The sequence below is a fragment of the Mus caroli genome, unplaced genomic scaffold (genome assembly GCF_978045245.1).
Source record: "Mus caroli unplaced genomic scaffold, Mus_caroli_1 scaffold_5, whole genome shotgun sequence".
Lineage (NCBI taxonomy): Eukaryota > Metazoa > Chordata > Mammalia > Rodentia > Muridae > Mus > Mus caroli.
Window position 1 is genome coordinate 133,398,702 of NW_028227260.1, and position 71,903 is coordinate 133,470,604.

The window sequence follows — 71,903 nt, forward strand, 5'->3', positions numbered from 1 at the left end:
TGTCCTGCTGCTCCCTTGATGATGCAATAGGAGATCCCCGTCTTGTACTACAAGGGAGACAGGAAGACCGCCAGCTTGATGGTGGTCATTCGTGAGCTGACATGTCCTTGCCAGTGAGCTTGAGTAGCGGGGTAGCCATGTGATGGTCTGTTTAATCAAAAGAGGTACTGGTTGTTTTGTTTCAGCCTTTGTCATTGTAGCTGTTTGTAGCAAGGACATCTGATAAAGAAGATAAGAGATCTCTTTTGAGCTGAATGTCCTGTCCAATACCAGAAGTTCTTAGTTTTTTTTTTTTTTTTTTTTTTTTAACCTCCTACTGGGCCCACCCTTTCAGCACATTGCTTGGCTGAGGGGAGAGAGGCAGGGCACATACTAACTTTTGTTAATCCAGCCATCTTCTGATATGCGTTCCCAGTGCAGCTCTCTATTTGCTTATTCTTGCTGTTGTTTCCAGTGCTTCTGGAGTTCTAGTCAGGAAACCATGACCTCTTTTTTTTTTTTTTTAAACATTTTAAAGTAATAATCTCTTGTTGTAAACAAACAGAGATGTCTGTTTCCTGTGGTTTTCCTCAAGTAGAAACAGTCCACTAAGATGTGACGTAACTCATGCCTATAATCCCAGCACTCAGGAAGCCGAGACAGGAGATTGTCATGAATCTGAGGCAACCTAGGTTAGAATGAAATCCTGTCTCAAAAACACAGGGAAAAAAAAAACAAAAACCTCTTACCAACGAAACAATGATAACAGCAATAAAAACCCGAACCTATAAAAGTGTATGGGTGGAGGTCATTTTACATGGATTTCAGCGCTATGTGATGGGACAAACATGGAAAGTTTATCCTTCCTATTTGCTACATGTCAGGGGCTTTCCTTGAGTAAACTACTCTCCTATTGGCTGGTTGAGCAGCTACCCTGGCACTCCGCACGTGGCAGTTCTGCCCCCTGTGGGAGTCTTAGACTAGACAGGCTGTACAGAGGACGGAAGTAGAATTGGTGTCTGTGAGAGTTGCTGATTAGGGCTCTCCCGGGAGACAGAGAACTAGATAGAAGGAAGCCTTATTCCTGGTACCACCTGGTGCCCAAGGTTGCTCGGACCACGAACTATGCACCGGCTAATTTCCAGACTTCGTGCCTTCTTTCAAAGGAAAGCAGACCCAAAGGAGGCCAGAGAAGAGCGGCGGAAGCTCTTGGAAGGTACTGAACTAATTCTTTGTCTAAAAAGACCCCTTAGAGGTGTGTTTTATCTCTAGTCCAGAATCCGAAGAACTTAGAAACCCCTTTCCCTCCCCCGGCCCGTACCTGGCCAGAGCAGCACCATTTTGTCTCCAGAGTGAGGGTATTGCCAGTCCCTTGCCCTGCACCCTCGTATGCCACCTGCTGGATAGTCTTGCATGGACTCACTCCAGAACTCCCCTGCCCAAAGGAATGAGAAAGCCTTTAAAATAATGGGGGCTACAGAGATGACTCAGCAGTTTAGAACAGTTCCCAATGCCTTATTGCTGCTCACAACTGCCCAATAACGCTAGTTCTTGGGTCTCAGAAGTAGTCCTTTGCCATCTGAGGGCACATGGTTCACATACATACACTCAGGAGCAACAAGCATGCACACATGTGCATGCTTGCAAGAGCGCACGCGCATGTGTGTATGTGTGTACACACGCGAGTGCTGATGTGTATGTGCATACACACCCACAATTTTTCTTTTGAAATTTTCTTTAAAATAAAAAGGACAAAGTATGGCAAAAGGCAAAGAAAGCAGTTGGGAGTGAGGCGCGAGCAGCTTTTGCAGTATACCTGAGGAGCTACTGGCAACTGATAGCTGCTAGGAAAGGGAGAACCAGTTTTTTTAAGGATGTGACCGCCAGATATAGCTGTCTCTTGTGAGACTATGCCGGGGCCTAGCAAACACAGAAGTGGATGCTCACAGTCAGCTATTGGATGGATCACAGGGCCCCCAATGGAGGAGCTAGAGAAAGTACCCAAGGAGCTATAGAGATCTGCAGCCCTGTAGGTGCAGCAACATTATGAACTAACCAGTACCCCGGAGCTCTTGTCTCTAGCTGCATATCTATCAAAAGATGGCCTAGTCGGCCATCACTGGAAAGAGAGGCCCATTGGACTTGCAAACTTTATATGCCCCAGTACAGGGGAACCCCAGGGCGAAAAAGTGGGAGTGGGTGGGTAGGGAAGTAGGGGGGAGGGTATGGGGGACTTTTGGGATAGCATTGGAAATGTAAATGAGGAAAATACCTAATAAAAATATTAAAAAAAAAAAAAAGGATGTGACGGCTGCTAGTTTGACCACTCTCCAGGTCAGGCTCTTGACCCAAAAGTATTTGGGCAGCACAAATTGGACTTGATGGGCTAAAAAGAAAAACTGGGAGAGACCAGTAAGTTGGGTGACTAAAGAGGTGGGGTGGATCTGGGAGGATCTGGAACAGGTGGGGTAGGTTTAATCAGATGATATTATATGAAATTCTTAAAGAACAAATAATAAGATAGTTTTTAAACAAAGAAGGCAGAGGTAGGAAATCAGAGAAAGGGTTGAGGGTAGAGGTGAAAGAGAGGAGGTATCTGTGCCCCAGTTTTTCCACTTATCTACGTACTTTAGGACCTTTTTTATTTTACTTGAGACCAGGTCTCCCTGTTAAGCCAGGTTTCTGCCCACCTACTTGCTATAGTTTACCATAGGTCACAGGAAGATTTCCTTCTGTATTTACGGTAGTCATTTCTCTTAATTACTTTATCTTAAAAATTATCTGTTTGTTTTGTTGCGTGTGACTACAGCTGCGCAACAGCACACCTCATGAGTCAGTTCTCACCTGTCATTTTGTAGGATCATGGGATTAAATTCAAGTTGTCAGGCTTGGGGACAAGTACTTCTACTCAATGAGCCATTTGGCTAGCCCACTGATTTTATTTCTTAACTGAACCAGCTTTCTGTCACTGTGATAAAATGCCCGTCTTGTGCTTTGTATTTTCTGAGAGTTGAGTCAGTGGTTACTTGACTGTGTTGCTGGGAATCTGGCAAGACAGAACATCCTGGTGGGGAAGATGTAGTGGATCAGAGCTGCTCAATTCACGACAGTCGGGAGGAAAGGAGAAAAAAAAATCAATTTTATAACAAATGCCTTTAGTCCCAAATTTATGAAGCTATATACAAATTCATAAATAGATTACTCAGCTAATGAGGTTAGAGCCTTTCTAATCCAAAGATTTCACTTTTGAACACTCCTACATTGGGGACTAAGCTTTTAATACGTTAGCTTATAGATGATGTTTAAGACAACCTATATCAGAAGCCAAACAAATTAATTATATATCTATGACGAGTAAGGAAATAGGAATCAAAGTTTACTCACTCACTTTGTATCCCTAAACAAATGCTCTGGAGTCTGCCACTTATTGCCTGTCCAATGGGTTATTAGGAGACTTGCATTTAGTTAGTGAGAGTCCAGTAAATGATATGAAGTGTGGCTGGGATAAATGGTATCTCTGTTCTAACAAAAGAAGCTCCAGCATTGCCATGTCTGTGCTACAGCCAAGTCGAGTAGGCAGACAGCAAAGAGGGTACACACGCTAGCTGGTGGCTCAGCAGAACTCATACCCATAAACACCCAGATTGAACAAACAAAAGATGAGAGACAGAGACAGAGATAGAGACAGACAGAGAGACAGACAGAGACAGAAAGTCAGAGACAGAGAGACAGAGAAAGAGAGAGAGTTAAACCTTGTCACTCTTTCTCCAGAGTCCTGCATGCTTAATCATTGCTTACCAGCCAATTCCTATCTCAGCTCCAAGTTCCTTTATTCCAGACTTAGATGATTCTTTACCACAGCTTCTCTGGTAGGACTTATTTGTAGTATGTGTTGCACTTGAAAATAATTTATATAAATAAATTTGTCTTTACTCATCTTTTAGATGCTACCTCGCTACAAAACAAGCAGGGAGTTGTGGCAGGGTCCTGTAGTAACTATGACTGCATGACTGAGCACACCCGCTCCAGTGCTGAAGTTAAGACTGGCAACAACCCTCTGAAAGCCGAACCAAACCTGCCTGCAGCTGTGGAAGAACAAAGCCCTCATGGATTGAACGCAGTCACAGTAAGACTTGTATATCCTGGATGCTCTCTCTGTTTCTGAGTTCCTTCACTGTGGCTTCCAGTTTTCAGCCCCTCTTAAGTGGACATGATGCAGTGGATGTAAGCTGAAGTCTAATTTAGGGGATTGCATGGGACATCTGTTCTATTTTGTAGCAGTATCTAGTTAGAAAAGTTCAAATTGAATGATTTATTCTTCAGTATTGAACAATAATTATTAGTGTTTATATTATCCTACAACTTCCTCTTACAATGCAAATAATAGGTCTATATTATTTGTTAATTACTAGATGAACAGACATATACCTTAATTATTTTTTTTAAAATAACTTTATTGAAGTACAGTTTACTTACTATGGAGTTCCCCAGTTTAAAACCTTTTTATATTTACAGAATCTGAATCTAGAACCAAAATTCAGATACTTATCATTTTGATCGATACATGCAAATGAGGTTATTATTATTACTAATTGACACCACTAGCAGCAGAACATGAGACTCCTTATTTCTCAGGGCTGGCAAGAGTGGAAGTATTGTCAATCTTTGAGAGTTTTAGCTATCTAAGATGTGAAAAGCCAGACAGACAGTGGTGGCACATGCCTTTAATACTGGCACTTGAGATGTAGAGGTGGGTAGATCTCTGTGAGTTCAAGGCAAGCCTACTTTACAAAGCTAGTTACAGGACAGCTAAGGCTACACAAAGAAACCCTGTCTCAAAACCCCAAACCATGAGCTTGAACACACACACACACACACACACACATGTACAGAGAGAGAGAGAGAGAGAGAGAGAGACAGAGAGAGAGAGACAGAGAGACAGAGAGAGGGAAGGAAGTAGAGGAGGAAGACGAGGAGGACGAGGAGGAGGAAAACCAGTTAGACGTCCACATGTAGTATGCCTGTTGGTTAGTGTGAAGACAGAGCATTGACGTCAGAGGGCACAATGGATCCTCCACATAGCTACTCAGTGGTACTGGATTTATGGATAAAACTGAGTGAACAAATAATCATGAAACTGGTTTTGACAGGTGCAGATGGAGGTTAAATAGATGGAGAATCCAAGGTCTTCCAAATTGGAAATGTGAAAATGAATTGATAATGCATGAAATTCTCACTCATTTCTTGCCCCCATAACCAAATTTAATTAATGAACCCCGTAAGTCATGATCACCACAGCTTTAGTTACTCCTTTGCAACGGGGTTATGAGTGTTGCTACATCTGGAGGATGAAAAGGTCATTCATTGTTTAGAAGCTTCCTAAAGTGCCATCAACTTTGAGGAGAGTAAGGAGGTTCAGGGAAATGACTCAGCCTGTGAAGGGCTTGCTGCACAAACACAGTGGCCTGGGCCAGCGCCCACTTGCAGCGTGACCTTTAATCGCAGTGCTGGAGAAGCAGAGACAGGAGAGTTCCGAGGCTTGCTGGCCAGCCAGTCTAGCCAGTTATGGCATTCTGCTTTGATGAGAGAGCCTATCTTCAAAGGTAAGGTGGAGACCCATCGCAGAAGATTCCAATGCGGGGCCTCTGAATTCTGCAAGTATAGGCATGAACATCTCCCAGTCACAGCTTCCTCCAATACAGACATTTTACAAGAGTAGTATGAACCAATCAATGCTTTCTCCTTCTAGATAGTCACATTGAAAACCACAGATCGAGTCACTCTTACTTGCTTTTGTTCCTAGGGGTGTAGGAAAAAAAAAGTTTACTCACTCCAGATACAACACCAGACACAGACCAAAGAAATGACTCTAGCCAACTCTAACTTGGATATGTAGTGAGCTTATTGGAGTCTTACAGGCAGATTAGTCATAGGACCACAGGTGACTCAAAGGCAGCTCTGTCATCAAAATATGTCTCCGGCATTGATGACGACTTGTGAAATGGACCTTGCCATTCAGAGCAAATAGCTGTGTAAGAGCCATTTACATAGTACTTCAGAAGCAGAAGCAGGAGGATCTCTGTGAGTTCGAGTTCAGCCTGGACTACAGAGATTGTTCAAGGATAGCCCGAGCTACACAGAGAAACCCTGCCCCAGAAAAACAAACAAACAAACAAACAAACAAACAAACAAACAAGTCATTTACAATAATACTAGACGCAAAGGGGCGGGGGTGAGGGAGACTGGGCAGAGTGGAAGGATGCTGCGGCAGGGATGTATTTTATAAGAGAAAAATAAATCAATGAATTAAAAATAGGTAAATAAACCAATCAATAACAAGAAAACTGGTAAAGCTCTCTAAACACTCCAAACACTGAATCTCCCCAAAGACCAAGTCAGTTCAGAGACAACTTCATGCAAGCAGCCTCAATTTACTCCTTGCCTCAGGGAAATCTTCAGAGGCAGAACAAGTCCAGCTGGGTGCATTCTGGCCAATCTGAAGTGAAGACAGTTGCTCCAGGATGGGGACAGCAGCTTCAGCTCTGAGTGAAGCCTGAGGCTAGGGGCTAGAGAGGGCAGGGATGAGTGAGAAAAAGTAGGCCAATGTTGAGTCTGTGCAAAGGTGTCTTCTTCTTTCAGAGGACCTGGTAAGAAGAGCAAGCCAGCCAAGTCTGCAAGCTAACAAAGGCTGCTCTGCCACTCCAGGTTGCACAGGCTTCCTTGAAATTCTGGACTGCTGGCCCTGTGTGGCTGACTTTACCGCCTCAGCACAGCCTCCTTGGTGACATCCCAACAGGATTGTTTCTTTTAACAATTCCCTTCAGCATACCATCTCTCCTATCAGGGCACTCAGGGGCTCTGAAGGCTTCAGGAGCCACAGCAGATGTTAAAGTAGGCCCTAAGCTGGGGTGGGGCACAATGGAGCCCAGGGCCACTGGGCTCATACCATAGGCCAGCAGCTGTGGGAATCCTCAATGGAAACCTTGGAGCACAAAATTCTGCTCCTGATAGTTAGCCCTACATGTATATATTAGGAAACTATGTAGTGTAGTAGATTATAAGTTGTATGCCCAACTGTGGAATAGTGCCACTAAATTACAGCATATCCTTCTCGTAGGACACCATGATATCTTTTAAAAAGTTAAAATGAACTGGTTTATTTGTTTCCATTTTGTTATATATTTATTATACATGTGTGGTATTACTTTTTCCTTTAAAAGATTGTAGAACAAGTCCAGGGAAGAAAATTACAGACTACTACCATATAAAACCAAATGTGAGTACTTTATTAGCTGACAATGGAGAATAGGTTATTGCTACATTGAACTCTTGGCACTGAAGCTCAGAGGCACAAAGTTTATAAAGGCAAAAACCTGCAATGATATTGTGAGGCATAGGTCCGGAGAAAACAACTAGGTTAGTTTTGCTTATACATTCAATAGGTACTTAAATTATGCATCTAGGCCATGGTCAGGGTCCTAGAAAGCCTCTAATGTGTGGCCAAGGCAGATGTGACTGTTCATGGAATGAGGGATGAAAATTGTCTGAGCAGACTCAAAATGGAGTCAGGGTAAGATCAGGTCAAGATGTTGTTATCTTGGTTACTTCTTGAGAACATGGCCAGCAGCTATTGGCTAGGGAATGGATTTCTGAATGATATGTGATGTTCTTGCTTTTCTGTCTTTTATACATTTATATGCTGAATATGTGTTATTTTTGTAATGAGAAAAACAGAACATAAGATAAAGATGACTGTAATTCTAAGAAATAAAAATGTAGATGCTTTTTTTTTTTTTTTTTTTTTTTTTTTGAGACAGGGTTTCCCTGGATAGTCCTGGCTGTCCTGGAACTCACTCTGTAGACCAGGCTGGCCTCGAATTCAGAAATCCGCCTGCCTCTGCCTCCCAAGTGCTGGGATTAAAGGCGTGTGCCACCACCGCCCGGCTGTAGATGCTTTTTTATGTCAATCCTATGCAGTTTTTATTTTATTTTCCCCACTTTTTAAAAAAAAATTAGATATTTTCTTTATATATATTTCAAATGCTATCCCGAAAGTTCCCTATACACTCCCTCTGCCCTGCTCCTTACCCACCCACTCCCGCTTCTTGGCCCTGGAATTCCCCTGTATTGGGGCATATAAAGTTTGCAATATCAAGTGGCCTCTCTTACCAGTGATGGCCGACTAGGCCATCTTCTGCTACATATGCAGCTAGAGACACGAGCTCTGGGGGTACTGATTAGTTCATATTGTTGTTCCACCTATAGGGTTGCAGACCCCTTCAGCTTCTTGGGTACTTTCTCTAGCTTCTCCACTGGGGGCCCTGTGTTCCATCCAATAGCTGACTGTGAGCATCCATTTCTGTATTTGCCAGGCACTGGCATAGCCTCACAAGAGATAGCTCTATCAGGGTCCTGTCAACAAAATCTTGCTGACATATGCAATAGTGTCTGGGTTTGGTGGTTGTATATGTTGAGTCTTCTTAAATTAGCTTGGGGACTGGAAACATGGCTCAGCAATTAAAAACACCTGTTTTTGCAGAGGACCAAGGTTCAATCCCCAGCCCCACATGGTTTCTCACAACCATCTGTAACTCCAGATCTGGGGGATCTGATAACCTCTTCAGGTCTCTGCTTTTGATCTCTGAAGGCACCCGGCAGGCTCATGTCAAGTCAAGCAACTGGTATGTGGTGCGTTTAGCTCTGCCCGCTTTCAAATGATCATTTCAGTTGGGCTTGTTACCTGTTCAGCCACCATCCCCCTTCCACCTAAATAACCAACTGCTCTCTATCAACTGTGCATTTGACCTGGGGAAGAGGCTAGAGTAGGCCAGGGAAGACTGCTGTGGGTTAGGGAGATGGCTTTGTCTATGCAGCTACAGGAAACACTCTTCCCTGCTAGGTAAGGCTTTCCAGATGTGTCTGTGTGAGGAAGGAGTGCCCACACCCCCATAAGTAACCCCTCACCTATGCTCTGTAAGGAAGCCTAATAAACTCACTGACTCCTAAGAGCAAACTCCAGTGGATTCCTGTCTCTGTCATTGGGATCTTAGGGAGGGGGTAGTAGATGTTGTTCACCTATCTCCAAGGGAAGAAATTTTAGCAACAATGGCACACATGCATATCTGCAAGCAAAACACTCATATACAAACTCTAAAATGAGTTTTAAAGTTCACATGCAAAGTAATGGGTTTCATTATGCTGTTTTCATGCTTATATACCATTCCTCTTTGCCCTTCTTCTCCCCTGTCCCCACTGCCCTCCCAGTGTTCACTGTGTGTCCCTTATTTTCCTCCCCTCCCCCTTTCTGTTTTATGTCACATGCATTCTATGACCCTGTCTTTCCCCTGCTCTTCCTCCTGTCTCATGATCCCTTTTCTAGTTCAGTGACTCTCACACATATACACATGTAGATACACAAACACACATAGAGACAAATTCCCAGCTCAGCTTACCAGATAATCTTTGCTTTCACAGCCCAGGTCAAAAATCACTTCCTGAAAACCTTTTCTGTACTTTTAATATTCTTAATCTTAATTCTCTTTTCCTTTGGAAGTCCAGGGACCAGTTTTTAAATTTTTTATCACATGCTATGACTTACTTTGAATTATCGTTTACTCCTTTTTTATTTTTTAATTACTGATAAGTAGAAGCCATATATCTTTTTTGGGGGGGGGATGTTTGTTTTGCGAGACAGGGTTTCTCTGTGTAGCCCTGACTGTCCTGGAACTCACTCTGTAGACCAGGCTGGCCTCGAACTCAGAAATCCGCCTGTCTCTGCCTCCCGAGTGCTGGGATTAAAGGTGTGTGCCAACACCGCCCAGCCATATATCTTTTTTTTTTTGCATAAATACTAGCAGCACATTAAGTCTGGCAGACAGGCAAATAATGGTTTTAGAAGAAAAATTTTAAATTCATGATTGTACAACACAAAGCCTGAGCCCTAATGTAAACTATGGATTTTATAAAGAGTGTTGGTGCTGGCTTATCAGTTATAATCAATGTGAGTATGTGGAAACACACTGTCCTTTCTTCTCAATTCTCAAAATTTACTCTAAAGCTACAGTAAAAATGATATGAAGCTCAAGCACTATTTCACTAGTGCATGCCAATTTATGTGTCAGTTATCTATGATCATTATTTAAACTATTGCTTGAACAATTATTTTAGGATGGGTTTCAGATTTTTAAAAATTTTTTTTTAGCTTTGGCTTGTTCGAAGTAACATTTTAAAGTTAGTTAATTAGTTTGTTTGCTTATTATACAGGTGGAAAATGACCATGATGAAGAACCCTCAGAATCTCACATGAGAATTTTGCTTGCCTCTATCACCTCTCTAGTGGGTGATGCTGACTACAATGATCACGGACTGTACTTCTCTCTAGACATTGCTTGTAAAGGTACAACTCCAATTTTTAAATGTAAAATGAGGTTTCACCCATTTGAAATATTATCAGTTGAGTGTAGGCATCATCTTCAGGGTCACATTTGGAACATGCTGATCTGATGAGAGGGTTTGTGCATTACAATCACTAGGGCAATATACTTGGATGTTTGCATGGAGCAGACTCAGGCCTGTGCTTGTTTGGCAAGGGTTCCATCACAGAGCTGCATTCCCAGTCCTATACTTGGCACTTTTCAGCTTCACTTCAATATGTGAAGTGTACCATTGGAGTTTGAAAATAATGTGTAGCAAGGGACACAAAGGGCTCATGCTATCATTTGTTACATCTTTGTTTGGGTACACTAATATTTGTGTAACTTTTTATTTATATAGATATTGAATTTGTATTCTAACACCATTACACAAATGAAAAGAGACTATTTCATAATGCTTCAAATGCTTTAAAATAAGGCTTGGAAATAGCCTGAAAAGCCATGTATATGTGCACTCAGTGTTGAGTTCTATTTGCATTTATCTGATATAACATTTTATTGTTTTTATATCTAAAGCAGGGACATGATCATTTAAAGAGTCTATTGGATTTTAATTTGGTTTAAGAGAGAGTTCTAAATGTTGAAGGCAGAGGAGAAAATATAGAAGGCTTCACTAAACCTTGCTTATTAAGAGCTCATAGTATCATTGGGACTCAGAGACAGACCTGTGAATCCATTAGACTTAGCTGAAGAGAATAAACATTGGGCAAAAGCAGTGCGAGGGAGAATCAGAGAAGGCTAACTGGGCTGTGTGTACTGCGCATGCAGAACTTTATACGCTGCCACCTTGTGCCTTTAACGATCAAGATGGAGACCAAGACAAAATGAAAAATAAAAGTTTTATGCATAATGAAATGTAAATCTCATAAAATATAAACCTAATGAAATTTAAACTTGTTATCTTTATTATAACACCTGCCTGCCCCACACCTCGAGACAGGGACTTGCTATAGTCCAGTGTTTTGTCTCAAACTGTTAAAATCACACCCTCTTCTTGTCTCGGCTTTCCAGTACCAAGATGAACTCATAGTCAGGTGCCATTTAACTTGGATAAAAATGACCTTGTCCCAGCTACACAAAAGTGCTTTCTAGTTTAATTTTCTTGGGTGTAAAAACTTCAACTTGATATTGGTTGTTATCTCAGGAACTCTCCAACAATAACTGCTTGGTGTCTAGGATGGTAGAACATTTTCCCTCAGAAATTCTCAGTTTTCAGAGGAAAGGGTCCTTGTGATTGGAAAGTTCCAAAGACAATTTATTAGCCTGTCCTATACCAACAGGAAGTTGTCAACAACAGGAAGGCTGCTAGAAAATATTCTTAGAGTGGAAAGGACTCGGACATGTTTACAGTGCAAAGGATATGACTAAAGGTGCTGAGGAGAGCAGGAAGAAATGATGGAGTCAGGTCCCTGAGCTATAAATAGAGGATAGGACCCAAGGCATAGGTGGAGCAGCTTACTTCTGTGAAATAGGGTTAGTCATAGTAGCAGACTGTTCTTGGGGAAGAAAAGACTGTGGCTATAAAAGGTGGTACTGATCCCTAGCACTAGGGACCCATCTTAAAGGCCTCAGCCAGTCGTGTCTATAATTGTCAGAATAAATGCTATTGAATGAATACTGGGAAACCCATTACTATTTTTATTATCACTGTGTTGCTCGAAATCAAATCTGGTTCTTGCCCATGCTAACTAAGCTACAACCTCAATAATTTCTTCAAGGAGAAACTAAAAGAATGGAAAGAAGAAAAAAGTCATCATGTTTTGCCCTAAACTGAATATGAGTAATGAATATGTTATTTCCTTCCTATTTATTGTGCAGGTTATTTTACTGCCTCGTGCTGTTCCAGACACTGTTTTTTTTTCCACTTTTATCTTTTTAAAATGTTATGTGTATGCGAGAGAGGTTTGCCTGCATGTATGTGTACAGTACTGCTCACATGCCTACAGAGGCTCTAGAGCTGGAAGTTACAGGCATCTCTAGCCTCCATGTGGGTGTAGAAACTCTGAACACAGACACACTGCAAGAACAGCAAGTACCTTTAGCTGAAGAACCACCTCTACAACCCTCATCGTTTACAAAACAGTGCCTCTATTTATGTGGATGTATGCTTTTGTGCAAGTGTATGCCACATGTATGTGGGTACCCACAGAGACCAGAGGAATCCACAGATAAACCAAAGGTGGCTGGGGACACTGGGAGGTGAACCTGAGTTCATTGCAACAGCAATAAAATCTCTCCAACCCTAGGGTTCTAAATGTTCAAAATGTACTTTATGTGTAACAGAAACTGTGTCAGGGCTAACATTCCAGGAAATGGTGAAATGTCACATTGCCTCTTCTAACTTGAGTTCCTTCCATGACTGTTACAGATTTCAAACCTTATAATGGTGACCTGGTAGAAATTGAATTTTCTGATGAGCAAGACACCCAGAGCAGAAGGGCCATCTTGGTGAAGCCTTTGAAACATTGCCATTTAAATGAGGTAGTTTCTGCGAGCTGCACTTGTTTTTGTTTCTGCTTCTCTTTCCTTTGGTGATCATTGTATTTTGCTGCTCAGGAGTATATTACAAGTGTTAGGAAACCAAAAATAAATGCTTTGCCATATAGGTAGATGGAGGAAGATGCAGAGGCCCATCGCTAAACATCAGGTAGAGCCCGTAGACTGTGGTGGAAGAGTGGGGGATAGAAGTGAGCAAATTGGAGGGGTCAAAGACACCACAAGAAGAAACTAACCTGGGCCCACGTGGGCTCACAGAGACTGAACCACCAACCAAAGAGCATACAGGGCTGGACCTAGGCCCCCTCCACTTTTATAGCAGATGTACAGCTTTGTATTCATGTGGGTCTCCTTACAAGTGGAGCAGGGACTGTTGTCTCTGTTCCCTACCATTTGATCCCCTTCCCCCTACCTGGACTGTTTGGTTAGGCCTCAGTGGGAAAGGATGTGCCTGGCCCTGCTAGTACTGGATGTCCCTGGTCCTACTGGTACCAGATATCCCAGGGTTGAGTGGCAGTCAAGTGGGGCTCCCTTTCTCTGAGAAGGAGAAAGGGCACTAGGGAGGGATTTAGGAGGGGTGATACAAAGAGGAGAGGAGCTGGGGGGCTCTGGGATGAGGGTGTAAAGTGAATAAAAAATACTGTAATTCTCAAAGGAATTGATGAGACTAATGTAGTACATAATGATAAAAATTGCTTGTCTGGGAAACATTAGAGTGTTCTAAGAGCAACAAAAACAACACTCAGGTTTCTTGGAATTGTTAAGAAAAATGGGTGGAGTGTCACTTGACTCCTCACTAGCATGTGAGTATGATACGGGTAGGAAAAACTGAAAATGAGTTGGCTGGCATTTGTTTTGCACCATCAGAAAAATGAAGGATATGCTTCTAAGGCAACAGAGGAAGCAGAGGAGAAGGTTAACAACACATTCCTTTCTCACTCTTTTCTTTTCAAGCAATCAGCCTTAACTAACAAGTTCACACCCACTGTGGGTAATTATATAGAAAAAAAATTCTCTCAGTGGAGACCTGGTGCCCATCCCCAGAGACTGCTTTGATCTTTTGAGGTTTAACCTAGGTGGGGAGGTAGGGGTGCGAGTGGGAGATGGTGTTTACACAACACCTAGAGTTGCTAAGCTGCAAAGCAGGATGGGAATCTGTGGTGGAATCCAGGAGTCTGCTGCTTAGGGCCAGAGAGAAGGGCAAAGTCTATGACCATGATTATCTATACTTATTGCTGCCATCTTTTTTAAAATTACAGGTCCGTGTTACCAGAACAGATGGAAGCACTGGGGTGTTGGAAGACACCATCTTTTTCACCTTGGATTCTCTTAAACTTCCTTCTGGATATGTGCCGCAACCAGATGATGTTGTCAATGTGGTTGCAGTGCAGAGCATGCAATCCAACTATTTCTGGAGAGCAGTTGCAATGACCCCAGTACAAGTATTGTAGGAACCAAACCCCTGTGTGCCTTCTTCAGTGTTACTTGTATGGGTAATGAAGGGCCTGGTTTAATGCAATAGTTTGTAGAATAGGAATAGCAGCAGTAAGCCAAAACACATGTAAAATGCATTTTTTTCTTCTTGGAAATGCCCTGGTAATTTTGTTGCAAGTATGGACTAACTTTAGGAAGGTACCTGATCTACTGGAAAACATCCCCAAATTTTTGTTTTTGTTTTTGTTTGTTTTTTGTTTTGTCCACAGCAAAGAAACAACACTGCATATTAGGTTAAATTCTGTTTTTTTTCCAAGGTCAGAAATCCTGCTAGTGGCTTTGTTTATCCCTTGAGAAACATGCAGAGGGAGGCCAACAAGTGAATGTGTGTAATTTAAAGTCACAGATGCCTTCAATTTTGAGTTCCCTTTTGCTGTGTACAGGGTTTACTTTTCCCATGAAATTTTTCATTTTCCATTATCTACTCAGTTTGCTAAATTTAATATTTTTTTCTAGTAGAACCCATCCTCCCATGTTAGAATGCCAAAGCCATATACACAGGGTGGTTGTTCATACCTTCAATAAAGCTGTTGTCTGAGCATCAATACTGTTTACCTGTAGTTAATTTGCCGGTCAGTCTCTAGGAGTAAAATTGTTCTGTTTACTTGCTCGTGGTTTTTTTTTTTTTTTTTTTTTTTTTTTTGAAACAAAAGCATTGTTGTATGGGGTGTGCATCATTTTCCATGATCCCCTTTGAGAGGTAGGTACTGCCTAGCTACAGGCAAGAATCAAAGCAAATCCAAATACTATGAAGGAAGGGAAGTTTCTTTTTTAAAAAAAATTTTATTAGATATTTTCTTTATTTATATTTCAAATGTTATCCACTTTCCTGGTTTCCCCTCTGAAAACCCCCTATTCCCTCCCTGCTCTGTTCACCAACCCACCCACTCCCACTTCCTAGCCCTGGCATTCCCCTATTCTGGGGCATAGAGCCTTCACAGGACCAAGAGCCTTTCCTCCCATTGATGGCCGACTAGGCCATCTTCTGCTACATATGCAGCTAGAGCCTCAAGCTCTGGGGGTACTGGTTAGTTCATATTGTTGTTCCTCCTATAGGGCTGCAGACCCCTTCAGCTCCTTGGGTCCTTTATCTAGCTTCTCCATTGGGGACTCTGTGTTCCATCCAGTGGATGGCTGTGAGCACCCACTTCTGTATTTGCCAGGCACTGGCAGAGCCTCTCAGTAGACATCTATATCAGGCTCCTGTCAGCAAGCTCTTGTAGGCATCTGTAATAGTGCCTGGTTTGGTGGTTGTTTATGGGATGGATCCCTAGGTGGGGCAGTCCCTGGATGGTCATTCCTTTAGTCTCTGCTCCACACTTTGTAACTCCTTCCATGGGTATTTTGTTCCTGGAAGGGAAGTTTCTTAAGCTGGAGACTGTTCCCAGGATCCCACTGGTCTACCCCATGAGATTCCTTGATTTTTTTCTTAGCAGCATGTACCCAGGTGACTGCCATGTTGTGAAGCCTATGGAAAGTAACAGTGGGCTCTAACACTGTCCCTAAGAGTCACTAGTTTACCATATGCTCCTGGCCCTGAGTAAGCTTGATTATGAATTTGCTTTGTATTTCTAGTAAGCACTCCCCATGGTCCTATGGGTTTTACTCCACTTTGTCATTAAGATCATAGGAGTGAACTGGTTCAATTTTAAATAAATTCTTAAAAACTATGTTTTATGGATCAGGCTGTGATCTAGACATTGGAGTGGAATGAAAAGCACACACGTCCAGGTTTTACCGGACCTTGGCTCATGTCACTGTTTCTTAGGTTCCTAACCCCATGAATATTTGGCAGTAAGCTATTCCTACCCAGATACTTTCACTTATATCCTTAACCAGTGTACTGTACTACATAATATGTACCCCTTTATTTAGTTGCTCCCTAAATTGCTATTTTGGAAGGTTTGGAGATTTAAGAGACTGAATGTTTGGCTGCCCAGATAACAATTGGCTGTTTACGTGGTGGCGTTAACATTAACGTAGCTCCATTCTTGCAGTAAGGTATACTAGTCAACAAGACAGTCACAGACAATGCCTACAATATACTCTTACACAATACAGGAATGTCTCCAGCATGCGACACAACTGTCCGGGGGTTCCTTTGGGAAAGGCCTTATTACCTACCTGGGGGCAATGTCACATGAAGGGTGTGGTAGGGACATAGCAAACAGCTTTTTAAAAAGTTGCCATTTAGGTCAGTTCAGTAGAGGAAAAGAGGAAGGTGGGCTTGCTGAAGAAGGTGTATTTTCAAAGACATAGGCTGCCCATATGCCATATGTCTGGGGATTAGTTAGGGGGTAAGAAGCATGTACTTTATATATATTAACAGGCACAGTGAAGAAAGATAATATACCTTAAAAGGAAAAGCATACTTCTGTGAATTAGGAACACTGAGAACACTCTGAACTACTTATTTCATCTCTGTAACTATCAGTAACTTGAAACATAAAGAATTCCTTAGAAACTTGATCAGTATTTAAAATTTCTATTTCATGTTGGAAATACAGCCCTGTAGAAAATGAGGCAGGAAAACAGGGCCAGCCACACATGACCATGAGTCATAAGGAGATTACAATAACCTAAAAAAAATAAAAAAACATCCCTTTGACTGCCCTAAGGATTGTACAAAACCCTTCCAGCAAAGCATATTAATCACACGAACAGCCAACCAAGGTCCCACCCTTTAGAGAACCTTTACTCTCCCTTTTGCAAATAAAAAGCACCTGGACACATCAAATGGGGTTCTTGAGCCACACACCTACTTATTCAGGCCCTTCCTGTTCTGTACAACAGAGTTTATGCTTTTATTTTTTACTTCTAATAAGTCTAGCCTCTAGCTACTACTACTACTACTACTACCACCATGTGCTTGCTCACTTCTTAGCGATGAAAGGAACCTGGCCTTTATGTCATGGGTGACCTGAGAGATTCCCTCCAATACAAGACATTAGAAGGATCCCAGAACCACATACACACAAAGGAATGAAACCGTTCTCTTAATCTAATTATGCACTAATGGTGAAAGACTAATTTCTTTCTATATAAGCTATACAAGTTTAGAAAAGGACAACTTATACATGTTTTTTTTTTAAGTTGGAGAACATTCACTATATGATGAGAGTGGGTTATATAAGACAAAAACAGAAGAATTTAAGGAGTTGTTTTAAATGCTTCATTGAGAGCAATGCTAACTACTAATTCCAAAAATATGTTAAAACTTTCACATTTATTAAACCACATTTTTGTTAAGTTTCTCTGTAAAATGATTTTTGTTTGTTTTGTTTTTTGTCTTTTAGAGAAAGGGTTTCTCAGTGTAGCCCTGGGTGTCCTAGAAGTTGCTCTGGAGTCCGGGCTGGCCTTAAAACTCAGAGCCATTTCCCTCTGCCTCCCCACTGCTGGGATTAAAGGTACAAACCAAGGCCTCTTGGCTCAAAACACACGTCTTAAAAGTCAAGTTATTAAACTGTTCATATTTGATCATGAATGTAAAAATGAAACTTGGAAATAGTTGATAACATTAATATTCAAGCATTTGGAATGCTATTCTAGGAAATTTATTGTTTATTTTACATTCAGACCACAGGTTCCCCTCCCTCCTCTCCTCAGTTCCTGTCTCTCCCCCTCCTCTTCCCCCAATCCACTCTGTTTCTCTTCAGAAAAGGCCAGGCCTCCATGGATCTCCATCTGCCATTGTATATATCAAGTTGCACTAAGACTAGGCACCTCATCTCCTATTAATACCAGACAATGCAATAAATAGGAAGAAAGGATCCAAAGGCAGGAAACAGAGACAGCCCCTGCTCCCACTGTTAGGAGTCCCACTAGAAGATCAAGCTATACAGTTGTAACATAGGTGCAGAGGGTCAGGGTCAGGCCCATGCAGGCTCTCTAGTTGTAGGTTCAGTCTCTATGAACCCCTATGAGCCCCTATGAGCCCAGGTTAGTTGATTCTGTGGGTTTTCTTGTGGTGACCTCCACTCCTCTAGCTCCTAAAATCTTTCTTCCCCCTCTTCCACAGAATTCCCCAAGCATCTGTTTCCATCATTTGGAAATTTATCTTTAAAGACAGATATAGCCTGGCATGGTGCGCACACCTTTAATCCCAGCACTCGGGAGGCAGAGACAACATCCTTTAATAATAAAAACTAGCTGAACTCATGATAACATTTTTAAAGTTTTGAGACAGGGTTTCACTCTGTAGCCCTGGCTGTCTTGGAAATTGTTTTAGGTAGATCAAGCTGGCCTCAAATTCAATAGATCTGCATGACTCTGAGTCCCGATGCCGGGAGTAAAGGCATGTACTTCCATGCCCTGCCTTCATGTTAAGTATTACAATTTCATAATCATGATAATCATTACTAAATCCTACTAAGGACACATGCTACTTAACAGCAGACCAATCCCAATGACATTCTCATGGCCCGTGGAAATGAAATTTGTAATGTCTTAAAACTAATGTGTAGGCAAGGCATGCTGGTACATGCCTTTAATCCTAGCATTTGGGAAACAGAGGCAGTTTGAATATATGAGTTTGAGTCCAGCCCGGTCTACATAGCAAGTTGCAGGCCAAACAAGGCTGCATAGCAAGACCTTGTCTCAAAAAACAAAAACAAAGCAAACCCTAGTATATATAGTCAGCTTGATGTCTTAACTGTTTAATGCCAAGACATTAACTCAAGCTCTTTGATACATTTTCTTAGAATGGGCTAAGCAATTTAGTAACTACATAAAATGGACTGAAGGGGTTCTCTTTAAAGAACCATGTAAACTAGGCATAGTGGTGCCTACCTGTCGTGTCCGGTGCTTTGGAGGCTGAGGTTCAAGGACTACCTGAGATTATATCTAAGTTTCTTTTTTGGTTCAATGTTAGACACCATCATGGCAAACATGGTAAGACCTTGTCAGAAAAATAAATGAAATAAAACCAATGTAACGTTCTATACCTGAACTTTGTGCCTTTGGGAGTGATAAATATACTAAAGTCAATATCCAAACTTTAATCATTTTTACTGATAACAACTCAACAGTGTCATACAAAAATTCACTGTATTATAAAAAAAGAGGCAAATCCTTGACATACAGGAATAGTTGGTACTAACATAACTGGATTTTATTCTAAATAAATGACAAGGGAGACAAACTAATGACTAATGATCTCATCATTTATCCTAGTACTTGTCTTCAAGCATGGCTCCTCGCTGGCATTTGAACTGTATCACTTCAGTTTAAGTTCCTTCTTCAAAAATTCTTCCCATCAAAAGTGCATAGACTGGTCGGCCTTTGCCATCTCCTCATCCTGTAATTCAGAAAAGAGGGAGAGGGGGAGGGGGAGGGAGAGGAGAGAGAGCAAGGATATTTTATTTTAGTGGTACTTATCCACTAGGAAGTGCTTTCATTAATTCATTTTTTTCAAGTTTGAAATACAACTTACAGATTCTCTCAAAATTTTTTTCTGCAGATCATTAATTTCATCCTTAAGTTCATTTTGTGTTCTAGTAAGCAGAACATCATTCCTGTTCTCCAGGTCTTCCAATTTCTAAAATACAAAAGACTAGTTTATTCTTATGACATTATCTTTTCACCTCAAGTTGTAAATTTTTCAAATAAAATTTCAAAAGTGAATTTTAAATATTGAAGTAATACACATTATTTCAAGTAAAAAAAAAAAAAACTATCCAATACAAAAAGACCCAAATTCCTACTGTTGAGATGTAAAGTAACTCAGACATGAGCCAAATATAATTATAGAATATCCAATGGCACTCTCTGCTCAAGAAATGGTTTGAGGGAATATTAAGACAGGGAGAGGAGAGGGGAGGCTTGGGCACAGGATCCCAAAGTTCCCAAGCACAACTGGAAGGACTGAGAGCCTGAGAGCTAGCCTGTGGAATACATACACTTTTTCTCAAAGAAAGGAAAATGAAAAATAGAGAAACAAAGCAGGATCCTCTTAGCAAGCATCATAATTGTGAATAGTTCTAGTAATTTTCTGAAACATCAGGCTACAATCTACTTAAGATCAAAAGTCAGTGTGACCTAATGTGACATGAATTTACTAAAGGGAAAAATGAAATCCTTTTTCAAGTAATTAATAGCAAAATTTCTATTTCTGTTTTGTAATACAGTATTTCACTATATTAACCAAGCTACCTTCCAACTTTCCATCCATCCATCTCACCAAGTTTCTTTGGCACTAATAATGTATGCATGTGCTACCCATTTAAAATGATACTTTAAATCTTTTCTAATAATTTTCCAGTGAGAAAAATCATCAACCAAGTGACAAATATCATGTTAAGTACTATGGAAAAATTAAAGATGATAATACATAATTGTTCCCGTTTTCCAGAGAAAATAAAAATTTAAATGGAAATAACACAAAAACTGTATTGGGAATGATAATGCAGCTTCCTATAAATATAAAGTACAAAGTGGGAAATGCTTCCAGTTTGTGTAACAAAGGAACCAATTTGAATTAATGAAAAGGAGTTAAAAAATATTTAAGTGAAGGGCAGAGTAGTATATCCAGACAGCAGATACAGAGAAAATGATTATGTAGAAAGGTGTGTGTGCTAATGCACAATTATGATAAATGTAACCTCAAAAGAGACTCATGTCATGGGGCATCTTCAGAACAGAAAATGAGAAGTTAGTAGATGTATAGGAAAATGGACATGTTTTAAAAATATAATATGACAAGGCTTTGAAGCACTGACTGAAGAATAAACAGTTTTCATAGTACAAGCAAATGATCATATGAACATTAAATAGCATGAGCTATTTATGAAATACGAGTTTAATAAATAATGAGGTACTATTGAGATAAAAAATGGTAGAATTCTAGTATTTACTGAATGTGAAAACATGGGCTATGGAAAAATTTAAAATTATACTAAAGTTCCTAACTAATAGTAGTATCTGGTGATATTATCTAGAACATACTTCTATTGGTACCAGTCAACAAATTGTTTTCAGGGAACAGTAGAGAAAACTGGAAAGAACTGTATTTGAAAACACACAAAATAACTGGTGTAGAAGTTAAAGTTCTTTAAAATACTTATTTTAAAATTTTTGTTTATACCTCAATTTACCAGCATGTCCTTAATTCTCAGGCAACAACTTTTAACCTTTATTAAATTCTGAGCTAACATTATAAATTAACATATAAAGTTATTTTAGCCACTGCAATTAATCATTCTATGATCTAACACACCAGAAGGTATTCCCTACTAAATTTCAAAAAAGGCTTTAACTGAATTTGGCTCCTTCCTGAGGCTGGAGAGATGACTAGGCAGTTAAAAGTACTAGCTGCTCTCTCAGAGGACCTGGATTTCATTCCTAGTACCCACAAGGCAGCTTGCAACTTTAACTCCAGTTCCAGGGCATCTTTTGCCTTAAATAATTAAGATTTATTTCAAGCCTTTCCTATTTAATATATACTGGGATACAAAGAGAAAGACCATAGAAATGATATGCAGTCTTTCTCTTTTTAGTTAAGTAAAAAAACAATGACTAAACTTGAAATATGGCTATACTACATGTCAAATATGTATCTATAGGAAATTCACAACTTACCATCTTCTGTCTTTAATAACTGTCATGCAACCATTCGAATGCTACATATATCTAATTATCACGTCAATTAGAAACAATTCATTCACAATGGAAATTATTATTGTCTGGAAAAATGTGCAATTTATTTTAAGGAACATAACGTTATCATGCAAACATACCTGTAAGAATTGTTCATGTATTTCTTTAATTGTTCTAATTCTCTGGTTCTGAACAAATCTAGCTCGTTGAAAAATCTTCTCCTGTTGCTTAAAATCATTCTACAAATACAAAAGAAAAAAAAACCTGTATTAAGAATTTGGAAAGAGCTGCTTGTTGTTGTGGGTTGCATATGTGTAAGGCAAACGTAGTCCCTCCGGTGCAGCTTAAACCCTAAAACTTTTTTTTATTAGATATTTTCTTTATTTACATTTCAAATGCTATCCCGAAAGTTCCCTAAGTTCCCTATAACACCCCCACTGCCCTGCGCCCCTACCCACCCACTCCCACTTCTTGGCCCTGGCAATCCCCTGTACTGGGGCACATAAAGTTTCCAAGACCAAGGAGCCTCTCTTCCCAATGATGGCCGACTAAGCCATCTTCTGCTATATATGCAGCTAGAGACATGAGCTCAGAGGGTACTGGTTAGTTCATATTGTTGTTCCAACTATAGGGTTGCAGACCCCTTTAGCTCCTTGGGTGCATTCTCTAGCTCCTTCATTGGGGGCCCTGTATCCCATCTTATAGATGACTGTGAGCATCCACTTCTCTATTTGCCAGGCACTGGCATAGCCTCACTCGAGATAGCTATATCAGGGTCCTTTCAGCAAAATCTTGCAGGCATATGCAATAGTGTCTGGGTTTGGTGGCTGATTATGGGATGGATCCCCGGGTGGGGTAGTCTCTTGATGGTCTATCTTTTCGTCTTAGCTCCAAACTTTGTAACTCCTTCCATGAAACCCTAAAACTTTAAATTTAGAAAAACAACACTATTCATTTTTTTTTCGAGACAGGGTTTCTCTGTATAGCCCTGGCTGTCTTGGAACTCACTTTGTAGACCAGGCTGGCCTCGAACTCAGAAATTTGCCTGCCTCTGCCTCCCAAGTGCTGGGATTAAAGGTCCGCGCCACCATGCCCGGCTAGAAAACAATACTATTCTAAACTCAGAAAAAGACATTTTAAGATGACTGCCCTCTGTTTTTCTTTAGCAAACATTATGTCTAAATGAGGCTACTCTTTCACTCCTCACATGCTATATTTTCCCCTTCCTCAGCACTCTAAAATAATCCCCCACACAAGGTAGGAAATTGTCTTCAGGACATCACTCATTCTTGGACATTTCTGTTTCTAAAGAAGCCTGGATGTGTCTCATTCAACTCAAATAGCTTTACCATTCTTACTTAAGCTTTACTTATAATAGATTAATTGCAATGACAATACCAACCACAAGTTTCTCGTGTTGTTCTTGGAATTTCTTAAAATCCTCATTCCATTGCTCAAACAGATTTGCAAATGCCTGAGCAGACTCTTCATTAAGCTGTGCCCTGTAAAACATCATAATGTTTTACCTCATACTATTGTGAAAGCAACATACAATAATAGTGTAACCTCTTATACTATCATGAAATCATTAGAGACAAAATTGAATTGACACACTCTCAAAGTATAAAGAGGAAATAACAGTTAAATATTTTGATGGAAAAGTCAGAAGTAAATTATATTTTTATTGATTCCAGAAGTACCTTTTCCTAAGGTAAATGTCCCTCTCATGAAGCAGTTTTTGAAAACTAGGGAACTTTTATGATATATATCAATTTTCAGAAAATAATATCTCTAAATAGTTTATTTTTCATTTTTTTCTACTGAATGTAGATTCTCACAAAAATATCAAATGATTTACAAGTACAATCATTTCACTAATTTCCTCACTCCCCATTTTGGCACAACCACAATTTAGAATAAAGCAAGATCTAAGTGTTTAATATGTTCAAATTGACCATGCTCTACACTGTCAGCCATAGCGAACTAGCTAACAATTATTAGATTCTATTCATCTAAAATTTATTCAACTAATTTCAAGAGTGAATACCGAGGAGTAATAAACCTCAATTGTTACTTAAATGAGAAAAACGTATTCTTCATTGGCTTCTATGAAGCAACTCTATAAAGGCAGTAAGTAGGTCACACAGTTACCTTCCTAGAGTAAACTCAAGTCAAACTTTTCCACTAAACTCCCAAATAAACAGATGATAGCATTTTTTCTTGAGTGACTTATATCAGTATATATTAAAATTGATATAAACATGGTTCTTAAAGAAAAACTTACATTGCATCTTCATGGGAGTTCCAAACTTCTTTCATTTTCTGCTCAACTCCTTCAAAAGACTGTCTGGCAGTTGTCTCCATTCTTTGTCTCTTAGCACTAAGAGCACGGTTAATGTCAACTATATTAAAAATTAATGTTGATTAGAATTCAATGTCAAAGAAAATTATTTTGTTCCTATATATTCAAATAATTACGAATTTAAGTAATGTACACTCATCAATAGCAAGGACATTTAATACTAATTTTTAAAATGTTGTCAACATGATTGCACACAATTTTCATTCTTTGAACATCTGGTATTTTGAATTTTCAGACCAGGTCTGTTCCATCAGCAAGTTCTATGAAAACATTCCAAATTTCAAACTTTGAAATCTGCAACATTTTTGGTCCTAGTTATTTTTTGCAACCACAGCACAATTAGGCTTTTCTAACTGATGATGTTTGGAGAGATGATAAAAATGAACTAATAAATAAGAGGTAGACATTATCTATTAAAGAATTAAAAAAATTATAAAACATTCTATACTGGAAGAACATACTTACCTGAGTTATTGTTTAAGAAAAAGAAATGAAATAGTTTATTAAAAATAGAATCCAAAATAGGTTATCCTAGCACCTGAGAGGCAGAGGCAGGTGGACCTCTGTCAGTTTCAGGCCAACCAGATCTACAGAGAATTGTATGCCAGCCTGGTCTACAGAATGAGTTCCAGGAGATCCAAAGCCACAGAGAAACCCTGTCACTAAAAACCAAAAAGAAAAGTTAATTTAATTATTAAAATTACTTGTAAAAGAGACTGTCAATGGGAAGCTGCGGCTGTCGTTCAGTTGGTAAGTGCTTGTCTATCGTATCTTCTTAGTATGCTTTGGTTATCCTTTATACTTCATCATGCTTCTATAGGGCATTTTTACCTTAATGTACAGCAAGCAGTTCATACAAAAATTTAAATATCAAATATTCTGTGGTAGCCAGGAATGGTAGTATATACCACTAATTCAGTCTGTAGCCAACCTGTCCTACATACCAGGTTCCAGGCCACCCAGAGCTGCATAGTCAAACTGTGACTCAATAAGGAAAAAAATATTCTTTTTACCAGTTACTTTTAGTAACCATAGCAAAGCTCTATTATTCTATCAATAATTTATCATTGTAGCAGCTAAATAAAAGTGTTTCCTGTTATAAATAGATGAAAGAGATGATCTCAGCAGCTATAATACATAGACGAGACAACAGATTATAAAACATGTACTTCTTCCAAAAAAGTTGATTATATGAGTAATCCTTAAAATCTAATATTAACTATTTTTGTATGTGTGGGGAAGGGTTGGCTGCATTTAGACCAGTGCACCATGAACCTGGCTTCCACTAAGGCAAAAAGAAGACACTGGATCCCTTTGAACTAAAGTTACAGATGGCTGTAAGCCACAATGGGTATGCTGGGAATCAAATTGGATTCCTCTAGAAGATCAGCCAGTGTTCTTAAACCACTGAGCCATTTCTCTGTCTTCTATTAACTTTTAAAAAGAGTACTGTACCCTTGGTTGGGTTTGTCTGTCCCTATAATGCCAACATCTCTGAGGTTAAGTCAGATAATCTACAGTGCTAATGCCAGCCTCATACTAAGACATTCTCAAAACAAAGTAAACAACAGTGACTATTCTCTTCAAGAAAGCTAGTATAACTGATCTTTAACATTGTTCTTAAAAACAGAAGGGTTTTGGCTCATATTTTAAATTTCTTACTGTCTAGCAAAGTTTCACGTTACACAATTTATTAGAATGAAAATAGTAACAAGGAGTTATTTTATAAGCTTAAATTTTATGCTACCTACTCTAAAGGAAGGAATACAGTATAAACCCTAGGAAATAAATTGAATAAAAAAACTAATACAGACAGTAAAAGAAGAAACTGATATACAGAAATAGTACATCACTACATCTGTTCAAAGAAGTATAAGGACTTTTCCTATTTTCTTCTTCTGAAATTCCATTGAAGTCACATGTCTAAAAACATCATTTTTGCTTCTCTCACCATGGAAACATTTAAGGAAGAATATCTATGATGCTAAATCATAAATATTTATGAAAAATCTTATGAAAACAAGGCATTGAACTGCAGATATATAGTACACTGGCTAACATATTTTATGATGATTGTTATGTAGTTTTAAACAATTTTATAAAAATATAAAGATATCCAGAAACATACCTCCAATTCTTCCAAGGATAACCTCCACCTTTTCCCTATGAAGAAACCACATTTTTAAAAATTATTAAAGCTGTTACTGTAGTTCAGTAATACAGCATTTCCCAAGCATGCATAAAACCCTCTGTTGGATATCAAACACTGTTTAATTAAGGATTCATAAGGTAGAATAAGGAGTTTTTCTATTTTCTTCTTGGGAGAAATAGCAAATATTTTATGTATGCTACTTGTTACATAAACAAAGCAAACATTTCTTGAACTGTACATTATTCAACAAAGATAACTTTTAATATTTTACCCTGGATCTGCAAACAGTTCTACAGGACTTCTCTCCCGACATGAATCAGATGTTGAACGCAGTTCTGTTGACAAGGAAAAGAAAAAGAAAAACACTTTTGAAATTAAGTATGTTATTTCAAGAAACTGAAATTAAGCCATGTATGGTGATGCACAATTTTAATCCCATCACTTGAAGGCAGAGACAGGCAGATCTCTGTAAATTTGAGGCCAGCCTAGCCTGCAAAGAGCTCCAAGACAGTCAGGACTGTAACACAGAAAAACCCTGTCTTGAAAAAAAACCTAAAAAAAAAAGAAGAAAAAGAAAAAATTGCAATGAAACAGTATATTTTACATTCTTTCACAGACATTTGGCAACCTAAGGTTTTGTATTAGATACATGAATACAAAATTTTCTTTGATGAAGTTAGATCACCATTCATGGCCATTCATAGAAACTAATTTCCAAGACTATCTTGGATAAAATTAAAATTTACCCCCTGAGGCAGCTTGCCAGCACCCAACATTTGACACCTTGTACCTTCACTCCTCTGCGAAACCATGGGATGCTGAAAGTCATCATCAAAGGAATAAGCTGCTAAATGTTCTTCCTCTGTTGGGGAGCTTTCAAATCCTTCAGGGTCCCCTGGGGTGCTTTCAAATCCTTCAGGGTCCCCTGGGGTGCTTTCAAATCTTTCAGGGTCCCCTGGGGTGCTTTCAAATCCTTCAGGGTCCCCTGGGGTGCTTTCAAATCCTTCAGGGTCCCTTGGGGTGCTTTCAAATCCTTCAGGGTCCCTTGGGGTGCTTTCAGGTTCTCCAGGGTCCTCTGTGATGCTTTCAAATTCTTCAGTGTCCCTTCTTTGACAGGGAAACATAATTGTATGTTTTCTGTTTTAAAGCACAGTAAGAAAAACAAATAAGGAAAACAAATCTTCCAAGCCATTTGAATCCAAAGGCATTATTTAAATTTACTTAGAAAATTATCATATAAAACCAAGATTATCTTATTTGAATAATGTTGGTTTTCTTACCTTAGTGGATCTCAGGTAAACAACTTGTCAATTGTCAATGTAAAAGGAAATTAAAACAAGGTGGTTTAACTTGGACCATGTTTGCACCCATTCACTCAGTGTTCTGAGTTTTATGTACCTTTTTTTTGCTAATTCTTGATAAATTTGAGCAAATATGCAAATTTGTATGTCATTTCAAAGATATATACTGCTGGAAAAAATAGAACATGAGAGTGCCAAATATCTGCTCCTAACAAAATAAATACTAAAAGTGAAAGTTTTATAATACTGGGAATGTAGCTCAACCATGAGGCTCATGCCAGGCCCATACGAAGCCCTTGGTTCTTCCCAAGCACAACCCTATCTCTAAAGTGGAGGAAAGTCTTGGTAAATTAAGACTTCAAGGGCAGAAGCCTGCAACTTTAAGGCCTACCTAAGTTAGACCAGCTTGTGCTGCAATGTAAGATACTATCTTACAAAAGTAAAACAGAAAAAGCTCAATGTGGTGATCCGTGCCTCTAATCCCAGGAACTTTAAGGCCAGAGACTCACCAGTTTGAATCTATGTTGGCTGTACAGTAATAGCTGTTTCTTCCCCATTCTCGGCCATGCCCTCCCCACTCACTTCTGTCCCTTTCTATTTTCTTTGTTTTTTTTTCTCCCTTCCCCAATTTGGACTCCACCTGTTCTGCAGTTCCCCCATAGCCCAAACTCTACCAGGGCCCCTAGAAACCCTCTTTCCTGGCCCTTTTGCCACCCCTAGTCCCCCAACTCTATTTAGCTTCAATAGCTCTGAGGCCCCACACTCCTGATTCACCCCTAGTTCCTTCCTTGCACTGTGCTCCTCCTTGACATTAGCTCCTATATGCTTTTATTCCTTCAAATCCGCTTCAACGGCTAAGGATTCACACTCCCTATTCAATCTAGCCTGTTGTTGCTCTCTGGGTTCTTCTTACTCCATCTCTCTCCAGCTACTCTGTCCCTCCAATCTCTTCTCAACTCCCCTAACCCACTAGGTCTTCCTTCCCCTACCATCTCCCCAGTTTCACCTCACCTCACACACACCCTTTCCATTCCTCCTCATTCCTTTCCCCTCCCCACTAATTTCTCCCTGGCTCCTCTTCTCTCTTAGTTTTTCCCTGCTTCAAACAACTCTCAGTTCCTCCTTTCTCTATCTCATCCCCCCAGGTTCTCTTTCCCACAAGCTCTTCCCAAACCCTTAGCTTCTCCTCACCCTAGTTCCTCCTTGTTTCTAGGTGCTCCTCCCCTAAACCTCCCCCAGCCCCTCCCCAAACCCCCAATCTCCTCCTCATCTGTATTCACTCACTATCCAGGCCCTCACCCTGTCCCTCAGAAACCACTACCCAGCATCTTCTAATCCCTAAGACCTCCCTAGACCCCAACTATAAACCCATCCCAACTGTATTTCCTCCTTGTTACCCACACTTTCTCGGCATATTCTCACTTACAGCCCCTCCCCAGATCATCCTCACATCACAGCTCCACCTTGCTCCTAACCTTCACCCAGCTCCCCCTTACTCTTAACTTCTCCCCATCTCCTTCTAACCTTCTAGCTCATCTTCACCAATAGCTGCTCCCTTGCTTCTAGTCTCTCCCCAGGTATTCCTTGCCCCATGCCCTCCTAGCTTCTCCAACCTTCTAACCCATTCCCAGCTTCTAACCCATTCCCATTGTTTCTTACATCTGCCCAGCTCCTCACCGTAGCCCCCTTCTGAGCTCATCCTGATCCCAACTCCTTACCAGCTTCAACTCACACCCAGCTCCTCCCCATTCTTAGCTCCAGTAGCTCTGGGTCTCTTATTTCTTCCTTGTTCCTCACACCTCCTCAGGTCTTCCTCATCTTTGTCCCTGCCCAGCTCCTCACCCTGTGTTCCTCCTTGCTTCTTACCTCTCCCCAACTCTTCTTAATCCAATATTTCTAGCCAGATCCTCCCAACCCTAATTGTTTCTTGTTTCTAGACCCTTCACAGCTTCAACTAGCCTCAGCTCCTCCAGATACTTGAAGCTCCTTTTTCTTCTAACTCTTCCCCAGTACTTCCTACATCTAGCAAACTCTTCCCCTCTGGGACCTCGGCAGGGCTCCCCACTGCCTCTACCTTCTCCTCTGTGACCACCACCGCCTCCATTTGCCCCGTCGACAACCTCGGCAGGGCTCGCCACCGCCTCCATTTGCCCCGTCGACAACCTCGGCAGGGCTCCCCACCGCCTCCATTTGCCCCGTCGACAACCTCGGCAGGGCTCCCCACCGCCTCCATTTTTCCCTCGGGGACCTCGGCAGGGCTCCCCACCGCCTCCATTTTTCCCTCGGGGACCTCGGCAGGGCTCCCCACCGCCTCCATTTTCCCCTCGGGGACCTCGGCAGGGCTCCCCACCGCCTCTACCTTCTCCTCTGTGACCACCACCGCCTCCATTTCCCCCTCGACAACCTCAGCAGGGCTCACAACCGCCTCCATCTTCCCCTCAGTGATCTCAGCGACCACTATCGCCTCCATTTCCCACCTCGACAACCTAGGCAGGGCTCGCCACGGCCTCCATTTTTCCCTCTGCGACCACCACCGCCTCCATTTTCCCCTCAGGGACCTCGGCAGGGCTCCCCACCGCCTCCATTTTCCCCTCGGGGACCTCGGCAGGGCTCCCCACCGCCTCTACCTTCTCCTCTGTGACCACCACCGCCTCCATTTCCCCCTCGACAACCTCGGCAGGGCTCACCACCACCTCCATCTTCCCCTCAGTGACTATCGCCTCCATTTCCCACCTCGACAACCTAGGCAGGGCTCGCCACGGCCTCCATTTTTCCCTCGGCAACCACCACCGCCTCCATTTTCCCCTCGGGGACCTCGGCAGGGCTTCCCACCGCCTCTGCCTTCTCCTCTGTGACCACCACTGCCTCCATTTTCCCCTTCGACAACCTAGGCAGGGCTCGCCACCACCTCCATCTTCCTCCTCGAAACCTCAGCAGGGCTCACTACTACCTTTACCTTCCCATTGGCGACCACCACCGCCTCCATTTTCCCCCACGACAACCTCCGCAGGGCTCACCACTGCCTCCATCTTCCTTCCCCTCGGCGACCTCAGTGACCACTATCGCCTCCATCTTCCCCCTCAAAACCTCCGCAGGGCTCACCACTGCCTCTACCATCCCCTCAGCGACCACCACCGCCTCCATTTTCCCCCTGGGGACCTCGGCCGGGCTCGCCACCGCCTCCATCTTCCCCTCGGTGACCACCACCGCCTCCATTTTCCCCTCGGGGACCTCGGCAGGGCTCACCATCACCTCAGCGGTTTCAAGTAACGCCAAAGGGATTTATTTATCTCACTGATCAAATGGGGGCCGGAACCAGGCCTCCCGCAAGGGTGTACATTCCTATCCTACTTCCTTCTCATTCATTTTCACACTCCTTCCTTCTCACCTTCCTTCTCCAAATCCTTCCTTTTCACTCTTTGCCTTCCTCTACACTCCTTCTTCACATTCATCCCCTCTTCCCGCCTGAACTAACCCCCTTGGCTGAACCAGGTTTACTGTCTCTACAAATAATCACCTTCACAGCCCTGGTCAGCTTCAGCGGCCTTCGAGGAGAGGCAAGACCTCTGGTTCCACCAACGCTCTGCTTCACTACTGTGAGGAGAGGCTGAGGTAAGCGAATTTAAGCAGGAAAGTCTCAACCAGTAGCTTCGTTGATTGGATGAATGCCGCGCATGCGCGTGTGGGTTGCTAGGCTCTTTTGAGTGTAGCAGAAATCCGAGTGTGGGTGGGGCACCCCGTGGTGGGCTGCTCCTTGAGGGGCGGGGCTTGGATGTGGATCCAGCAAGAGGCAGGCCCCATCGACAAGGAGAGGGCTGTGCGGGGGGAGAAGGCACAAATCCACCAGGGTGGGACTTGGGTCATGTAGGTTGGTATAAGGTGAGGTACAGCTTATCAGAAAGGACCAGTTGGGGTGAATCGATGTGGACATTAACCAGCTCATTAGAATTGTTTTAAAGTTTTACATTTGGAGCTAGAGAGATAGCTCAGTGGTTAAGAGCATACGCCATTCTTCCCGAGGGACCTGAGTTTGATTCCTAGCACATCAGATGGCTTACAGTTCCCTGTAACCCTAGCTCCGGGGGAAATCTGACACCTTGGAGTTTTATGGGTACTTGTGTTCATGTGAACATACCCTCCCATACACATAATCAAAATAATTTTTAAAATTAAAGAGAAAAAATGTCATTATCATTAAGATGAGGACTTTTATTAATCTGTAAATTACTTTAGAAAATGTAGGGGTTTTTTTTGTTTTGTTTTGTTTTGTTTTTTTTTTTTTTTTTGATTTTCGAGACAGGGTTTTTCTGTATAGCCCTGGCTGTCCTGGAACTCACTTTGTAGACCAGGCTGGCCTCGAACTCAGAAATCCGCCTGCCTCTGCCTCCCGAGTGCTGGGATTAAAGGCGTGCGCCACCACGCCCGGCGCAAATGTAAGTATTTAATAATAATATTATTTGAAAATAATGATAGTTTTCCTTTTTACTTTCCAACTCTTACCTTCTCCTTCCCCCTGTTTTGATTATATGGATAAGATGCTTTATTATGAATGACTAGACCATCAATATTTGATACTCTCTGCTTTAAACCCATTGTTAAGGACATGCTTCTGTGGTTTCTGTTAATGGTTTACCTTCTGCTTTTAATTTGTAAGAGACGTTGCTTCTTCATTTTTTAAAAAATTTAATTCATAAATACATTTCCACCTACTAAATTATATTTCTATATATGTTTAAATGATCATATGCCTTTCCCCTTAAGGTGTTATGCTGAATAAAACTTATATGTGTTCCTCATGTTACAACAAATTTACCATCTGGTAGTAAATGTGTGCTGGCAACAATTTAGTGGATTTTGAGTGCATGTTAGTGTTATTTGTTCTCCATTTTGTTCCCATATGTGTGACAGAAACTAGATGGACCTTTGTCCTTATTTTGTCCTTTTTTAGTTTAGTATTAAAGTTCTGAACAATGCTATTCCTTTTTCTCTCCTTGAGATTTTCTATATTGAGGCTTCTTTTTTTATATTTTCATTGTGAACCCCATCTTTTATTTTATTTTTTTCTCTATTTACATTCCTTATATACCTTTTGGAATTTCCCCCTTTTAATCTTTACTTTTATTTTAGAAATGAATGTCATTATTTTATTTTACTTAATATTAATTTTATTATACCACATTACAGAAGGTCATTTTTATAGATATATGCTATATGCTTTGAGCATGTTCCATATTGTCACTGGTGTATTCTTCAGAGACCACCTGAAGAAAGGCAAAAATACTCCTTCTTGATACCCGCTCTTTGGTTTACTCACTGTCACTGAGCTGTATTGTCATTATATTATTAATATTGCTGATATGAAGAATTCCAGGGCTTTCTAAGTGTTCATACAACCTTGAATTTCTGGAACAAACTACTTTGGTCACAGAAGTTATTTGGGAGAACAACTGAAAAAACTGAAATTTGTTGGCTGGTTTTGTTTCTGTTTCTCATGAGGCACACAATGCATCTTGCTATTGTATGACCTCTATTTGATGTCAGCTTGGTTGATAAATTTTTTGCTAACCTCAGTAAATAAATTAGAAGGTATTAGATTGATACCAACTTTTCCCCATAGTTTTATTCAGTTTTTTAATCTCATGAGTTCTTACACTTTGTTTTCTAATCCATATTCCACATGTCATTATTTGCATGTTTTTTATATATTTGGAAATAACTTTACAAATATTTCTGTTTATATTGTTGGTTTTTGAGATAGGTTCTTATATAGCCCTGAGTAGCCTCAAACTTTATACGTAGCTGAGAAAAAAATTGATCTCCTGATTCTTCACCAATGCCAGTGTAACAGACTTCAGTGTTGGCTTCCACATTTTATAAGAGAAAGATGAGTCTTACAGCATTACATCCAGGAATTAGAATGTGATACCCAGTAGTCTGGCTCCAGAGTATGACAACACACATATGCCACTGTCATGTGTAGTTAAAATAGCCTGGAGAAACACACAGGGTGGAGGGAGGAAGGGCCTGAATTCTGACCCCAATCTTTTCTTCTTACAGGCTATCAAACCAAGAGTAGGTTATGTCATCTTAGCCTTGGGTGACCTCATTGATAAGAAACAAGTCTTGGAGTCCTGGACATTCTTGAGTTCAGTCTATAGACCAGGCTTGTGTCAAACTTATTGACTTGTGTGCTTCTGCTGCTTGAGTACTAGGATAAAAGCATACACTACCACTAAGATAGTTATTTGGAAAGTCTCCTTCAGGTCTTGTGTGTTTGGAGATTCCATGAGATTGGGCAACATGAGCAACATTCCTCCTTCTGTAGCAAATGATACTATAGTTTTTGTCTCCTCCCAAATTCATGTTGAAACTTAGCCAAAAATCTAATGGTGCAAAGAGGTGAGTCCTTAACTCATGAGGGTAGAACCTTTATGAACGGGACTTATAATAGGCTAGATGGGAAAAAGTCCTTTTTTTTTAAATTTTTAATATTTTTATTACATATTTTCCTCAATTACATTTCCAATGTTATCCCAAAAGTCCCCCATAGCGCCCCCCACTTCCCTACCCACCCATTCCCATTCTTTTGGCCCTGGCATTCCCCTATATTGGGGCATATAAAGTTTGCAAGTCCAATGGGCCTCTCTTTCCATTGATGGCCGACTAGACCATCTTTCGATACATATGCAGCTAGAGACAAGAGCTCCGGGGTTCTGGTTAGTACATCATGTTGTTCCAACAATAGGGTTGCAGATCCCTTTAGCTCCTTGGGTACTTTCTCTAGCTTCTCCATGGGGAGCCCTGTGATACATCCAATAGCTGACTGTGAACATCCACTCCTGTGTTTGCTAGGCCCCGGCATCGTCTCACAAGAGACAGCTATATTTGGGTCCTTTCAGCAAAATCTTGCTAGTGTATGCAATGGTGTCAGCGTTTAGAAGCTGCTTATGGGATGGATCCCTGGATACGGCAGTCTCTAAATGGACCATCCTTTCATCACAGCTACGAACTTTGTCTCTGTAACTCCTTCCCTGGGTGTTTTGTTCCCAATTCTAAGAAGGGGCACAGTGTCCACACTTTGGTCTTCATTCTTCTTGAGTTTCATGCGTTTAGCAAATTGTATCTTATATCTTGGGTATCCTAAGTTTTGGGCTAATATCCACTTATCAGTGAATACATATTGTGTGAGTTCTTTTGTGATTGTGTTACTTCACTCAAGATGATGCCCTCCAGGTCCATCCATTTGGCTAGGAATTTCATAAATTCATTCTTTTTAATAGCTGAGTAGTACTCCATTGTGTAAATGTACCATAATTTCTGTATCCATTCCTCTGTTGAGGGACATCTGGGTTCTTTCCAGCTTCTGGCTATTATAAATAGGGCTGCTATGAACATAGTGGAGCATGTGTCCTTTTTACCGGTTGGGACATCTTCTGGATATATGCCCAGGAGAGGTATTGCTGGATCCTCCGGTAGTACTATGTCCAATTTTCTGAGGAACCGCCAAACTGATTTCCAGAGTGGTTGTACAAGCTTGCAATCCCACCAACAATGGAGGAGTGTTCCTCTTTCTCCACATCCTCGCCAGCATCTGCTGTCACCTGAATTTTTTATCTTAGCCATTCTGACTGGTGTGAGGTGGAATCTCAGGGTTGTTTTGATTTGCATTTCCCTGATGATTAAGGATGTTGAATATTTTTTTCAGGTGCTTCTCTGCCATTCGGTATTCCTCAGGTGAGAATTCTTTGTTCAGTTCTGAGCCCCATTTTTTAGTGGGTTTATTTGACTTTCTGGAGTCCACCTTCTTGAGTTCTTTATATATATTGGATATTAGTCCCTTATCTGATTTAGGATAGGTGAAGATCCTTTCCCAATCTGTTTGTGGTTTTTTTGTCTTATTGATGGTGTCTTTAGCCTTGCAGAAGCTTTGCAGTTTCATGAGGTCCCACTTGTCAATTCTTGATCTTACAGCACAAGCCCTTACTGTTCTATTCAGGAATTTTTCCCCTGTGTCCATATCTTCAAGGCTTTTCCCCACTTTCTCCTCTATAAGTTTCAGTGTCTCTGGTTTTATGTGAAGTTCCTTGATCCACTTAGACTTGACCTTAGTACAAGGAGATAGGAATGGATCGATTCGCATTCTTCTACATGTTAACAACCAGTTGTGCCAGCACCATTTGTTGAAAATGCTGTCTTTCTTCCACTGGATGTTTTTAGCTCCCTTGTCGAAGATCAAGTGACCATAGGTGTGTGGGTTCATTTCTGGGTCTTCAATTCTATTCCATTGGTCTATTTGTCTGTCACTATACCAGTACCATGCAGTTTTTATCACAATTGCTCTGTAGTAAAGCTTTAGGTCCGGTATGGTGATTCCACCAGAGGATCTTTTATCCTTGAGAAGAGTTTTTGCTATCCTAGGTTTTTTGTTATTCCAGATGAATTTGCAGATTGCACTTTCTAATTCATTGAAGAATTGATTTGGAATTTTGATGGGGATTGCATTGAATCTGTAGATTGCTTTTGGCAAGATAGCCATTTTTACAATGTTGATCCTGCCAATCCATGAGCATGGGAGATCTTTCCATCTTCTGAGATCTTCTATAATTTCTTTCTTCAGAGACTTGAAGTTTTTATTATACAGATCTTTCACTTCCTTAGTTAGAGTCACGCCAAGATATTTTATATTATTTGTGACTATTGAGAAGGGTGTTGTTTCCCTAATTTCTTTCTCAGCCTGTTTATTCTTTGTGTAGAGAAAGGCCATTGATTTGTTTGAGTTAATTTTATATCCAGCTACTTCACCGAAGCTGTTTATCAGGCTTAGGAGTTCTCTGGTGGAATTTTTAGGGTCACTTATATATACTATCATATCATCTGCAAAAAGTGATATTTTGACTTCATCTTTTCCAATTTGTATCCCTTTGATCTCCTTTTGTTGTCGAATTGCTCTGGCTAGGACTTCAAGTACAATGTTGAATAGGTATGGAGAAAGTGGACAGCCTTGTCTAGTCCCTGATTTTAGAGGGATTGCTTCAAGCTTCTCACCATTTACTTTGATGTTGGCTACTGGTTTGCTGTAGATTGCTTTTATCATGTTTAGGTATGGGCCTTGAATTCCTGATCTTTCCAAGACTTTTATCATGAATGGGTGTTGGATCTTGTCAAATGCTTTTTCCGCATCTAACGAGATGACCATGTGGTTTTTGTCTTTGAGTTTGTTTATATACTGGATTACTTTGATAGATTTCCATATATTGAACCATCCCTGCATCCCTGGGATGAAACCTACTTGGTCAGGATGGATGATTGTTTTGATGTGTTCTTGGATTCGGTTAGCAAGAACTTTATTGAGGAGTTTTGCATCAATATTCATAAGGAAAAGTCCTTATTTTTAACCACTGTATTTATGTCTTCTGGCATTTAAGAACCTGAATTTCCTCCCCTCCAGAAGGCACATTATTGAAAATGTGTTAGAAGCAGAGCAGCCCTTATTAGACAACTGTATTGCTAGGAAATTCTGTTTAGGATCCTCAGATGCCAGATGTACGAGGAAAGAAAATTTTATTCTTCAAACATTATCTGGTCTCACATATTCTTGTAAAGTAGCACAAATGGATTAAGGTACATTCTGTTGTTCTGTAGAATTTTAGTGCAGCTAATTATTCCAAAACTGTAACTCTTCTGAAGGCCACTTTCTACTTATGTATTAATTTCCATACTAACAATATCATTAGGTTAATTAGTCTATGAATGTTTTATGATTTTATGTTTTATGTCCATTGTGATCACTATTAAATTTCTAAATAGGTGTAGATTCTGTAGAGGCAAAACAATTTTTTTTATTTTTTTTATTAGGTATTTTCCTCATTTACATTTCCAATGTCATCCCAAAAGTCCCCCATACCCACCCCCCTACTCCCCTACCCACCCACTCCCCCTTTTTGGCCCTGGCGTTCCCCTGTACTGGGGCATATAAAGTTTGCAAGTCCAATGGGCCTCTTTTTCCAGTGATGGCCAACTAGGCCATCTTCTGCTACATATGCAGCTAGAGACACGAGCTCTGGGGTACTGGTTAGTTCATATTGTTGTTCCACCTATAGGGTTGCAGATCCCTTTAGTTCCTTGGGTACTTTCTCAAGCTCCTCCATTGGAGGCCCTGTGATCCATCCAATAGCTGACTGTGAGCATCCACTTCTGTGTTTGCTAGGCCCCGGCATAGTCTCACAAGAGACAGCTATATCTGGGTCCTTTCAGGAAAATCTTGCTAGTGTATGCAATGGTGTCAGCGTTTGGAAGCTGATTATGGGATGAATCTCTGGGTATGGCAATCACTAGATGGTCCATCCTTCCCTCACAGCTCCAAAATTTGTCTCTGCAACTCCTTCCATGGGTGTTTTGTTCCCAGTTCTAAGAAGGGGCAAAGTGTCCACACTTTGGTCTTCGTTCTTCTTGAGTTTCATGTGTTTAGCAAATTGTATCTTATATCTTGAGTATCCTAAGTTTCTGGGCTAATATCCACTTATCAGTGAGTACATATTGTGTGAGTTCCTTTGTGAATGGGTTACCTCACTCAGGATGATGCCCTCTAGGTCCATCCATTTGCCTAGGAATTTCATAAATACATTCTTTTTAATAGCTGAGTAGTACTCCATTGTGTAAATGTACCACATTTTCTGTATCCATTCCTCTGTTGAGGGGCATCTGGGTTCTTTCCAGCTTCGGGCTATTATAAATAGGGCTGCTATGAACATAGTGGAGCATGTGTCCTTCTTACTGGTTGGGACATCTGGATATATGCCCAGGAGAGGTGTTGTGGGATCCTCCAGTAGTACTATGTACAATTTTCTGAGGAACCACCAGACTGATTTCCAGAGTGGTTGTACAATCTTGCAATCCCACCAACAATGGAGGAGTGTTCCTCTTTCTCCACATCCTCACCAGCATCTGCTGTCACCTGAATTTTTGATCTTAGCCATTCTGACTGGTGTGAGGTGGAATCTCAGGGTTGTTTTGATTTGCATTTCCCTGATGATTAAGGATGTTGAACATTTTTTCAGGTGCTTCTCTGCCATTTGGTATTCCTCAGGTGAGAATTCTTTGTTCAGCTCTGAGCCCCATTTTTAATGGGGTTATTAGATTTTCTGGAGTCCACCTTCTTGAGTTCTTTATATATATTGGATATTAGTCCCCTATCCAATTTGGTATAGGTAAAGATCCTTTCCCAATCTGTTGGTTGTCTTTTTGTCTTATTGACATTGTCTTTTGCCTTGCAGAAGCTTTGCAATTTTATGAGGTCCCATTTATCGATTCTCGATCTTACAGCACAAGTCATTGCTGTTCCATTCAGGAATTTTCCCCTTTACCCATATCTTTGAGGCTTTTTCCTACTTTCTTCTCTATAAGTTTCAGTGTCTCTGGTTTTATGTGGAGTTCCTTAATCCACTTAGATTTGACCTTAGTACAAGGAGATAGAAATGGATCAATTCGCATTCTTCTACATGATAACCTCCAGTTGTGCCAGCACCATTTGTTGAAAATGCTGTCTTTTTTCCACTGGATGGTTTTAGCTCCTTTGTCAAAGATCAAGTGACCATAGTTGTGTGGGTTCATCTCTGGGTCTTCAATTCTGTTCCATTGGTCTACTCGTCTGTCACTATACCAGTACCATGCAGTTTTTTTAATCACAATTGCTCCATAGTACAGCTTTAGGTCGGGCATGGTGATTCCACCAGAGGTTCTTTTATCCTTGAGAAGAGTTTCTGCTATCCTAGGTTTTTTGTTATTCCAGATGAATCTACCGATTGCCCTTTCACAATTTTTTTAAAGTGCTTTTCTGTTCTGTCTGGTTCTTGCCCTTGTGCAGATGTCAGATCTCGTTGCCATGCCTCGGAAAATTGAGGAAATCAAGGACGTCCAGCTCATAGCTAGGCAGAAGGATGCCAAATCTGTCAAGATCAAAAAGAAAAAGGATAATATGAAGTTCAAGGTTCACTGTAACAGGTACCTTTATACCCCGGTTATCACAGACAAGGAGAAGGCAGAGAAGCTGAAGCAGTCCCTACTCCCAGGTTTGGGAGTGAAGGAGTTGAAATGATCCAGACCTCTGCATATGAATATTAAAAACCCTGAAAAGTTAAAAAGAAAAAAAAAGCAAAATTTCTCATTTTCTAGAGTTGAACTGCTTGGAACCTACCTAATTATTTACAGGTCTTATACAAACAAGTAGAGACTAACTTCTAATTTGTTCCTGGTGCTTCACCTTAAATATTCTCAAGAAGGACACAACATTATATATTTTATTGTCCTCAAATACTGGTCTGACATGCTGAACTTTGTTAAAATATAATCCTACTCAAGTAACTCAAAAGGTCAGGCCAGAGAAATTTATTCATCTGTTATAAAGGGACTCATCCTTTCTCAGAGGAACAATTCTCTCTCTGAGATTTTCCACTGTATTTATGTCCGTGATTGTCTAATCATTTTTTAAATATAAATTTAATCAATGCATTTCATTTTGATAAAGATGACATTTACTTTTTTAGATTTATTTATTTTATGCATACAAGTGTTTTGTATGCATGTACATGTGTGTATCATGTGTATTACTGGTGTTTGTGGAGGTCAGAAGAGGTTATTGGATTCCCTGGCACAGGGGTTATGGTTGGTTGTGAGCCACCATGTAGATGTTGGAAAACTAGCCAATGCTGTTAACTGTGGAGCCATCTTACTAGCCCACAAGCTTATTTATAAATTGTTATAATATTGAACAGCTGAAAATTTCACTGTGACATTCTGACTTGCACTTATGCTTTATATTCAGCATGCCCCATCATGGGATATAATCTTTTTTTAGTATAATGTGTTAAGTTTTTGAAAACTTCATGAATGTGCCTAATGTATTTGATCATATTAAACCTACTCTTTCCTCTTTCCCCATGTCCATCCCCTACCCTCTTTACCCCCCCAACTTTCTTAATGTCTTCTTCTTCTTCTTCTCCTTCTCCTTCTTCCTTCTTCCTTCTTCCTTCTTCCTTCTTCCTTCTTCCTTCTTCTTCTTCTTCTTCTTCTTCTTCTTCTTCTTCTTCTTCTTCTTCTTCTTCTTCTTCTTCTTCTTCTTCTTCTTCTTCTTCTTCCTCCTCCCCCTCCCCCTCCCCCTCCCCCTCCCCCTCCCCCTCCTCCTCCTCCTCCTCCTCCTCCTCCTCCTCCTCCTCCTCCTCCTCCTCCTCCTCCTCCTCCTCCTCCTCCTCCTTCTTCTTCTTCTTCTTCTTCTTCTTCTTCTTCTTCTTCTTCTTCTTCCTCCTCCTCCTTCTTCTGTAATCCAGTAATCCTTCTAGTGTGAAAATCAGTCTATTTTATGCTACCCGTATATTCATGGGTGTAGGGAAATCCACTGGAGCATGACTGTATTCTTAATGAAATCTATTTCTCCCTCTTCTAGTAGGTATCAATATTCAATAGCTCCTTAGCTAAGAGGAGGAGTTCATGAGCCACTTTGCAATTCATAATGGAATGTTGACTGGCTTGATTTTGTATGAGTTCTGTAGAGGAAAGCACATCTTGATTTTGTATGAGTTCTGTAGAGGAAAGCACATCTTTTTTGAATTTGTAACCTCAATTGTTCTGACATGTCCAGAAGACAGTATTTTGCCTTACTCCTCCCTGACCTTTGACCCTGTAATCCTTTTGCCATCTCTTCCATGATCATCCCTGAACCTTAGGCAGAGGGGATGTGCTGGACAGTTTTATATCAACTTGACACAAGCTAAAGTCATCTGAGAAGAAGGAACCTCAATTGTGAATATGACTCCATAAAATCGGGCCATAGGCAAGCCTGAAGGCCATAGGCAAGCCTAGGCAGTTTTCTTACTTAGTGATTGATGGCAAAGGGTCTAGCCCATTGTGGGTGATACCATCCATGGCTTAGTGGTTGGCTTCTGTAAGAAAGTAGGCTGATGACATGAAGACTTGTACCCAGTCTTATTGTAATTTTTCATGCCATGTTCGGTTGATATCTCTGGGAGGCATTCTCTCTCTCTCTCTCTCTCTCTCTCTCTCTCTTAGAGTATATGCAAAGAATAGAAACAAAAACAGACTGAGGAAACCAAGGGGAGTAAGCCAGTAAGCAGTACCCTTCCATGGCCTTTGAATCAGCACCTTCTTCCAGGTTCCTGCTCTGTGTGAGCTATGATATGGATGTGTAAGCAAAATAAACCCTTTTATCCTCAAGTTACTTTTGGTCATGGTGTTTTATCACAACACTATAACTAAGATGGGGGTGTAATATTGATGATTAAGCATAGTCTTTAGATGTATGAGAGGATATTGTAGATCTGAATGACATAGATTTTTTGAATTGAGCCGGGCGTGGTGGCGCACGCCTTTAATCCCAGCACTCGGGAGGCAGAGGCAGGCGGATTTCTGAGTTCGAGGCCAGCCTGGTCTACAAAGTGAGTGCCAGGACAGCCAGGGCTACACAGAGAAACCCTGTCTCAAAAAACCAAAAAAAAAAAATATTTTTTGAATTGGATTTATAACATGCTGAAGCATACAGAAGGGGCTAAACAAAAAAGAAAAGTAGAAGATGGGACCTACTATACAGGTTACAGAAAAGAAAATATGTCAAGATTTATGTTCCTAGGAGAAAACTAATGAAAAACCAAATGTGTTTGTGAGTGTTTGGAAGGTTCTGAGGCACCTAATGACAGCCCATCAAAGGGATAGAAGAAATATACAAAAGTGGTAGACATATGGTTCTCAATGTAGGCCTATACTAAAGACTAGAGGAATTTCATTGGATGGGAAACATCCTTAATATTGTGGCCAAACTGACCCAAAACTGAGAGAAGCCATATGTAGCAACCAGATGCCCAATGAATTGCCAATTGTTTGATACTTTGCTAATGTGAAAAGAAAAAAAAAAACTTAGTTTTTTTGTGAATACTGGAACTAAGTGGCTATTAATCTGTGGTAACCCCCAAAACACTGTGACATGGGCAGAAGTTGAATATAAAGTAGAATAGTTCATGTGGAAAGGACTAGGTTTGGTTTAGGAGGAGGCAGTCATCCCAAGTGTATACTCTGCACATTTCTCTCCTGCAAGAGAATGTCCTACAAGTGGGACACACACCATCACCTTGAGAATGAGAATTGTAAAAGCAGTCATATAGAGTTAAATAAAGTACTTTGGCCTAACCATACTGCTACACTCAATATCACACTTTTGACAAAATATCTGATGAAAAATTATGGGAAATTACTATCATTTTTTGTTTTTGTTTGTTTTTTGTTTTTGGGTTTTTTTTTTTTTTTTTTTTGGTATTCCATTACCAGCTAATTCTCCAAACCAATTCCCCTTCACTTTGAATGCCATTCTGAATATTGCTCTTATGTGATCTTCACAAATCCCACTGTTTGTTATGGGATGTTGACCCTGGCACTGGCTCTGTTATCCCATCCACCCTCTGTGAAAAGGTCTCATTACATTGCTGATATGATGTTCAACTTTGCATGCCTTGAAGATTTAGAAAGCATGTAAAAAAAAAACATATAACTGCACTTAAAGGAATGAAGATGAGGTGTGAACCAGCAGGTACCCTTTTTTATAAACTTTGCTTACCAACCAGGTTGTTTACAAAGCTTGGCACAGCTGCCAAAGTTTTGGATAGATAAATCATAAAGGCCTTTAGAAGATGGCCTTACCAACAAGGTGGCATTTTTAGCAAATATGTGAATAAAGTGTGGGAACAAGAGAGTTGAGTTGAGTAGCTGAGAAAGAATGGGTCAGAAAGAGGTAAATGCATAGGCCATGAAACATCTCCGTATCTAGCTTGTTCAGTGAAAAAGAGGTCATTCTTCCCTGTATAGAGATAAAGGAAACAAGTAGAAAATCCTAGATGTCAATGAAAACCAGAGGACCAAAAACTTCACCAGGAAGATAGCTAACATTACTATTTAATTTGACAAATATAATAAATGCATATCTATTTGTTGTCTAGTCTGTGTTCACCATTGCCATCAGAATAGGCCCAACTTCCTTACAGCTGTGTTCTATGGAAACTAACTGTCTGACTTCTCCACATCTTGTAAGAACTTGTAATGTCTAGAAGATCCCTTCATTCTTGTTCACCTTATGTAGCTTCCATGGTACTCCATACTTGAAGGAATTCTTAGCATATTGTTCTATTTTTTGCCCATGCATATATGTCTTCCACTAACATAGTATGTACTTTGTGTCCTGATTAATTCGTTCTTTCCTCTTTGTACTTCACTGTCAGGGTCTCTCTTCCTTGCTTTTTCTAGGGTGTAGTTTCCCTCATTGTGTTGGAGTTTTCCATCTATTATTCTTTGAAGGGCTAGATTTGTAGAAAGATAGTGTGTAAATTTGGTTTTGTCATGGAATATCTTTGTTTCTCCATATATGGTAATTGAGAGTTTTGCTGAGTATAGTAGCCTAGGCTGGCATTTGTGTTCTCTTAGTGTCTGTATGACATCTGTCCTGTATCTTCTGGCTTTCATAGTCTCTGGTGATAATTCTGGAGTAATTCTGATAGATCTGCCCTTATATGTTACTTGACCTTTTTCCCTTACTGCTTTTAATATTCTTTCTGTGTTTAGTGAATTTGGTGTTTTGATTATTATATGTCGGGACAAATTTCTTTTGGGTCCGGTCTATTTGGAGTTCTGTAGGTTTCTTGTTCATGGGCATCTCTTTTTTTAGGTTAGGGAAGTTTTTTTTTAATATAATTTTGTTGAAGATATTTGCTGGCCCTTTGACTTGGGATTCTTCTGTCTCTTCTATACCTATTATCCTTAGGTTTTGTCTTCTCATTGTGTCCTGGATTTCCTGGATGTTTTGGTTAGGGGATTTTTGCATTTTGCATTTTCATTGACTGTTCTGTCAATGTTGTCTATGGTATCTTTTGCATCTGAGATTCTCCTATCTCTTGTATTCTGTTGGTGATGCTTGCATCTATGACTCCTGATCTCTTTCTTAGGTTTTCTATCTCCAAGCTTGTCTCCCTTTGTGATTTCTTTATTTTTCTAGTTCCATCTTTGGCTTTTGGATTTTTTCCCCCCATTCCTTCACCTGTTTCGTTGTAATTTCCTGTAATTCTTCAAGGGATTTTTGTGTTTCCTCTTTAAGGACTTCTACCTATTTATCTGTGTTCTCTAGTATTTCTTTAAGGGAGTTACTTATATCCTTCTTAAAGTTCTCTATCATCATAATGAAATATGATTTTAATTCAGAATCTTGCTTTTCTGGTATGTTGGGGTATCTAGGGCTTGCTGTGGTGGGAGCACTGGGTTCTGATGATGCCAAGTAGCCTTGGTTTCTGTTGCTAATGTTCTCGCCCTTGGGAGAGCATCTGGTTATCTCTGGTGTCAGCTGGTCTTACAGTCTCTGACTGTGGCTTGTCCCTCCTGCAAGCCTGTGTGTCAGCACTCCTGGAAGACCAGTTCTCTCTGGGAGGAATTTGGGTATGGAGAGATGTGGCACAGGGTCAACTCTGAAGTGCCCAGGTCTCTCTTTCTAACCCACCAGAATCCAAAAGCTTCACCACCTGGTATTTTTCTGTTATTTGTATCAATGTTTTTCTTAATATTAGCAGTCAGCAAAACCACCAAGAGAACTTGTAATTGCATTGTTGGTTTCCATCTTCAGAGTCCTTAATTAAATGTGCCTAGAGTTATGCCTCAGAATGTTCTTGGGAAATCATAACATTACTTTAATGAAAAAAAATAAGGCGTATTTATCTCTATAACCAAAGGTGGAATGAATTATCAAACTGTTTCATTTTGGGGTACTACCATATGCGTTTTAAAACAGTTGAAAATTGTTACTTGTTTCATCTTCTAACACCTTGAATCAGGGGCTGGGAAGATAACACAGTGATTGATGAGTTAAGTGTAAAGGCTGGAGTTCTGATCCCTTAGTCCCCATGTAAAAGTCATGTGGGCTTGATGGTCTCATCTCTCAGGACTCAGGAGGCTGAGACAGAAATTCCTAAAACAGTCTATCTAGCTTGAATAGCCAAAATTGCCATGCTTCAAGTGGGGATAGGAATTTTGTTTGTGTGTGGGACAATGTTGTAAAGTCCTGGTAAAAGAGACACTCCATTAGTATACCTCCTTTGTTTCCTTCTCTAACCCAGTAGAAAAGAGATGAACATGAATAGAGTTTCTGTGATGGTCATTTGGCCAGCTGAGTATGCATTATAAGCATCCCTGGATTGCAAGGACAGAAAGAAGAAACTGAGTCATATGGTATGTTCTTGGGCCAAGCAGGGCAGGTGGTACAGGTAGAGAGCCTAGTTAGTATATGTCTCAAAACATCTTTTCTCCTCATGTTACCAGATGCCACCACTGACCATCTCTTACATTCTACTTCTTGTGGAGCTCAAGGCTAAGGCCCTTGAACAGACACTTGAGCCAACAGTTGAACAAAAGAATGTGAATGAGACTAGTACAAGAATGTTAGCCATCACAAGCAGAGCCCCATCTCCTTAGGGACTTCTATACCCAACTCCATCTTAGTGACTGGCAAATATTGGGCAGCAGAAGAGTGCCATCATGGAGAAGAATGACATGAATATCTCTGCAGCTTTTATAGACAATTTGTTGCTGAGACCCAGGGGGACCCAGGGGAATGACGTGCTACCTGCAGCATATAGATCCAGCCAGCAACCAGTCCCTAGTGAATTTGCAGTGGCTTGGGGGTGAGAAGCTACTGTAGTCTCTGATCTTCCTGGTAAAAGGTGTGAAGTCACACTCGTAGGGATCTTGCAGGTTTCTGTAGAAATAGTTGTGGCAGTTTTAGCATAGTAGGGCATGAGCAGCAGCTATGCCCTGATCTCTGGAGTTCATGCTATCTGTGGCAGACTACAGAATCTCTGGTTTCTGGCCCAGAGTCCCTGGCTCCTGTCTCATTATTAAGGTTGTTCTAGCTCTCAAATTATCTTTGATTCTTGCATTAAAGAGAAAAACAAGGTCTGCTGAAATGGCTCAACTGGTAAAAGTGCTGCCCCACATGCATGATCATCTGCATTTGTGCCACAGGACATACATAGTGGAAGAGAAGAACTGACTCCGACAAGCTGTCCTCTGGCTTTCACAATGAGGCCATGACATATCTACACACGTGCACAAACACAGAAGTAAGCAAGGAAAATTTCAAGATAATATAATTAAATTATTTGGCTGAATGCAACACTACAGAGACAAAAGGACGGCACTAGGCTGGGCCAGGAAACCAAGTACTTTTCATTTTCTGTCAAATCTCAAAATTGTTTTCTAAGCTGTTTTGGGTAGTGCTACTTCTGCTGCCCAGGAAGTTACACTTGAGAAACGTTTATGGATATATGAGAATACTTCATTCCTCACTCCCAAATGTTAGTTCTCCATATATGGCCAACAAATTCTTTTTTTTTTTTTCCTTCCCATCACTATATTCCTAGGGTCTCGAAGCATGCTTAGATCGCCTATTGGCCACCACTTGCCATTTGGAAGCATTTCTAGGAGCTGTGTTGGTTTGAGTAAGAATGGCCCTTATAGGCTCCTTATTGAACTCAGTCTTTGTGGAATGGCACTATTTGAAAGGATTAAAAGAATTAGGAGGTGTGGCTTTGTTGGAGTGGGTATAGGCTTGGTGGAGGAAGTGTGTCATTGGGATGGGCTTAGGGGTTTCAGAAGCCCATGCCAGATTCAGCTCTCTCACAGCTGTTTGTGAATCACAATATAGAGCTCTCAGCTACTTCTCCAGCACCATGTCTGCCTGGTCTACCTGTCTGCATCATGTTTCCTGCAATGATGATAATGAACTAAGCCTCTAAAACTGTAAGCCATCTCCAAGTGAATGCTTTCTTTTATAAGAGTTGCCTTGGTCATGGTGTCTCTTCACAGCAACACAACAGTGACTAAGACAGAAATTTGTACCAGGGAGCAGAGTATTGCTGTGATAGGCCTGACTATGCAGTTTGTTGGAGTAATACGGAAGATTTTGGAACTTTTGACTAGAAAAGTAGTTGGAAACTTTAAACTGAGCTTAATGGACTATCCTAGTAGGAACATGGAAGACAGTACTGAGAGTGATTTGAACTACATGGGCCAAGCTCAAGAAGTTTCAGAGCAGAAGAATATTAGTAAGTGGCCTAGAGACCATTCTTGTGATATTTTTTGCAAAGAATGTGGCCACTTTCTGACTGGGTCCTAAAAAATCTGCCTTAGGCTAAATTCAAGAGTTTTAGATTAATGGCAACGAAAATCTTAGTATTGACTATGTCACATGATTATTAGTGGTCACTTTTACATAGATCTATAATGAAAAGGAGCAATCTGGGCAAGGACAAAGACAAAACGTACAGTTTGAGGAGAAAAGGAGAACCAGGAAATTTAATATAGAAGGCAGAAAGTTCAGGTCTTGGGGAAATAAGTTTGAAGAAGAGCCTGATGCTAAATGGAATAAAGGGAGTGATGACTTCAGGGCAAGATGTTATCCAGCTAAGCTTTCACCTTGCAAAAAGTAATTAAAGAAAAGCTTAAACAGTGAAGGAAACCATCAACAACAGAAAGTTGATGCAAATGTAATTGAACAAGAATGCCAAGTTCCATCCCCAGGAAGCAGCAGAACTTCACCACTTATACTTCTGGCTTTAAAATCAAGGATAGAAGAAAGGAGTAATGAACTGTCCCTTCCTGGGCTAAGGAAAGCCACTGAAGTCAGGCATGTGTCAGGGATGTACCTGAATGGAGGGCCAGAGAGGCCTTTGCATAAAGCTGTGAAGCTGAAGCCTGGATTGCCTTGGAGATCCCAAGATATTGGAGATGCCAGAGCTGTGGGATAGCTGCTGAGGAGAGATGCTAACAGGATGTAGAAACAGCTCAAGAGAAAAAAGTGTGCTGCAGTCAACAAAGCTGAAGGGAGTTGGAGAACGGAAGAGTACTTTGGCAACAGACATGGAGATGCAGAGTTGGGAGTTTTCCCAGCTGCTTTGCTTTGGTCCAGTATGTCCTCACTAGGCTCCCTTTCCTCCTTTTTGGAATTGTAATGTGTATCCTGTGCTGTTGTATCTTTTATAGGGACTTACAATTAAGACATTGACACAAGTCTCAGAAGAGACTTTGAACTTTTTTTGAGGTGACAAAATGTTCTCTTTTATTATAATTTTTTTGTTTTATCACTACTTATTCTTATTTTGTCATAGTAGATCACATCAAATATTCAAAAATAGTTATAATTTAAGGAAATTTTAATATCAATTAGAAACAAATATTTCAGACCAAATATAAAAGATATAAATATAAAATATTTTAGAAACTAATATAAAAGATCCAAGGCTGATTTATCAGTTCATTACTTTGATTCCCCATTTATAAATTTGATACATCTGATTAACTCTGTGATGGTTTTTAAAACATTCAAATGTCTGTGGGAATATATTCTTCTAACTGGACTGCCTCGTCTGGTCTCAGTGGAAGAAGTACCTAATCTTGCAGAGACTTTAAGTATCTGGGTAAGGGGATACCCAGGGGGCCCCCACCTGCTCAGAGGATAAGGGGAGGTGGAGGGGAAGGGCTGTGGGAGGTGTCTGGGAGAGGGTCAGTGAGTAAGATGTAAATGAAATAAGTAAAAAATAAAACTAAAATTAAAAAAGAACACCAACAGAGAGACTTTGAACTTTTAAATAGTATTGGGATGATAATAAACTGTGTGAATTTTTGAACTTAGACTAAATATACTTTGCATTATCATGTAGCTACCAGCTTATGTGGGCCAAGGAGTAGAATGTAGTGGCTTGAATAATAAGCACACAGTGAATAATATGGGCCAAGGATGAGAAACAGGACATTGGATTCTATGGGTCAACAAAAAGAGTCTTCATAATTCATTAGTATGACCTAACAGTGTCAGTGCCTGTGGTGCCAAGATCATCCTGAGCCCTCTGCATTAACACCCCCCCCCCCAAATGAGAAAACAACCAAAGGGGTAGGTGGATCTTTAGTAGTTTAAGGACAGCATAATTTAAATAGTGAGTTCCAAATCAGTCAAGGTTACACAGGGAGACCCTGTACCCTCCCACCAAAATAATATTGATGATGATGGTGCCAGCATTGAACATAACATTAGCACTAAAAAAGTATTTTGTATGTATGGTTGTTTTGTCTGTGTGTTTATCTATACAACCCATGTGCTTGATGCTAGTGGAGGGCAGAAGAGGGCATCTGATCTTCTAGAGCTATAGTTACAGACCTGTGGAAGCCACTGTGTGAGTGTGGAGATTCTAATTAGGGTGCTGGGGAAAAGCAACCAGTGTGGGGGTTTTTGTTATTGTTGTTTTGTTTTGTTTTTCGAGACAGGGTTTCTCTGTGTATCCCTGGCTGTCCTGGAACTCACTCTGTAGACCAGGCTGGCCTCGAACTCAGAAATCCACCTGCCTCTGCCTCCCAAGTGCTGGGAATAAAGGTGTGCACCACCACTGCCCGACATTTAATTAATTAATTAATTATTAGTTTTTTGAGACAGGGTTTCTCTGTGTAGCCCTGGCTGTCCTGGAACTCACTCTAGACCAGGCTAGCCTCGAACTCAGAAATCCACCTGCCTCTGCCTCCCAAGTGCTGGGATTAAAGGCATGCACTACCACTGCCCGGCTGCAACCAGTGTTCTTAACCGAGGAGCCATCTCTTTAGCCCATAAACTTTTGCATTTCTATTTGAGCAAGTCACCCAGACCTAAAACCGTAGTCACAGGAATCTTATGGAGCAGAATAGTTACTGTCTTCATTTAACACTGAGTAAAGGTACCTGCTGGCAAGGCTGATGACCAAAGTTCAATCCCCAAGATCCAAGAGGTGGAAAGAAATAACATTCCCACAAGTAGTGTTTGTGGCCTTCTGGCCTCCACACATTCTCACATGACAAATAAATACTTTTCTTAAAAAATAGTGTTATTTTGAAATTTTAATGGGTGGAGGTGGTTTGTGGGAGGAATCCTACACCTTTGAGCTATATTATTAGCTAGTGAAGGAGTCGAAGGGAGGGGGAGTCAATATCATCAGACATGTATCCACAGAGATAGGCCTGGTTAGGCTCTCTGTATCACAAAACAAAACAAAAACACCTGAACATGGGAAAGGGACCTGTGTGTAGGGGTACTTGTACAGGAGGAATTTGGCGTCTGGCTATGTCCTATATCAACTACAATGGGGCCACCCTGCCTTACAGTACTGACAATATTGGGAGGAAGATAAGGGAGGGTTGGGGGGAGAATAACCAAAGCCATTGCACAGAGGATAAGGGGGAGGTGGAGGGGAATATGAAATTGCGAAAGAAGACATTTGATAGACTACATTTTATTCAAAGTTATATATGCACATAAATGTATAGAACCATGGAAAGAACATCTTTATATCCCATCCATTAATGATAGCAAGCATAATATAGGAATGTATCTAGCTCTTTGGCCTCGCTGGTAGAAGCAAGATGATGAAAGGAACTTCATCCTTTGGAAAGCGTCACAATAAGGTGTACATGCTGTGCCGCCGCTGTGGCTCCAAGGCCTACTACCTTCAGAAGTTGACCTGTGGCAAACGTGGCTAACCTGTCAAACACAAGAGAAAGTATAAGTGGAGTGGCAAGGCTAAGGATGAAACACTACCGGGACTGGTCTGATGAGGCATGTTAGGATTGTCTATCGCAGATTCAGACATGGATTCCATGAAGGAACAACACCTAGACCCAAGAGGGCAGCTGTTGCAGCATCCAGTTCATCGTGAGAATTTCATTCAGTCATAAAATAAAAGTTTTGATTTCAAAAAAAAAAAAAAAAAGAAAGAAAGAAAGAAAAGAAAAAGGAATGTATCTATTGTTTTTTCATTAGCTAGATGGTCACAGTACAAACAGAACTTTCAGCATATATTCTTCACAAGGTCATAAATAAATGGTTTTCTTTATATTGACTTATGGCACCGCAGTGGTGATGAAACCAGTATCACACTTTGGAAGGAAAGCTTCTCTTGACCCCCAAGTCACTTCTAATTTTGTTTTTAAAAACAGACAGAAACAGCCACAGACTATGGAGGAGCCAAGGGTTCTTATCAAGGCATACTCTTGGCAAAATGTTGAATTCTAAAAGTATAGCAAGGGAGGGGGCGCTTGCTTGGCTGACAGTGGTCTAAGACAATTCTAAGCCATTCAAGGTAAGAATTCCCACATCAGAGATGGAACTAAGGTTATCAAGGAAAAATATGCTGCTAGGCCTTTTTTTTTTTTTTTGTCTCACAAAAACGTGTGGTTTTTTTTTTTTTTTTTTTTTTTTTGGTTTTTTTTTCGAGACAGGGTTTCTCTGTGTAGCCTTGGCTGTCCTGGAACTCACTCTGTAGACCAGGCTGGCCTCGAACTCAGAAATCCGCCTGCCTCTGCCTCCCGAGTGCTGGGATTAAAGGCGTGCGCCACCACGCCCAGCTCTTTGTTGTTGTTTTTATCTTCTTCAGAACCACACACTGCTTAACACAAGTTCTTTGCCTTCTCCTTTCAACAAGAATTAAACTCCATAATAACAATGAAAACAATAACCAAGACAAGAAAACCAAAACGGGAATGGGGTCCCCCCTAACCTTTGAGTCCAAGCTTTCAGAGAGACCCTCAAATTGTCCTATGGCTTTGTCACCCCACCCCACCCTACTCCCACCCCCCAGTGCTTTCAACAGGGGAGAAACAGCAAGAGATTTCCCCCCAACACCCTAACACCACCTCTTCCTTACCACTGGCATCTTTTTGCTTCATTTTTCAGAGTCTGAGAAGCGGCTGAAGATGGGCAGACGGCGGCTGGAGTTGGTGTTGTCGAATTCGGAGTCATTGAGGCTGCTGGAGCTCGAGGACCGCCTCAGAAAGTCGTCTTCATCGTCATCATCACTGACCAACAGGGAATCCAGGGTGCTGGTGACCACGTCGAACTCTAGCGACTCAGACTCAGACTCCGACTCGACATCTGGCAGTTGGAAGGTGAAGTGTGGTGCGGCACCCTCTGCAGCAGTGGCAGCAGAGATAGTAGTAGAGGATGCATTGCCCACAGTGGCAGTTGCAGCACCTGGAGCCAATATGCCGGTAGAGGCTGTGGCAACTTCTGGAGCAATAGCAACTCCCGGAGTGATGGCAGCCCGGGAAGTGATGGTAATTCTGGGAGCAAGGGCAGCCCCAGGAGCGAGAGCCGCCCTAGGAGCAAGGGTCGCCCCAGGAGTGAGGGCCGCTCCAGGGGTGAGGGCAGCCCCAGGAGCAAGAGCCGCCCTAGGAATGAGGGCCGCCCCAGGAGGGAGGGCAGCCCCAGGAGGAAGGGCAGCCCTAGGAGCGAGGGCCGCCACCCCAGGAGCGAATGCAGCCCTAGGAGCAAGGGCCGCCCCAGGAGCCACTGCTGCCCCAGGAGCGAGGGCAGCTCCAGTAGCCATGGCAGCACCAAGAGCCATGGCAGCCCCAGGAGTGAGGTTAGTCCCAGTAGCCATGGCAGCCCCAAGAGCAAGGGCAGCCCCAGTAGCCATGGCAGCCCCAGGAGCCATGGCAGCTCCAGGAGTAAGGGCCGCCCCAGCAGCCATGGCAGCTCCAAGAGCCATGGCTGCCCCAGGAGTGAGGGCAGCTCCAGTAGCCATGGCAGCCCCAGTAGCCATGGCAGCTCCAAGAGCCATGGCCGCCCCAGGAGCAAGGGCCGCCGCAGGAGTGAGGGCTGCCCCAGGAGCAAGGGCAGCTCCAGGAGCCATGGCAGCACCAGGAGTAAGGGCAGGACCAACACCGGCCTGGCCAAAGATGGTGGCTGAAGGCAGAGGCCTGGCAAGGGGCATCTGGAACTGCGCGGAAGCTGCCAGGCCCATCTGCTGCTGGTTGTTGTAGGAGACAGTGGGAGTCGTGGTAGCAATGTTAGGGTTCTGGAATGCCACAGGAGAGAAGTCACCTGGCTCCTGGGGGAAAGCGAGGGCATCGTTGGCAGAGTTGTTGTACGGGTCTTTGTCAGCATCTTTGTCGGGGTCTTTGTCAGCGTCTTGGGCTGTAGTAGAGGATGATGTTCTGCAGCACATCATCCGGACCCCGCCTGAGCTCAACGCCTGCTGGTTGAGCAGCAGAGGTGCCTGGAGGGCTTGGCTGTTGACCGACAGGAAGCCCGAAGGGTTGTCACTCTGCAGTCCGGACTGCTGCTCCCCGTTAACGCCCAAATGCAGCACATTGGAGCCATTGAAGGAGCTGGGCTCCTCAATGCTCTCGGAAAGCATAGGTTGCTGCTTGGGCTGGTTGTGAATGAAGTGGCAGCGAGTGCCATAGGGGCAAAAGCCAACGCTGTGGAAGGTGCGGCAAGGCTCCGTCTTGTACTTGGGGTGCCTTGACAGGGTACGCAGTTCGCGGTAGCCATGCGCGAACTGGCACTTGTTGCCGTACCTGCAAATGCCGCTTTCCTCAAAGGGCCGACATAGCTCAGTCTTATAGCGCTCAGAAGTGGCCAGGGAGCTGGAGCCGCTCACCTTCTGTGGCTTAGGCTTCTGCTGCAGGCCATGTTCGCCATTCCCCGGGTGGATCTGCGACACTGCGTTAGCCCCTGAGGGTTCACGGGGAGCTTCCCAGGACACCGCACCAGTTGCCCCGGACTGACCATTATTGTAGCTGTTCAGGTCTCTCGCAAGACTGGACGAGCAGTCCTCGGTGAGGCTGGAGGCGCTGGAACTGGGAGCCTGGTGGCCGAGCACTTGGGGGTCGCTGGAAGACGGTGGTGGAGCAGTGCCAGGTGTTGAGCTGGAGTTGGAAGAATCAGCCACATTAGTGTTGAGCGGGCGGTTCAGATTGTTGTTGGCCATAGTTTCTCGGTCTTGCACTCTAAGTCTCTATTGCAGAAAGTCCATAGAACTGTGAACATTGTCCAGTGACCTGCGCCGTTTTGAGCTATAAGTAAGGAGGACCCGGAGAAACCTTCGAGGGAGGCAGAGCCAGCGAGCTCCAAACATGAGGCAAAAAGGGCAAGTAGGCGGAGCTGGGAGGAGCCAAAAGTATGAGTCCCAGCCCAGCAGGAGGGCTGGGTGGGGTGGGGGAAAGGGCAAAAGCAGAGTAAGGCAGACGTAAGATGTGCAGGTACGCCACCAAGTGGAGGATGAAGAGTAGTAGCAAAGATCTTAGCGCCTCTCTCACGCTCATGCATTCTGTTGAGTGTTAAAGCTACTTTTCAGGCCCTCCTGCTGTGGGAGGGCTCTATTCTAATTTATCAGCTTCAAGATTTTTTGCGTTTGTCCTAATATTTGAGTAAAGCAATGAAAGACAATCACTAGACTCCCCAGAATCCCACAACTCCCGTGTTCTTGTAAAGAGCAGTCCAGTTAATGTCCCCTCCCCCAACCCCACTCCCGCATACCCTATGGTTCAGCTGGTACAGACTTGCGGCCAAACTGATGCCTGGAACCCACACCCTGGAGAGAACTGATTTCCTCCAGTTCTCCCCCCCCCCCATTTTATAAATTGGTTTTTATTTATTTACATTTCAAATGTTATCCCCTTTCCCAGTTTCCCCTCCACAACCCCCCTATCCCCCCTCTCTCTGCCTCTATGTGAGGGTGCTTCCCCACGCGCCAACAAACAAGTGTAATTTAAAAATAGACAATTTTATTGTATGCATTCAAGGTAGAATTACAGCAGGATGCTTCAGTGGGTAAAGGGGTTTGCCACTAAACCTGACAACCTAAATTTGAGTCCAGAACTCCACAGTGGAAATTGATAACTGATTTCTGCAAATTGTCCTTTGACCTCTACACTGTTGTCATTGTGCCCTTGTGTTTACATACAAACACACAGAATATAAATTAATTAAACCATTTGGGGTTATATTTTTCAACATGGTAGTGAAATGGCTGAGGGGGCATAGAAAGGTACTTGCCACCAAACCTGATGGACTGAGCTGGAGTTACAGAATCCATGATGTAGAAGGAGAGAACCAATTCTTGTAAAGTTCTCTTTATGGCTGCCAGGTCTGTGCAGCAGTGAGTGAAATGTGCCCCCCCCATAAAATAAAATAAAATAAAATAAAATAAAATAAAATAAAATAAAATAATTAAAGCCATTTTTCTGTTGCACCCATCCAAGGTGGTAGAATTCGGGTTATCAAGATGGCTCAGCTTGTATAGGTGCTTAGTGCCAAGCCTAAAGACCTTAGTTTGATCCCTAGTATGCAAATAGTAGGAGAAAATCAATTTCTGCAAGTTGTTCTGACATCCACACACATGTACTGTGGCATGAGAATATGCACACACAAACACATTAAATAAACAAATGAATTTGAATAAATAAATACAAATAATTTGAACTTTAGGCCATTTTCTGCTGTATGCATTAAAGATGACAAAATCAGAGCTGGCAAGAAGGTTCATCAAGTCAAATTTCTTGTTTCCCTGCTTGCCAACTGGATTTCAAGGCCCGAATCCACATGGGAGAAAGGGAGAATTTCACTGAGTTGTTCTTATACACAATAAACAAGCAAATATAAATAATCTGTAATAATAAAGGCCAAATTTTGGCTATTGCATTAACTGTGGTAGAATTAGGATTGACTATAATATAGATGTCACTGAAGTCCAACTTGGTGGACCAATGAGTTTTACTGGGATTCCTTACAGGAATATGTGTGAGGGGTTACTTACAGGAGCAGAAATGACTCGGAGGCAGCTGTATCACCAAAGCCCACCCCAGCATAGGCGAGAGCTCACAAAGCCGGGGACCTGGAGCACACTGCACAGCCTGCAGGCAGCTCAACAGGTTGGAGACAGTCCTTTCCACGTGCCTCAGTGGGTCTAAACCTCTTCCAGGCATGGCAGCTCCAGCTCCACTGGTTTCTGCTTCTTTCAGGCAACTAGTCTCATCTTCACTGAGACTCCTCTTTTGTAGCTCAGCTTTCTGCATCTGAGAGGGACTCTCAGCTTTTAGTCCTTCCTCTGGCAGGGAGGAGCCTAGTGACTGTTTTCAGTTTGGGGGACTCCTTGAAGCTCTTTGGAGGTGTTTACCTTCCTGCTTAAAGAGCTTCCTGAAGCTCTTTTGAGTTGTTTATCTCCCTGCTTAAGGAGATTCCTGCAGGGTGGAATGTTTCAATTCTCTGAGGACACTTATACAACAATAATTTAAGGGCTTTTGGAGTTATATTAGTAATAATTTCAATTGTACTTGTATTGTACAGTTAATAATAATTTTATATGTCACAATATAATATAATAATAATCATTTCAACTGTGCCTTACCCTGATAACATGGTTTCACATATACATGGGAGTATGGTAGCCTCAGGACCCATCCTCTGTCCAGGTAGCTGGACCATGATAATGGATTTTACACTCAGATGGCCATTAATTTTATTTCTAGTTGCCAATTTGTAGGGCACACCATTTACTTTGAGATTCCCAGTACTTAAGATTTCTAAATGGTCCCCTCTGGTAAGTTGGAACAGGAAGAAAACTGTACAGCTAGATCCCAACACACACAATCCTGATGAGTTGAGCAGAAGTATAATCTAGGCTGTGTCCCCCACATATCCAGTATAGTCCACAGAGGGCATGGTACCTGATATCTGCATTGACACTGTTTCAGGCCAGTCAGAGATGAGAGAAACTAGACAAGGGATAGATGTTTTGTGCAAAGTGGTTTGGGGATCCACACCATTGGATCTCCTAAGTGACTGCATTATAGAATCGTTGGCCCAGGCATGTGGAACTTACAGCAGAAGTTTAAATCACACTTCCGCTAGGTAGGTCAGTTTCCCCCAACAACTGAAGTTTTATTTCGGTTTTGGTTTTTGTTTTGGACAAGGTCTCATTATGTAGCTCAGAGTAACCTGGAACCCACTGTGTAGACCAGGCTAGCTGCAAACTCACAGAGGCCTCTGACTCTGGGTGCTAGGTTTAAAGGCCTGTGCTACTACCACACCTAGCCCCAATAATTGAAGTTTTAGGGAGTCAAACCTTTGTAGTAGGACTGGGGCATCTTATCTCATACAAAAGATTGCAGGAATCCATTTATTTTTTCTCTCCAGGCCATTGATCTTCCATATTAGTTTCTTCACATACATGGCCAAAATAGACCCTTAGCTTCTGGGCTCTAGTGTCTACCAGGACCAAAAACAGATTTCTTGCTATGGCAGCAATGAGATGTAGGCTATTTTTTATTTCCTCATAAAAAGAATGGAAGGCCTGGATGTGGCTTAGTGCATGATAGAAACTCTCTTGAAATATAACACAGTCCCTGTGTTTATGCCCTTTCCAATCTGCCAGCCAGTTTTTCGTCAAGGGTTTCTTAAGTTAGGGATACTGAAATTAGAAGGTTACCAGGTCCCTAGTTGATAGTCTGATTCAGCAGGCTCCTTTTGAAGGAGCGCCATTTTTGCACTTTTCCTGCCAGGTGGCTCATAAGATGTGTTCCCAGTAGGAACAGTAAAAAAAAAGGGCTTTAGGGGTGCATCTGTCCAGAGTTGAAGGGTGTTCAGACATGCAGTTATCATTTAGCCTGTATTCCCACTCTGAGTCCTGCCAATGGCTCAATGAAGTTGATCAGCCATAATCTATGGTTGCACAGACATATAAAAGTATTGACACTGGTTGTCCTAGGTTAGAGAATAGAATCGTTTGGATCATTTGTCCCTGTCCTAAGGGACGGCTCTGGTCTTCTTGTCATTCCACTGTTTGGGAAAATTGTGTATCAAAACATAGTGTCTCCCATGTTGGTAGATGGAGTAGCTGATTTTGTTACACTTGAAAATGGATGTGGTAAATAAAGCAGGGTCCAAGTAACTACTTGACCCAGCTGAGTCAGACAAATACAGTAGATAACAGAATAAGCAGTCTGGGCCCACAAAGCAGGGTCAGGTCAGACCTAGCAAGTAGAGGCTATGTATCCTGTCCATAGAAGGTAAAGAAATGCTAATAGAAACTTTCACAACAGGTCCAGTTAGCTGCCTATTTACTCCTGATAGGGCAACAGTGACAGAAATAGTTCTACCTAAGTATATTACCTTGTGAAACAGTGAGTTTTCATTTTCTTTTGGTGGTGGTGGGAGGGGGGCATTTCTTTACAGGAACATGGCTGATTCTAAATGCAGCTGCATCACAGAGAAGCAACCCCAGCATGAGTGCTGGGGTTTGGCCCCAGGAGCTCCCTTCTCAACCAGCAGGCAGCTATACCAAAGAGATAATCTATTCACCCCAGCAATTGTTTTCCTCCTTCCCAGCCTTTGGGAGGCCCCAGCAAACCTTACAGCTTTTTGAGCTTCCTAAAACTAGCAAGTTTTATTTAGTTCTGAGTTGTAGGATCCTCCATCCTCCTTATAGGAAGGAATGTGTGAGAATTTTGCTTTCTTTAAAAACCCAGTAATGTTATATGAGTACTTTTTGTTTTGTTTTGTTTTGTTTTAATCTCACTTGTGGGATAAGGGGCTGCTTCAAATTGTCCCCAGCTGCAAATAGTTTATGTTTGAAATTCTAGGGACTCTTGAGAGGGTATAAATGCAAGGGCTCCTGAGAGCACCTGGGGCATCTGCTGCTCCTGCTGCATCTGCTTTTGTTATAGCTGGATTAAATGAACAGTGCAGTAGCCACTGGAGCAAGGTTGTGGATTTATGTGTGTCAAAGGGCAATGATAGATATACATTGTTGCAAGGAGAAAAACAAGTCCGTAATTCAGCGCACAAAGTAGGGTATTACTTTGATATAAAAACTGTTTAATGTTAATTTAAAAAAGTTGGATAGGGGCTAGGAAGTTGGCTAACTGGGTAAAGTGCTTGCACTCACAGTAAATGCTAAGTGTGCCAGCACTTGTCTGTAACCCAGCCCTGGAGGAGTGGAGAGAGAGTGATGCTAGGGCTTGCTGAAGTACCAGTGTAGCTGGAAGGGCCAGCTCCAAGTTCAATGAGAACAACTATCTCAAAATAAGATGGACAGAAATAGAGGAAGTCACTCAACAGCTTATCTGGAATGATTAATTCATTTAAGTAAGTTTAGAAAAACAGTATGATTGATTTGAAAGAAATGTTTAAATACTGAATATTTGGTAAAACAAATATTTCAATTCTTTCTATCTATAAATGAATATTTGAAATAATGAGGAATGAAGATTAACAGCTTAAGAATGAATCTAAATACATTGAACAGGCCACTGACACAGTGTGTGCGTATTTGTGAGTTTTAATTATGATATATTTTCAATACACAGAATAGTATGTTGGATAATATATATGTTGAATCTGCCTGAATAAATAAAATACTAATACTAAAAAAAGAATGAATCTAAAAATCAAACTTCTATATGTTTGCTGAACATCAAAATAGAAGGCATTCTTGATAATTTATGTTTGAGACACATGTGAAGCATTCTCAATCATTAGGTAAGTTTAGGTGTCATTTATCTGAAGGCCAAGCACAATGAAATGATGTTTTGATGCCTTTATGAGAATACAAAAGTCCATGTCTCAAACTATTATTTATAGATTTTGTCAGTTGCATTTAATGTGTTAGTGTTATGAAATATAACATGGCAAGGGAGTACCTTTGGTGGGATCCTGTAAGGTGTGCCCCTGAGAAATTATACCATGCAACAGACCTGGTATAAAATGGATTTATTGGGGGATGGGAGAGGAGTGAGGAACTGTGGAAGGGATAGAGGCAGACAGACAGAAGCAAAGCCATTAGGTCAGAAGAAGTAGGGCAGAGAACAGATAGAGGGGAAGCTGGGAACAAAGACAGACAGAGCTCAGAAACAAGAACATTGGGAACAGAGAGAAGGGGCTGGGCCTGGAACAGTGAGAGAGGGCTAATCAGTCCTTTTATCCTGCCTCACAGTTAGCAGTTGAGTTTGTTTCAAGAAACAAATGTATTTTCTTTCAATGAATTTTGTAAGTGAACAGGAAATATTCTCATCTCTCAGAGCTGACAATGTTAATTTTGTAGTATTTATAGGAGATTTTTGTGGGACTATCTTCTTAAAAACAATGTAAGCCTGGTATGTTGTCACATACATGTGATAGCACCTACATGGAATGTTGAGATCACCTTGATCCTAAACATTCTAGATATTTCTGGACAATACACAACATACTAAGTGCCTATCTCAAAAATGAAATGAAGTGAAATGAAATAAAATCAAACCAATGTACCTGCTCTATTTGTATCTGGTACCTTCGGGAACAAATAAGATAATGAATCAAAAAAATAAATTTCAATTATCTTTATGAATAAAAATAATTAGAAATGTTAAGAAAGTTTAAAAAATCACTACAGTGAATGGGAAGGAGGGACCTGGGTGGAAAAGGGGACAAGGACAGGAAGAAAGGAACATGATCAGGTATTGTGGGGGTGGGGAACAGGACTGAAGCACTGAGGACCAGCAAAAAGAATGGAAACAGGCAACTTTGTGAGTTAGGAGGTAAGAAAACCCTCTAGAATGTACCAGAGACCTGGGAGGTGAGAGACTCTCAGGAATCAAAGAAAGGGACCTTAGATGAAATGCCCTGCAGTGGGGAGAGGGAACTTGTAGAGTCCTCCTCCAGTGGAGGGACAGGACATCAAGTGGAAAGATGGGGTTGCCATCCCACAGTCAAAAGCTCTGATCCAAAATTGTTTCTGTCTGAAAGAACCTCAGTGACAAAAATGGAGAAAAGACTGAGGAAAAGGAGATCCAGTGACAGGCCCAAATTGGGATCCAGCTCAAGGAGAGGCATCAAGGCCTGACACTATTACTGGTGTGCTCACAACAACGGGCCTATCATGACTGCCTTCTGAAAGACCCAACCAGCAGGTGAAAGAGTCAGATGCTGAAATTTACATGCAACCAATGGACAGAAGCTGGGAACCCCTGTGGTTGAATTAAGGAAAAGCTGGAAGAAGCTGAGGAAGAGGGTGACCCTGTAGAAGGACCAACAGTCTCAATTAACCTGTACCTCCCAGGATCTCTCAGACACTGAGCCACCAACCAGGCAGCATACAGCAGCTGATATGAAGCCCCCAACACATATACAGCAGAGGACTGCCAGGTCTGGACTCAGTCAGAGAAGGTACATCTAACCCTTAGAAGACTTGAGGCCCCAAGGAGTAGGGAGGTCTGGTGGGGTGGGGTTAGGATGGTGGGGACATTCTCTTGGAGATGGGCATGGGGGGAGGAGGTATGGGATGTGGAACAGTCAGAGGGTGGACAAGGAGAGGGATAAAGTCTGGGAAGAGAGGCCACTTGGTTTTGCAAACTTTATATGCCTCAGTACAGGGGAACACCAGGATCAAGAAGTGGGAGTGGGTAGGTAGGAGAGTGGGGGAGAGGGTATGGGGGACTTTTGGGATAGCATTGGAAATGTAAATGAGGAAAATACCTAATAAAAATATTTTTAAAAATGAGGGGATTGGAGAGATGATTCAGCAGTTAAGAGCACTGGTTCCATTCCAGAGATCTGAGATTGGATTCCCAGCAGCCACAAGGTGGCTCACAACCTATAACTCCAGTTCCAGGGGATTCAATGCCTTCATCTGGCCTCCTCAGGTACCAAACACACAAGTTGTGCGCATACATACATGCAAACAAAGCAAACATACACATAAAATAAAAATTTTAAAAAGTAATAAGGGTTACATTAAAGAATTTAGTTTTGCACTGTGCCATATAAAGAAAGAAGCACAGAGGAGTCCTAGAAAAGAAACTGATTTAATATAAAATTAACACTGGGTCAATGAAAAACTGTTGCATGTACAGAATTTTGTAAATATATATACATATCACTTAGCTTTGAATACATGGAACTGTAAAAAAGTTTACATCATTTTTCCTCTAAAAATCCCTTCAAAGCAGTTATGAAGATACCTCAGTAGTTAAGAGGGTTTACTGTGAAAGGAGGAGGTTCACAAATTTGAATCTAGTACCCATCTAGAAAACCAACCATGGATGGTTGCTTCTACAATAGCAGCACTGTGGTAGGCAGAGTGAGAATTGCTAGGACTTGCTGGATGCTTGTCTAGCTGCATGTTCAGTGACAGAGCCTGTCTTAAGGGAATAAGGTGGAAAGTAATAGAGCAACACCCAACATCCTCCTCTGCCCTCCACATGAGTATATATGCACCACAGACACAAACATACAAAAAAATAAAAATTAAGTTTCATTAATTTCACACCTGTTCAAAAAGCACCATTTTTACTTTCTGTACCACAGGAAAAAATAAGTCCACGATGTTAAATCAAAAATATTTGCAAGAGTCTGTGTCATGAGTAGACCTCGGGTACTGACTCTGCACCTAGTCCCACAACACCCAGAGGAAGCACAACTCTCAGGTGCTCTAACACTCCCAGGATCACAGGAAAGGCCCCAACACCAGGAGTAACAGAGTCCCCAAGGATCCAGGGACACAGGAACCACTGCCTGGCCACTGGCATGGATTCCTTCCCTTCTGAACCTGCACCTGGAGCAGACCAGGGGTGCTGGCTCTACACCCACTCTTAAAACACCCAGAAGGAGACAGACTCCCAGGTATTCAGAAATGCCCAAGATCACAGGATCACAGAGGAAGCTTGACTCCCAGGAGATCAGACACACCCAGGAACACTGGAGTCCTGATAGAAGATCACAGCTCAGGGCACAACATCTTTCCCAAGACCCTGTGTATCTGAGACCCCACAAGAACCAGGGAAACAAATACACCCTCCCAGACAGAGGCACAGGTTCCTTGCACCTTGCAACTATGTCCAGAGAAAACCCAGGGCCCTGGCAGCCCACCAAATCTTGCAACACCCAGAGAAAACTTAACGCCCAGGAGCTCTGACACAGCAGGATCTCAGGAGATTGGTCACACCAGGATTTCAGGATCCAAGAGGCAGCTTGTCTTCCAGGACTCAGAAAAACCCAGAGTCTCAGGATCCCAGGATCCCAGGATCCCAGAGACAGCTAGACACTGATGAGTTCTGACACAACCAGGATTACAGGAGGGACAGGCTCCAGACAGAGACAGCAAGGGAAGGTAGCACCAAAGAAAATGAGATGGCTAGAGGTAAGCACAATAATATAAGCAATAGAAAACAAGACTGGTTGGCATCATCCGAACCCAGTTTGGCCACCACAGCAAGGCTTGGATACCCCAACAAATTGGAAAAGAAAGATTCAGATTCAAAATCACATATCATGATGATGATAGAGGACTTTAAGAACAAAAATACCTCCGTTAAAGAACTACAGGCGAACACAGGTAAACAGCTAGAAGCCCTTAAAGAGGAAACATAAAAATCCCTTAAAGAGTTACAGGACACTGCAAAGACAGGCCCATTGGATTTGCAAACTTTATACGCCCAGTACAGGGGAACCCCAGGGCCAAAAAGGGGGAGTGGGTGGGTAGGGGATTGGGGGGGTGGGTATGGGGGACTTTTGGGATAGCATTGAAAATGTAAAGGAGGAAAATACCTAATTAAAAAAAAAGAAAAAAAATAGTTACAGGAAAACACAATCAAACAGGTGAAGGAATTGAAAAAAAAACATCTAGGATCTAAAAATGGAAATAGAGACAACAAAGAAAGTATAAAGAGAGATGGCCCTGGAGAAAGAAAACCTAGGTGACATAGATGCAAGCATCTCCAACAGAAAAGAAGAGATAGAATAGAGAATCTCAGGTACAAAAGATACCATAGTCAACATTGACAGAACAGTTAATGAAAATGCAAAATGCAAAAATCCCCTAACCAAAACATCCAGGAAATCCAGGACACAATGAGAAGACAAAACCTAAGGATAATAGGTATAGAAGAGAGAGAAGATTCCCAAGTCAAAGGGCCAGTAAATATATTCAACAAAAGTATAGAAGAAAACTTCACAAACCTAAAGAAAGAGATGCCCATTAACATACAAGAAGCCTACAGAACTCCAAATAGACTGGAGCAGAAAATAAATTCCTCCCAACACATAATAATCAGAATAACAAATGCACTAAATAAAGATAGAATATTAAAAGCAGTTAGGGAAAAAGGTCAAGTAACATATAAAGGCAGACCTATTAGAATTATACCATACTTCTCACCAGAGACTATGAAAGCCAGAAGATCCTGGAAAGATGTTATACAGACGCTAAGCGAACACAAATGCCAGCCCAGGCTACTATACCCAGTCAAACTTTCAATTACCATACATGGAGAAACCAAAATATTCCATGACAAAACCAAATTTAAACAATATCTTTCCAAGAATCCAGCCCTTCAAAAAAAAAAAAAAAAAGATGGAGAACTATAACACAAGGAGGGAAACTACACCATAGAAAAAGCAAGAAAGAAATCTTTCAACAAACCCCAAAGAAGATAGCCACACAAACATAATACCACCTCTTACAACAAAGGTAACAGGAAATACCCAACAGTCACTGGTCTTTAATATCTCTTAATATCAATGGACTCAATTCCCCAGTAAAAAGACATAGAGTAATAGACTGGATACATAAAGAGAACTCAGGATTTTGCTGCATACAGGAAACCCACCTCAGTGACAAAGACAGACACTACCTCAGACTAAAAGGCTGGAAAAAATTTTCCAAGCAAATATTTCCAGTAATAAAGCTGTAATAGCCTATTCTCCTATGAATTAAAATCAACTTATAACCAAAAGTAGTATTTTTTTTAAAGATAACGAATATCACTTCATACTTGTCAAAGGATAAATCAACAAAGATGAACTCACAATTCTGAACATCTATGCTCCATATTCAAGTGCACCCAAATTCATAAAAGAAACTTTACTAATGCTCAAAGTACATATTGTACCCCACATAATAACAGTGGGAGACTTCAACACCGCACTCTCAGCAACAGACAGATCCTGGAAAGAGAAACAAAAAAGAGACACTGTGAAACTAACAGAAGTTATGAAAAAAATCGATTTAACAGAGATCTATATCTATGGATATCTATAGAACATTTTATCCTAAACCAAAAGAATATTCCTTCTTCTCAGCACCTCATGATGCCTTCTCCAAAACTGACCATATAATGGGTCACAAAACAGATTTCAACAGATATAAAAATATTTATACAAACCCATCCATCCTATAAAGTCACCACAGAATAAGGCTGATCTTCAATAATAATATAAATAATAGAAAACCCATATATACGTGGAAGGTGAACAACAATCTACTCAATGATAACTCTGTCAAGGAAGAAATTAAGAAAGAAATTAAAGACTTTTTAGAGTTTAATGAAAATGAAGCTACAAGATATCCAAACTTATGGAACACAATGAAAACATTCCTAAGAGGAAAACTCATAGTTCTGAGGGCCTTGCAAAAGAAACTGGAGAGAGCATACACTAGCAGCCTGGCAGCACACATAAAAGTTCTAAAACAAATGGAAGCAAATTCACCCAAGAGGAGTAGAAGGCAGGAAATAATCAAACTCAGGGCTGAAATCAACCAAGTGGAAACAAAAAGAACTATACAAAGAATCAACCAAACCAGGAGCTGGTTCTTTGAGAAAATCCACAGGATAGAAAAACCCTTAGCCAGACTCAAGAGAGGGCACAGAGTCAGTACCCAAATTAACAAAACCAGAAATGAAAAGGGAGACATACCAACAGAAACTAAGGAAATCCAAAAAAAAATCATCAAATCCTACTTCAAAAGCCTATACTCAACAAAACTGGAAAATCTGGATGAAATGGACAATTATCTAGACTGATATCAGGTATCCAATTTAAATGAGGATCAGATAATTTCTGTAAAAAGTCCCATAACCCCTAAAGAGATAGAAGCCATCATTAATAGTCTCCCAATAAAAAAACGTCCAGGACCTGATGGGTTTAGTACGTAATTCTATGAGATCTTCTAAGAAGACCTAATACCAATACTCTTCAAAATATTATGCAAAATCAAAAGAGAAGGAATACTATTCAATTTGTCCTATGAAGCCAAAATTACAATTATACTCCAACCATACAAGGACCCAATGAAGTAAGGAAACTTCAGACCAATTTCCCTTATGAATATCAATGCAAAAATACTCAATGAAATTCTTGCAAACTGAATCTAAGAATAAATGAAAATGATCATCCATCATGATCAAGTAGGCTTCATCCTTGCAATGCAGTGATGGTTTAATATACAGAAATCCATCAACCTAATCTACTATAAAAACAAACTCAAAGATAAACACCACATGATCATCTCATTAGATGCTGGGAAGGCATTTGGCAAAATACTACCCCCATTCATAATAAAAGTCAAGGATAAATCAGGAATTCAAGGCCCATACCTAAACATGATAAAAGCAATAGACAGCAAACCGGTAGTCAGCATCAAACTAAATGGTGAGAAACTTGAAGCAATCCCACTAAAATCAGGGACTAGACAAGGCTGCCCACTTTCTCCCTACCTATTCAATATAGTACTTGAAGTCCTAGCCAGAGCAATTAGACAACAAAAGGAGAATAAATGAATACAAATTGGAAAGGAAGATGGCAAAATATCACAATTTCCAGAAGATATGATAGCATGTATCTGTGACCCCCAAAATTACACCAGAGAAATCCTAAACCTGATACACAACTTCAGTGCAGTAGCTGAATATAAAATTAACTCAAATATATCAGTGGCCTTTGTCTACACAAATGATAAACAGGATGAGAAAGAAATTAGGAAAATAACACCCTTCACAATAGTCATAAATAATATAAAATACCTTGGTATGACTCTGAGGAAGTGAAAGATCTGTATGACAAAAACTTCAAGTCTTTGAAGGAAGAAATCAAAGAAGGTCTCAGAAGATAGAAAGATCTCCCATGCTCATGGATTGGCAGGATTAATATAGTAAAAGTGGCTATCTGCCGAAAGCAATCTACAGATTCAATGTAATCAATCCCCATCAAAATTCCAACTCAATTCTTCACTGAATTAGAAAAGGCTATTTGCAAATTCATCTGGCATAGCAAAAAAATCCTAGGATAGCAAAAACTATTCTCAGCAATAGAAGATCTCTTAAGCTCTACTACAGAGCAATTGTGATAAAAACTGCATGTTACAGGTATAGTGATAGACAAGTAGATAAATGAAAAAATGAATTCATGAAATTTTTAGAGAAATGGATGGATCTGGATAATATCTTCCTACGTGAGATAACCCAGTCACAAAAGAACACACATGATATTCACTCACTGATAAGTGGATATTATCCCAGAAGCTCAGAATAGCCAAGACAAAATTTGGAAAACCCATGAAACTCAAGAAGAAGGAAGACCAAAGACCAAGAGACTGCCTCACTCAGGGATCCATCCTATAAACAACCACCAAACACAGACACTATTGAAGATGCCAACAAGAGCTTGTGTACAGGAGACTGATATAGCTGTCTCCAGAGAGGATCTGCTAGTGCCTGACAAACACGGAAGTGGATGCTCAGAGACATCCATTGGACTGAGCACAGGGTCCCCAATGATGGAGCTAGAGAAGGTACCCAAGGAGCTTAAGGACTTTGCAGCCCCCTAGGAGGAACAACAATATGCACTAACCATTACCCCCAGAGTTCCCTGGGACTAAACCACCAATCAAAGAAAACACATGGTGGGACTCATGGCTCCAGGTGCATATGTAGCAGAGGATGGCCTAGTCTGTCATTAATGGGAGGAGAGACCCTTGGTGCTGTAAAGGTTCTATGCCCCAGTATTGGGGAATGCCTGGGCCAGGAAGCCAGGAAGCAGGAGTGGGTGTGTTGGGGAGCAGGGGGAGAGGGGAGAGGGGAGAGGACAGGGGATTTTTGGAGGGTCAAGTAGAAAAGGGGATAACATTTGTAATGTAAATAAAGAAAATATATAATAGAAAAAAATGAAATAATTTATTTGCAGGTTTCATGAAATAAATTCACATTTTGCTAACATACTGTAGGAACAACGTTCTGGTCTTTTCCTGGGGTAAAATCATAGCAAGTTATTGTTTCTCAACATATTGTGACTACAGTGCCAGGAGTAGGTTTAAGCACTGCTAAAACTCGGGTATAGGAATATATAGATATAGGTAATATTACAAATAAAGTATATGAAAACTCTTAGCAAAGACTTCTTCCATTTCAGGTGACTAGCTAAAAGTCTAAGGAACTGCAGGACACAATCAATACCCAACACTGGATATGCTATACCCTCAGAAAGAGCCTCCTCCAAAACATTTATGTCATCTTCTTCATTATCAAAGTCAAGAAGTGATAAGTATTCTTCCTTTGGTATCACCATCACTTTCTTAAGAGCCATTCTTCTCTTAAGCACTCAGATGCCTTCTTAGTTAAAAAAAAAAATAAAATAAAAAGGAAAAAAGAAAAGAAAAACCCATAGTTATCTGAATCCAAAAGTATCATTTAAATAGTTAAAAAAGTCAAAAATCAAATAATTATCTTAGCTCAATGAAAGATCATTTCTTTTGTTTTTTAACATGTATATTTTTAAATAATTTGTCTTTATCAGAGAGTTTTGTATACATATTCAACATGGTGACATATATATGTATGTATATATGTATATATATACACATACATATATATATATATGTACATGTATATATGTATATATATACATGTATATATGTATATATATACATATATATATATATGTATATATATTTATATATATTCAGGCATCTGAACTTTGGTCCTATCTCCCACAGATTATTTTAAAACAAAACATCAGCAATTCTGTTTTTCAGTGTATCACAGGCTTAAAGCAAACTCAAAGTACTATCCAGAAAGATAACGAACACGGCAACTATATATTCATGTCAAGAAGACCCAATGCTCCGTCTACAACAAACACTCACCACCACGACCACGCACACAGAAAGTCCTTATATTGGAGGAAATATATATATATATATATATATATATATATATATATATATATATATATATATATATTTCCCCTTACCATTTCCTCCATGTATACCATTTATCATGTCCCTCTCCCTCCCAACATTGCTTTAAAACTTCTTTAACTCTCTTCTTTAAAAACCTCCTTTAGAACCAAAATTAACAATCTGTCATTTCTCAGTTTATAAAAGGCCAAAACAGGCCAGCCTTTAATAAGTGAGTCCTCCCCTTCCCCCAAAAAATGATGAGCAAAACGTGTTTGCATTTAACCTTTGAGGCATCTGAATTTTGGTCCTATCTCCCACAGATTATTTTAAAACAAAACATCAGCAATTCTGTTTTTTAGTGTATCACAGGCTTAAAGCAAACTCAAAGTACTATCCAGAAAGATAACGAACACGGCAACTATATATTCATGTCAAGAAGACCCAATGCTCCGTCTACAACAAACACTCACCACCACGACCACGCACACAGAAAGTCCTTATATTGGAGGAATTTGGGATTGGGAGAAGCCGAGGATTTCAAACATCTGAATAGTGTAAGTTCAAGGCCATCCCAAGCCAGGCCAGCCTGAGCTAAAAAGGAAGATCCCATCCTACAGAATTAAAACTGAGAGAAAAAGCTGAACTTGGTGGTGCAAGTCTTTAATCCCAATACATGGGCGATTGAGACAGGAGGATCCGTGGTCAGAATCCTTCCCAGATTACTTATTAATCTCTTGCAAAGTCTCCTCTTCTTCTTTTCATTCATTCTTCCTATGCCACTCCCCTGTCTGCAATGTCCATGCAGTCTATACCAAAGGAACACACCATAGAGAAGACAATAAAGAGGGAGGAATCCTTAGTGTGTTTCTAATGGATCCAGGACAGCACACAGGACAAGTGCCAAGGCTCCTCACCCAATGGCTCCCTGCTACCCTGACCCCCAGTCCTGCAGCCGGCTCTCTGATCCTATCCCCAGGCCCCAAGATTGTGTCCTCCAACGGTTCACAATCCTCTAATGTCCTGGCCTGTTCAATCCTCTGTCATGAATACAGTACTCCACCTTCATTTTTCCCTCAGAAGCCATGTTAAATGGCGATCAGGAGGCTTTCCCTCATATAGTGACCTCCTTGAGATGCCCTGCCCCGTCACACCTCGATTAACTGTCCAACAACCCTGATCAGAGCTGATTATCACTTACAGGTTATCTCAGAGGTGAACACCTTCACAACTGCACCCTTCCACGCTCAGCTCCTCAATGGTAAAAAACTATTGTCAGCAGCAATGCCTGGACAGAGGCCTTTGAGGACCCTTTGATGCCAGCTGGAGAAAACAGGTCTCACCCAGGGACTGGGTTGATTTGCTGAATATACTCTGTGCATGCATACATGGAGTACCAGGCACCATTGCTTTGAAGGGAGTTTTCAGGAGGTGGGAATGAGCTACTGGCTTTAAGACAAATGATTTACAGTTTCTAGGTTTATAAGCCCTTACAGACTTGAAAAACTTGAACAAATGTGTAACATATGAAACACTGCAAACAGCACTACTTTATTTCAACTGTAGAGGCTCTTGTACACGAGTTTGGGTTTTATTTATTTATGTGCATAAACATTTAATGTGTGTGGACTTTTTCTGCATGTACATATGCACACCACAAGAGTCTATGCTGACCTAAGAGATCAGAAGGGAGCATCCAGATCCCCTACAACCCCTGGTACCCTCCTGTCTCCACCTTCCTAGTATTGAGCTTGATTACAAGAGTGTGCTAGGCCCTGCAGGCCCTCTCTCTCACTTATGACTCTGTTGCCTACAGAGGCTGGAAGTGTGCACTGATTATCTCAAACTTTAGTTGTACATAAATTGAGAGCCACGATGTGGGTGCTTTGTGCCCGGTCATCTGCACAGAAAAGTTGCTTTTAACAGCTGAGTCATTTTCCCAACCACTGTTTTGTGCACTTATTTGCATTCCTCTGGCCTCCTCAGGTACCAGGCATACATCTGGTGTGTTTAAATTTATGTTGACTTAAACACACACACACACACACACACAAACAAAATGATATATTTTTTAAATTAGCATATTTCTCCTTTTGTCCTATTTCATGCCTTGTCCAGCTTCCTTGTAAGGGGTATATCTTTTGTTTTGTTTTGCTTGTTTTGTTTGCTTTTTTGTCTGTTTTTTCAAAATTTTACCAGATATATTCTTCATTTATATTTCAAATGCTATCCCAAAAGTCCCCTATACACTCCCCCCACCACGCTCTGCTC

General features: G+C 41.1%; 3 protein-coding genes and 2 pseudogenes across 3 annotated transcripts; 3 read left to right on the forward strand and 2 right to left on the reverse strand.

The window, feature by feature from the left end:
* Nucleotides 1–991: 991 nt before the first annotated feature.
* Nucleotides 992–14,924, forward strand: LOC110287320 (cancer/testis antigen 55). Its single transcript, XM_021153975.2, has 5 exons — nt 992–1,195; nt 3,924–4,105; nt 10,243–10,375; nt 12,781–12,893; nt 14,168–14,924. The coding sequence occupies exons 1-5, from the start codon at nt 1,105–1,107 to the stop codon at nt 14,357–14,359; spliced, it is 711 nt and encodes a 236-aa protein (XP_021009634.2). The 5' UTR covers nt 992–1,104; the 3' UTR covers nt 14,360–14,924.
* A 4,578-nt stretch (nt 14,925–19,502) lies between these two features.
* LOC110287342 (synaptonemal complex protein 3-like) lies at nt 19,503–31,391 on the reverse strand. The gene is made up of 9 exons (XM_021153992.2): nt 31,328–31,391; nt 27,300–27,646; nt 26,781–26,844; nt 26,486–26,520; nt 24,280–24,397; nt 23,398–23,497; nt 22,136–22,234; nt 19,834–19,938; nt 19,503–19,698 (listed from the first exon to the last, which is right to left on the reverse strand). Exons 2-9 carry the CDS (start codon nt 27,631–27,633, stop codon nt 19,657–19,659), a joined length of 897 nt encoding a protein of 298 aa, XP_021009651.1. The 5' UTR covers nt 27,634–27,646; nt 31,328–31,391; the 3' UTR covers nt 19,503–19,656.
* An 8,300-nt stretch (nt 31,392–39,691) lies between these two features.
* LOC110287420 (large ribosomal subunit protein eL38 pseudogene) lies at nt 39,692–39,904 on the forward strand (annotated as a pseudogene).
* An 11,381-nt stretch (nt 39,905–51,285) lies between these two features.
* Nucleotides 51,286–51,578, forward strand: LOC110287331 (large ribosomal subunit protein eL37-like; annotated as a pseudogene).
* Nucleotides 51,579–52,583: 1,005 nt separating this feature from the next.
* LOC110287330 (mRNA decay activator protein ZFP36L3) lies at nt 52,584–54,694 on the reverse strand. The gene has a single exon (XM_021153982.2). It carries the CDS (start codon nt 54,633–54,635, stop codon nt 52,584–52,586), a length of 2,052 nt encoding a protein of 683 aa, XP_021009641.1. The 5' UTR covers nt 54,636–54,694.
* Between the last annotated feature and the right edge of the window lie 17,209 nt (nt 54,695–71,903).

Bases quoted from the DNA above. Each gene is read 5' to 3' on its own strand.
- LOC110287320 (XM_021153975.2), top strand. From the start codon at position 1,105: ATGCACCGGCTAATTTCCAGACTTCGTGCCTTCTTTCAAAGGAAAGCA. The intron at 10,376-12,780 runs GTACAACTCCAA...TGACTGTTACAG, and splicing joins TCTAGACATTGCTTGTAAAG to ATTTCAAACCTTATAATGGT. The intron at 12,894-14,167 runs GTAGTTTCTGCG...TTAAAATTACAG, and splicing joins AACATTGCCATTTAAATGAG to GTCCGTGTTACCAGAACAGA.
- LOC110287342 (XM_021153992.2), bottom strand. From the start codon at position 27,633: ATGTTTCCCTGTCAAAGAAGGGACACTGAAGAATTTGAAAGCATCACA. The intron at 26,845-27,299 runs GTACAAGGTGTC...CCTTGTCAACAG, and splicing joins GGTTTCGCAGAGGAGTGAAG to AACTGCGTTCAACATCTGAT. The intron at 19,699-19,833 runs GTAAGTTGTATT...TCTGAATTACAG, and splicing joins AAAAAATTTTGAGAGAATCT to GATGAGGAGATGGCAAAGGC.
- LOC110287330 (XM_021153982.2), bottom strand. From the start codon at position 54,635: ATGGCCAACAACAATCTGAACCGCCCGCTCAACACTAATGTGGCTGAT.